The sequence below is a fragment of the Aythya marila genome (genome assembly GCF_965140915.1).
Source record: "Aythya marila genome assembly, chromosome: 28".
Classification (NCBI taxonomy): Eukaryota; Metazoa; Chordata; class Aves; order Anseriformes; family Anatidae; genus Aythya; species Aythya marila.
The window spans coordinates 1,893,801-1,964,135 of NC_139069.1; the positions used below are offsets into that span (position 1 = coordinate 1,893,801).

Below are 70,335 nucleotides of genomic sequence, written 5' to 3' on the forward strand. Positions count from 1 at the left end.
AGCTTTTTGGTACAGACTAAGACAGAAAAAGCATGGAGTCCCTCAACCCCATCTCTATTTGCTCCTATGAAGTGGCTGTGAGACGTGGACTTGCTCTCAGGTATTTTCCTCTGACAATCTCAGCAGTGCCCGGTGACAGGACAAGACATGGGAATACATGACATTCCCCACAGGAAAACACTTTTACTCTGAGCAATACCAAGCACTGGATCATGTTTCTCCAAAAGTGGGCGAATCCCCATCACTGGAGATACCAAAGCCCAACTGGAAATGGGCCTGGGCTGCCTGGTGGAGGTGTCCATGCATGGCTAGTGGGGGTGGCTAGATGGGCTGTGGAGGTCCCCTCCAGTCTCAGTGAATCTGTCACTTTGCAATGCCTGGCAGGGATTACAAATGCCAGTAATACCTCTGCCCACAGCAGTGTTCCCTCCCCCTACCTCCACTCTCTTGCTACTTCTTTCCTTCAGGATTAGAGTCAGAAGGGAGCTCTGGAGGTTTCCAGTGCTAAGATCTGCTCTGAGCAGGGAGAACTTTCACATCAGATCAGGCTGCTTCCTCAGTGCTTCCTTCACCTCACTTTTGAAAGCCGTACTTCAAGGGGCACTGGCTGGAAGGCCAGTTCTGATTCAGTGGTGCTACAAGACAGCAGTATGGAAGAGAAGGGTGACCAGCACCAAAACGCCCATGTCCTGCTGCTGTCAGTGTTCGTGGGTCAAAGAAAGTGGCGACCCTGACTCAAAGGCTGCAGGCAAGGAGTGCCTGCCAGGGCAGAAAAGGGCAGCCCCAAAGGAGGACACCAGGGCTTTTGACCACGTTGCAGCAAGGATCTTCATCCCACAACCACTGCTGTGCCTGAGAAGAGTGTATGAGAAATGAGATCCAGAGAAACTGCCTACCTGCTGGTTCCTTTATTTAGTTAGTCACAAAGAGCTTAGCAGCACCTCTACATGAGGTCTTTGGGTTAGAAGAAAAGGTAGAAGGAGACAGAAGAACAAAAATAACTTAAATTTATAAAATAAAATGATAAAAATAATATTTAGCATATTGGAATAATATTGAAAAGGATGAACTAATTTTGAAATATAGGAACAAAGACGTTTCTGCCTTGTCCAGATACACTTCAGGGAATCACATGCAGAAGATGGCTTCTTTGTCGAAATACTGAATATAGCAACAACATCCTCAGTGCCTCCTTGAGCTCTTTATTCCTCATGCTGTAGATGAGGGGGTTCACTACGGGAGGCAACGCTGAATACAAAACGGCCACCACCAGATCCAGGAATGGAAAGGAGATGGAGGGGGGCTTCAGGTAGGCAAACACGGCAGTACTGAGATACAGGGAGACCACGGCCAGGTGAGGGAGGCACGTGGAAAAGGCTTTGTGCCGGCCCTGAGAAGACGGCATCCTCAGCACTGCCCTGAAGATCTGCATGTAGGAAAAAACAATAAAAACAAAACAACCAACACCTAAACAGGCACTAACCAGAAGAAACTTGACTTCTGTGAGGTAGGTACCTGAGCAGGAGAGCTTGAGGATGTGGGGGATTTCACAGAAGAACTGGTCCACAGCATTGCCTTGGCAGAGGGGCAGGGAAAATGTGTTGGCCGTGTGCAGGACAGCATTGAGAAAGCCACTGCCCCAGGCAGCTGCTGCCATCTGGGCACAAGCTGTGCTGCCCACGAGGCTCCCGTAGTGCAGGGGCTTGCAGATGGCAACGTAGCGGTCGTAGGCCATGACGGTGAGAAGAAAAAACTCTGCACCAATAAGGAAGACTAAAAAGAAGACCTGTGCAGCACATCCTTGATAGGAGATGGCCCTGTTGTCCCAGAGGGCATTGGCCATGGCTTTGGGCAGAGTGGTGGAGATGCAGCCCAGGTCAAGGAGGGCGAGGTTGAGGAGGAAGAAGTACATGGGGGTGTGGAGGCGGTGGTGGCAGGCTACGGCGCTGAGGATGAGGCCATTGCCTAGGAGGGCAGCCAGGTAGATGCCCAGGAAGAGCGCGAAGAGCAGGAGCTGCAGCTCGCGTGTGTCTGCGAATGCCAGCAGGAGGAACTCGCTGACAGAGCTGACATTGGGCATTTGCTGCCCTTCATCAAGGACACTGAAAAAAAGGAAATATACAGACTGTTAGGGGAAATTTCCCCGAACAATACTCATTTCCTTTCTCATTAGAGCCTTCATATTATCTTTCTTTCAAGGTGACCTTTGTGTGTCTCCCTGGTTGTAGCCCTGCTTTGTGCTTCCTGAATGTCCTGTACACAGCACACAGCCACACAGCTCCACAGCAGTGGTAAATGTCGTTGATACGGGCAAAAACCTCAGCCAGAAGTCACTTCCAGGAGGGCTGCTCTGTCCATCCCCTGCTGCCCAGCTGCTGGCTGCTTACAGCACTCAGCTGGGGGATGGATGCAGACAGAGGTTGTGCTGAAAAACCACATCCCCTTGTCTGCAGGTCCTAAAGAACAGCTCAGAAAAGCCCTGGTGCAGTCTGTAAGCAGAGAGAAGGGATATTCGCAGGTTCATCACTAAACTGTTTATGTCTCAGTTCAATGCAATAGGAAGCTCAGTCACCAGTGCAAATCCAACTACCGCATTAACATCGAGCCTGCCCCACAATCAAAGCAGGAAGAGGCAGGCAGAGAGTGCAGAAAGTGCCTTCTCTTTGCAGGCAGCCTCTGCCTTGCCCTTCCCGTGCCCAAGCCCCTGGGCTCCCCGGGCAGGCTGAGTGCAGGGACCCTGCTCTGCACCACAGCCGTGGGAAGCCCTTCCTGCACCCCCAGCTTCTCCTTCCTCCAGGACCAAAAGCTGCATTGCCCTCCAGCCAGAGACTTACCGGGTTCAGGGCTGGGAAATGTTCTCCCCCAGTGATCTCTGTGCATCCTGCCACTTCTGCCTGCCTTTAAGCACTCTGTCTCTGCTGCGCTGTGCAGAGGAGCTGCTCCTGGGCACAGCTGTCTCTCTGCACCACGGCCCTCTTGCCACGAGCTCTCTCTGTCCCACGAGCCCAGCCCAGCTCAGCAGCACAGCACCAGCCCAAGGCACTGCAATCACCCCTCTGGGGGCTTTGCTGATGAGCCCACAAACCTCAGGCACTCCGAGACAATTGAAGACATCTCTGCAGAAGTCCAAGTCAGAGGCAAGTTTCCTGCAGTGTCCCCATGAGGGCCAGCACTGACACAGCCTCCCTTGGAGCTCGTTAGAGCAGAACCCTGGTGGCAGTGAGGACAAGGAGACAAAGGCAATGTGAAGGTGACACTGATGTGTAGGAAAACTGGATGTGTGTCAGCAAGCACAAGGGTCAGGCCTTGTTCCGTGGCCCATAGGAAGGGAGATCCTTTCCCTTGACAGGTTGCTCAGGGCTCTTTGTGGGGCAGTAGGAGTTGGGGATGTGCATTGCCAAGTGCAGGAGAATGGTACGACCCCTGCCTGCTTCATGGTTGAGGGCGAGGAGGCAATGAGGCCCTGGTGCTTTAACGATCAGCCGTCTCCTCATAGGCCTCAGTGGCAGAGACAACAGCCATAGGCATGGACACAAAGACCTGGGTCCTGTTGGGAGTTTCAGCCTTTCCACAGCTCTCTATCCTGTCTAAACATGGCTTTCCTAGAGACTCCGATACATCCACATCATTCACTGCTGGCTGCAGACCTTTGTCCGTGTGGTGTCACACCAAGTCTGAGCTGAGTCTGGGAACTCAGATCTTCTTGGTGGCCATGCTCCTCATAGGGAAGCTCTGTAGGAAGCTGACCTGGTTCCTGCTCAGCAGGCACCACTGCACATATGACATCCCTCGTGGTTCCCCAGCCCTCCTCCTGCTGGATACTGCTCACTCAGCAGGGTCCCAGTCTGCCCTGATGTGTAGGGTTTCTCTCCCTCTGGTACAGGACTGGGCTCTTCTCCATGTTAAATTCAAAAGTTTTCTGAAGTCAAAATCCTGCAGATTCTCAAGGTTCACCCACAGTGATGTTCCATTCTATCAGCTGTTAATGTCAGCAGGTTGACAGTTCAACCTTCCTGTGCTTGTGTTATCTCTGACCAGACAGCAGCAGCAGCAAGAGTTGCAGGGATATTTGGATAATTCAGGAGTAACCAGCTGAATGGAATTGCAGCATAGAATCATGGGAGAGTAGGTGATGGAAGGCTGCCAGGTTCAACCGCTCCTGTGCTTCCTTCTCATACATGCTGTCAGTTTCTCTGGAGCTGTGTCCTGAATGTTATGGGGCTGTGCAGGTGAAAATTAGAAGGGCCAAAGCCCAGCTGGAGCTCAATCCATCTATTACTGTCAAAGAAAATTAAAAAATATATATATAAATAAAAATATACAATTAGTTTAAATGAAGGAGGATTAGGGAGAATCATAATGCTTTATTGGATTTTGAGGGGAAAACCCAGTGACAAGGGATTAGGTAAAGGCTGAGACACTTAATGCATTCTTTGCCTCTGTTTCTAGCAGCAAGACTAGTTGTTCCCCTGGACATTTCTTCCTCCTCATGGCCAGTGCCAACCTTCCATTGCACACTTTGTGGCAGTTTTTTCTCTCCTGTTCTTTCCTACTACCACAGAAAGCTCCATCAGGGTGGAAACCACTCCTGAAGTAGGCATCCCAACCCAGCAGGCTCCTTGCGGCCTCTCAGCCAGCCAGACACAAGTCACCTCAGCAGCAGCTTCCAAGCCAGGGGCCTGCTGCTGGCCTTGCAGCTTCTTGGCTAGACACAGCCAAGCCTTGTGCCTGCTGCTGCCCACTCATGGACTCAAGCAGAAGGGACAGGGCAACCCATGTTGGGGCCTTCACACAGAGACACACACACACACACACACACACGCACAATTTCTAGGTTGGAAGAGACCTCTAGATCATTGAGTCCAACCTCTCACTTCTTTCTGTCTGGGTCCTCCAGGCTCTGGAGGCAGAGGGGATCCCCCAGTCAGCATGCCAAGCAGGTGCCTTCTGCTGGCCTAGCAGGGCCACTGCCAGATGTCAGCCCAAAAGTGCAGCTCCCAGGGAGAAGTCAAGGCTGACCTGCCACCTCCAGACACAAGTGACCTCACAGTCCCTTTCTGTGACACGTTCCTGCTGCTGCCCTATCAAGTCTAGAGACAGGAGTGACCTCACAGTCACTGCCACAGTCACATTCCTGCTGCTGGGGCACGAGATCCTGAGGCAGAGCTGAGATTTCTCTAGCCCCCTTGGTTTCTCTTTTTACTTTCTGTGTTAGAGATTAAGCAAAGTTTTAGTGGGATTGTTTGGTGTTCTGCTTGTGGTGTCACGTCTGTGGTTGAGGTATGGACAAGCTCTGTGGCTTACAGGTGTTTTACCTCTGCCAAGGAGTTTAGAGTTAAATAAAGCATTTTAATGTTAGTGTCAAGGGAAGGGATTACGATTATCAAGAGAGAAAATTGATTCCTTTCAGAGTGTTGTAGTAGCATTGAGGTTTAAGCGTTAAAATTACTGGCTTGAGTAAGGTAAGGACCATATGTGACTTTTTTAAGTCAGTGTTACTGCACTACTGGCATTGCATGAATGCTCTTACCTCTATGAAATCATTAATTTCTTCTGGCCATGCTCCTCTTACCACCCCAAAATCTCACATGTCTCTTGTTCAGGCTGCTCCTGACCTCCCCATATCCTATTGGGATCACCTTTCTGATGGCATTTACCATCTCATTGTATCTGTCTCACCCCTGTTGGCTCCTCCATTCCTGAGAATGAAGTAGCGTTGTACTCAGGAGGGAAAAGAACACAAAGGTCTTTAGGTGCATCCTGCACAATGTGCCCATCAGCTCTGCACCTCCACAAAATCATGCTTCTGACCTACATGTTTTTTTTTTTTTCCCAAATGGCTTCTGTGGATCCAGGGTTACTTTTCCCAAGCCCTCATGCATGTTTCTGTTTTGGATGTGGAGGTATGGGAAAAGGAAAGCAATGCATGAATGGAACTGAGCTTGGCAAGGGATGCAATGAATAACAGGAAGAGATTCTGTAGGTACCTTGCTCAGATATGAAAGGCCAAGGAGAGTGTACCCCCTGTGATGGATGAGAAGGGTGAACTGGTAATGACAGACATGGAGAAGGCTGAGGTACTCAACGGTGTCTTTGCCTCAGTCTTCCCTCCCAGTCAGGCTTCCCAAGTCTTTCATTTCTCTGAAGCCAGAGATGGAGGCTGAGGGGCCAAGTCCCACCCGCTGTAAGTGAAGAGCAGGTTTGAGTCCACCTAAAGGACTAAACATGTGCAAGTCTATGGGGCCTGATGACATGCCACCCAGGGTCCTGAGGGAACTGACTGATGTAGTTGTCAAGCCTCTCTCCATCATATTTGAAGAGTCCTGGCAGTCAGGTGAAGTCCCTGGTGACTGGAAAAAGGAAAACATCACTCCCATTTTTAAAAAGGGTAGAAATGAGAACTCCTTCACAGCCATTGCCTCCTGCAGGCCCAGCACATCCTGAGGCACACCTGATCCCATTCCAGCCTTCCCAGCCAGCTCCTCCTTGTGGCCTCTGATCTGATCACATACCTGTCACCTCACATGCCTCTTCCAATGCCATGGGACTGCTGCAGGACCTCACAGTCCCTGCCCTGCCCCAGTGGGACAAGAAGATGAAGATAGGGATAGGAGTGGGGTTGAAGCTGAGATGTGCTGTGTGCATGGTGGAGGGCTTTGAGGGTTAGATGATCAGGTTAATGTTTAGGAATTAGAGGTCACCCTCCAGGGTTAAGGGAATGGCAAGGACATCGAGGGATGGATTGGTGTTCTGCTCAAGGTGCCTGCTCAAGGTTTAGGATAACGACAAGTTTTGAGGCTTTTAATTTAGATTTGATTTGAAGGCTAGATTTAAGGATGGCATTTTAATCCTTAGTTAGACTTAATCAGCTTTCTGTTTAGCCTTCTTGTAGAAGATGCCTTTTACCTCTGCCTTTTCCAAATCCTGAGCAACGTCTCTCCTATATCTGGCTTTTCCAAGGTCTTTGAGAGAGGTCTTATGGTGACATCTGCATCTCCACCAGCACCTCTCTTGCCCTTCCCACACCACCTCTAAGCAACCTGAGGACAGACAGGGAGCATGATGATGATTTGGGAAAGGGCTTGGTTAATATCTCTGAGGAGGAAGACCAAAAGTTCTTCTCAATAAAAGAGAAATTTTATTCATGCCTAAGAGTATGTCCTGTTCCTGTGTGGACTAATGTTATGATTGCTGTACAGTCACAATAAATAAATAAATAAATAAATAAATAAATAAATAAATAAGATGCTGTACCAAATGCTTGAAGGAAATAAGATACTGATTTATTATTTATTTATTTATTTTTGACTTGCTGATTGTATTAGTAGCTTATGTTATGCACTGTTCTGCACTTCACATGGAGATATCATGGTGTCATAGGAAACAGTGACACTCATGAGGACAGAAGAGCAAGTGGATAAGGGCTTGAGCCTACCAACACAGGATGCACGCACATGAAAACTGTGTGGGAGGGAAGAGGTAGATTGGATCCAAAATGTAGATTATGAAATCAAAGACCATGAGTATCACCGTGGCACTGCAGGAGAGCTCCAGCAATGGGGCAAAACCACGCAAGAGGTGTCTACGACACTGGGGCCGCAGAGCTGGAGCTGGGAGGAGGAGAAAGAATTCCTGTACATGAGAGAAATTCCCCTGGTTCAGGTACAGCTGCCTTCTGGAGTCAGGCCTTCCACTTCTCGAGCCTTGCAGAGAAGAGGGATGGCATACAGCCCAGGGCTGACCATAAGACCTGGCCCCCAGCAGGAAGCACTGCGGTCATGCAGAAGGTGCAGCTGAGAGTGCTGCCACCTCTGAGCAAAGGGGGTGCTGTCCCCAGCCAGGAAGCTGGCCTGCATCTGGTGCAGGGTGGTGGAGCTGTGCAAGGAGGAGAAATCTCCCTCAGGAAGAAGGCCACGGGCATCTGTAGGTGTTTGGAGGCAGGCACCAGCACAGTGATGAGGGTGTTCCACATCCCAGTCACCGTGCTGGTCATGAGAAAGAGGAAGACGAGAGTTGTCTATGGGTAGAGGACCTTCAATGTGGATTGCTGGGAAAACTCAACAAATGGTGTCTTAGAGTCCCATTCCCTTCATGGAAACCCTTTTAGAGCATTCTGGTCCCCCCTCTTTTGTTAGAACACGTTCAGAGGGGTGAAATGATCCCTGATAGTCATGGCTGAGGTATCCTGCCATGCAGTGTGGGGGGAATACGGGTTAAGGAAGGGTATTGTTTTACTCATGTTTGACAATCAAACTTTAATAGAATAAATTACGCTTCTAAAATCAGTCTCTCCCAAATTCAGCAAGGAGTAGTTGGTGATGCGTTCAGTGTGCTTCAATCAGCACACCCCAGCAGAGACCCTGCTGCCTTGGGGAGCTGTCAGCCCTGAGGCCTTGGGGACACCTCGAGGGAACCCAAGGGCACAGAGCAAACGATGCCATGGTCGGGTGCTGTGCTGCTGAGCTGGGCCGGGCTCCTGGGCCCAAGGGGAGCTCCTGGCAAGCGCTGCAGAGAGACAGCTGTGCCCAGGAGCAGCTCCTCTGCACAGTGCAGCAGGGCTGGGGGCTCTGACCGCAGCTGGCACACACAGAGGAGAGAAGGAGAGAGGGCTTGGAGGCACTGAGGAGTGCAACAACAGAGGGCAGCGTGTGGCAGGACACATCTGCAGGCTCTTGACACCGTGAGGCTCTGTCAGTAGGGCAATGCAGGTGGGGTTGCCAGAGGGGTCTTCTACAGCTGGCACATCTGATGGCTGATAGCATCTGTCAGGATGGGTCTTCCTTGTTCTCCAGCGAGGAGTATAATATGCTTTCGAGAATGGCATTTAAAATTGGATTTTTCAAGAGGAAGACCAAGGCAGGGGCTACCTGAAAGGCACGACTTTTATTGTTGCCTGTGCTTACAGATACCTGTGGTAGAGCGGAAGCTGGTTTCATGGTAATAGGTGGTCAGGTTTGTACTGCAGACTGAGACTCCTAGAGCATTGCAATGAGGGATCAATAGTTCATCGATGAACTTCGTAAAGTCCTGTCCCACACCTCCACCCACAGACTGCACCATCATCATCCTTGTGGTCCTCAGGTTTTATCCTAGCTGATCTTAAGGAGCTGAAAACCCTCTGATGCCCAGTGCCCTGTCTTTGAGAGATCTCTGCTGGCTTGAGATGAGCACAGATCACCTGCAGTGAGCATGAGCTGCCTCCTCTGCAGCACAGGAGGGTCTGCTGAGTGTCCGTCTGTCCCTCCCTGGCCTTGCCTCCCCTGGCAGCAGCACGCTGGCATTCCTCCTGGCTTCTCCAGCTGGCCGTGCTGCTGCTGGTCTTGTTTGCAGGCTGGCTGGGGATGGGGGTTTCACATGCCCGTGGAGTGAGCCCTCGGTGTGCTTGGGGGAAGGGGAGTACGGGGACAAGGTGAGTGTTCTGGAGTTGGGCATTTTGAGCCTGGATTCCTCTGCTCTCAGCAGTGTTCAGATTCTTTTCAGATGAACAACTGAGTAAAATTTTCCTGCAGCTCTCACAGGGAGGGTGAGACCAGCACCGATGGACAGATTGTCTGTCCTTACTAAAGGACACTCTGTGCTATAGGGACAGTCTCTTTTTCTCTGAGCAGACACAAAGTTTCCGTTCAAGTGCAGGGGGAATGCCCAGGATTTCTGTTTTAGAAAAACTCAGCAGTGTCCAGGTTCTGTAGGCACTGGAACAGGCACCACAGGGAAGTGGTCACAGCACTGAGGCTGTCAGAAGTCAAACATCTGGGCAACTCAGCCATATAGACTGATTTTTGGGTGGTCATGTACAAAATTCAGGGGTTGGATCTGATGATCCTTGTGGAACACTTCCAAGTCAGGATATTCTATGATTCTATGACTCTAGGGACATAGAAGCAGAATTGCACTGTAGCTCAAAGACCGGCCAACACAGGGCAGCTGAGACCAGAACCGATAGATTGACTGGCTCTCCTCTCTGAAGGGCACTCTGCTCTAAAATGCAGTATCTGTGACTCTGGAGATCTACAAGGTTTCACTTGGAGTGCAGCTGAATGCCCAGGATTTATGCCTTAGAAGGACTCCTCAGATGTGGTGGAGCAGCTGAACAAAGAGTACAAATCAAATAACAAAAAAACAAATAAATACATAAATCTCCACGTGTCTGCTCTGTGATGAACTTTGAGCAAAACTGGGGAAATCTGATATGAACTGAAGTGAATGTGAGACTGCACCATGTTCCTACCATGTTGCTACCTTGAGCTGTAGTGCATGACTGATTCTTCCATTGCCCACAGAAAAGCACTCTTCTCCCAGACAGACTCAGTATCAGCTGGAAGTCATTAAAGGGAACTTCAAAATAACTGCCTGCAAGTGGAAAATCTTTTTGATGGTTTTAAATGAGAAAATTGAATTTTCCTCTGATAAGTCTGCTGTACATTATTACTATTCTTTCTCTTTGTGCAGGACCACTTCACAGAAATAACAGATGCCCAACAGCAGCTCAGTCACTGAGTTCCTGCTGCTGGCATTCGCAGACACGCGCGAGCTGCAGCTCCTGCACTTCGCGCTCTTCCTGGGCATCTACCTGGCTGCCCTCCTGGGCAACGGCCTCATCCTCAGCACCGTAGCCTGCCACCACCGCCTCCACACCCCCATGTACTTCTTCCTCCTCAACCTCGCCCTCCTTGACCTGGGCTGCATCTCCACCACTCTGCCCAAAGCCATGGCCAATGCCCTCTGGGACACCAGGGCCATCTCCTATCAAGGCTGTGCTGCCCAACTCTTTCTCTTTGCTTTCTTTGTAGTAGCTGAGTATTGCCTCCTCACTGTCATGGCCTACGACCGCTACGTTGCCATCTGCAAGCCCCTGCACTACGGGAGCCTCGTGGGCAGCAGAGCTTGTGCCCAGATGGCAGCAGCTGCCTGGGGCAGTGGCTTTCTCAATGCTGTCCTGCACACGGCCACTACATTTTCCCTGCCCCTCTGCCACGGCAGTACTTTGGACCAGTTCTTCTGTGAAATCCCCCAGATCCTCAAGCTTTCCTGCTCAGACTACTACCTCAGAGAAGTTGGGGCACTTGTGTTTAGTTTTTCTTCAGCCTTTGGTTGTTTTGTTTTCATTGTGCTGTCATACATGCAGATCTTCAGGGCAGTGCTGAGGATTCCCTTTGAGCAGGGCAGGCACAAAGCCTTTTCCATGTGCCTCCCTCACCTGGCAGTTGTCTTTCTGACTATCAGCACTTCCATATTTGCCTACCTGAAGCCTAAATCAATCTCTTCCCCATCCCTGGACTTGGTGGTAGCATTTCTATACTCAGTGGTGCCTCCAGTATTGAATCCTCTCATCTACAGTATGAGGAACCAGGAGCTCAAGGAAGCCTTGTGGAGATTGATAACTTAATGTGTTTCAGGAGAATAAGTGCTCAGTCTGCTTCTGCAGATGAGTCATAATGTCACTTTTTGGAACAGCCCATATTCTGTTCCTTTGTGTTTGTGTGTTTGTGTGCATTTTATTAATAGATTTCCTTAGTTTTAGTTCAGTTAATGTTACCCACTAAAATGATATTGGTCATCCCAATTCAACTTCAATATGTATTTCCATGTCTAGCTCAGTGACTATACACAAAGAGCCCGTCTGTCTGTGAATTTCGGGAAGGAGCCTGCACTGCCTGGTCTGACGTGCTTTCTCTGAGACCTGGCCTAGTTCTGCAGGGGCAGTGCCTGTGTGCAAGGGTGCAGAGGAAGAGAGTCCAATCCCAGCAGCACGGCCAGGGAGCACCAGTATTTGGGGCCTACCTGGCTGCCCTCTAGGCCACCAGGGCCATCTCTTATCAAGGATGTGCTGCACAGGTCTTCTTTTTTTTCTTCTTGGTTGGAGCAGAGTATTCCCTTCTCACCGTCTTGGCCTACGACCGCTACGTTGCCATCTGCAAGCCCCTGCACTATGGGAGCCTCGTGGGCAGCAGAGCTTGTGCCCAGATGGCAGCAGCTGCCTGGGGCAGTGGCTTTCTCAATGCTGTCCTGCACACAGCCACTACATTTTCCCTGCCCCTCTGCCAAGGCAATGCTGTGGAGCAGTTCTTCTGTGAAATCCCCCAGATCCTCAAGCTCTCCTGCTCAGACTACTACCTCAGGGAAGTTGGGTTTATTGCATTTAGCTTTTGTTTAGGTGTTTCTTGCTTTGTTTTCATTGTGCTGTCCTATGTGCAGATCTTCAGGGCTGTGCTGAGGATGCCCTCTGAGCAGGGCCGGCACAAAGCCTTTTCCATGTGCCTCTCTCACCTGGCCGTGGTCTCCCTGTTTGTCAGCACTATCATGTTTGCCTACCTGAAGCCCAACTCAATCTCTTCCCCATCCCTGGATCTGCTGGTGTCACTTCTGTACTCCATGTTATCTCCAGCAGTGAACCCCCTCATTTACAGCATGAGGAACCAGGAGCTCAAGGATGCACTGAGGAAATTGTTTGAATACATATTTCTTAAGAAACAATAGTGTGCCTTTACATTCTGAGTTTATTTCAGAAACAGTTAGGAAAGTAATTTGGTTTTATTTTTCTTGATAAATATGTTCTTCAAGTTGTGGAGTGGATTTAATTAATGTCATTGTTAGCCTCCTACCTGTTCATTTATCTCTTTACTTTTCCTAATCATCTCATGTGTATCTAAAGCCAGGCTTTCTGTGTAGCTATAGACAATAAAGAAACAAGCAGAAATTCATAGGTCTCAGCTGCAATGTATTCCTATCTCCTGTGAACTACCAAAGAAACTATTAAAAAAAAAAAAATAGCAAAAGCTATTTATGACAGTGATGCTTGACAACTTCCTTGAAACAGGGCCTCAATAGATATAGCTGATTTTTAGGAGGACAGACATTTTCATAATGGGAGCTCAGCTTTCCCCTCTCCTTCCATTTTCCACCTTCTATTGCTGACTGTGACATCATATGATATGGAATATCTCTGTGGCTGGTTTAGGTCAGCTGCCCTAGTGATATCCCTTCCCTGTCTCTTGCACACCCACAGCCTGCTGGCTCTTTGGGGAGGGGGGACTAGAGGGATCCCTGATGCTGTGAAAGCATTGCTCAGCAGTAGACAAAACACTACCATGATACCACTGCTGTTCTAGCTACTCAAGCAGAGCACAGCACTGTGTGGGCTTCTACAGGAAAAGGTAACTCTGTCCCAGACAGAACCAGTGCAGGACCACACACTGGACAAGAAGGCTCCTTCTGAGCTCTGTGGGGAGTCAGGAAGGTCCTAATAAGCACCAGGATGATGAAGGAAGCCCAAAGGCCCTTCTGAAGGTTGACTTATTCCCACCTGGGAGGCAGTGTTGGGCAGTGGGAAGGGCTATGAGAAAGACATGTGAGAAGGCTGTGAGAAACAAGGAAATATCACTGCCATTGACCCAGGCCTGCAAAAAATTACTCACTGGCCTACTCTGTCAGGCCAGCGTGAGCCCAGGAGACAGCAGTGAATGGAGCCCGCAGAGTGTGAGCCTGTCCCATGTGGACTAAGCAGAGCTCAAGTGCTCAGTCTGGTGTGAGCTCTGCAGCCCCAGGGCACGCAACAGACTCAGCAAAGGAGCCTAGCAAGTGATTCTTGCAGCCCTGGGGCAATGGCAGTGACCCCATGAGCTGGGTCTGCCTCCCAGCCTGCCCAGCATGGCCCTGCAGAGTGCCCCTGTGCCCTGGGCACCACAGCTCCCTCGCTCTGCAGAGCAGCACCTCTGGTTGTCATGTCAGAGATCTCAAATTTTGACTAAACTCATACCTCATAGCTGGTTTTAGTTTTATCCTTAGGGGTGGCTACTGCCTCCAAGATGCCTGAGAGGAGGTAAATCCTGCACGAAGGCCTGCAAAATGTTACCCTGGATCCATAGGAGTCATTCTGGAAACAAGGCTTCTTCATAGGATGTACACTTCTGTGGAGGTGCAGAATGGATGGTCATGTGCAGGATGCTCCTACAGAATTTTGTGCCCTTTTCCCTACCGACTACAACACCACTTCTGTCTCAGCAACAGAGTAGCCAGCAGAGTGAGACAGATACTCTGAGATCATGAAAGCCATCAGAAAGCTGATCCCAATAAGATAACCAATATGAGGATGACAGGAGAAGCCTGGCCAGCAGAGAAGTGAGATTTTGGGGAGGGAAGAGGAGTTTGGGAACCAGAAATTAACGATTTTGTAGAGGTAAGAGGTTTCATGCAATATTGATGGTGCTTTAAAACTGGCTTAAAACAGTCATGTAAAACCCTTACCCTGTTTGGACCAGTAACCCTAATCCCAAAACCTGAATGTTGCTCCAGCACCTTGACAGAAATCCACTGCAGTAATACCTGACCTCAGAGTATCCCTTCAAGCAGAACTCAGCCCATAGCCCCTTTCCTTACCTTTACTCTCTTGCTCATCCTAATCCCTTCCATTAACACTAGCATTAAAACACTTTATTTAACCCTAGACGACTTCTTGGCAGACCTAAAGAAAACCATAAACCATGAAGCTTGTCCATACCCCAGCCACAGACCTGACACCCTATGCAGAACACCAAATCCTCCCAACAAACCGTTGCTTAAACTCTAACGCAGAAAGGTGAGCCCTAGTTCAAGGCCAGTTGGCAAGTGACTTTGGGCAACCTAATCTAATGGAAATTGTCCCCACCTATGGAATAAGGTTTGACTAGACGATCACAGAATCACAGAATCATCTAGGTTGGGGGAGACCTCCAAGATCACCTAGTCCAACCTCTGACCTAACACTAACCAGTCCTCTGCTAAACCATATCACTAAGCACTACATCTAAACACCTTTTAAAGACCTCCAGGGATGGTGACTCCACCACTTCCCTGGGCAGCCCATTCCAATGCCTAACAACCCTCTCAGAAAAGAAGTTTTTCCTAATATCCAACCTAAACCTCCCCTGGCACGACTTTAGCCCTTTCCCCCTCATCGGGTCACTGGGCACGTGAGAGAGCAGACCAACCCCCACCTCGCTACAGCCTCCTTTGAGGTAGCTGTAGAGAGCAAAAAGGTCACCCCTAAGCCTCCTTTTCTCCAGACTGAACAATCCCAGCTCCCTCAGCTGCTCCTTGTAAGACTTGTTCTGGGTTACACGTACTTGGGTAGTGTAAGGCACAATGCAATTCTTTTTGCCTTCTGCATCTACAGCACAGGAAGTAGGACTGCCCTAGTCTATTGACTGGACAACAGACTAGGGTACAAAAAGTAAATGTCTTTACTTTTCATCCTGAGTTTTCTACAGAAGACCCAAGAGAGACCATGGATGACCAGGTACCTACTAATATTTAATTTGAATTTCTCTGGTTCCAATGGTCATTTCAATTTTATTTTATTGTATTTTATTTTATTTTATTTTATTTTATTTTATTTTATTTTATTTTATTTTATTTTATTTTATTTTATTTTGTTTTGTTTTGTTTTGTTTTATTTTATTTAAATTTATTTTATATTATTTTATTTTATTTTATAATATTTTATCCTGCCCCCCAAAAAATGTGACTTGTTTTAGAAAGGGTTTCATGTGCTGAACTGTGCTGCAGTTACAGGGACAAAGACCACTACTTGCAGTGGAAGTGTCAGACCACCAGACTCTGCTTTTCCTCCCTATGGAGGTCTCCAAAGAAGTGACCCTGGATCAGTAGCAATAGGAGAATGATGCTTCAAACGGAAATGCAACAAAATTCAGCCTTTGAAACAAGAAAATATTTTTATTATTTGCTTTGTGAAATCTTTTCCCTGAACTATGTTATGCAAGCTCTGCAGTTAGCTGCAAAAGGCGTGAAGGTTTGAAGAAAACTATGGAGGAGATGTTTGGAATTTCTGCATTTTAATGAGTTCCATGGTGTATTGTGGTGCTCAGTCTATGAAGCTCAGGTACTGAGAGGAGAACGATGCAACTGCTAGAGAAAGTAAAGTCAGAAGGAAAAGCTGAAGTGACTTGGGGTATTAATGGGCCCCACTGAGGGCTGTTACTAACAAAGCCTCCCCAGGGCCTTGTTAGGGCAGATAATCGGAGGCAATGATTGCAGACAGGCAAAGCACTGTGCTGAGAAAACTCTTTATTGGTTTTAGTGAAGCAGAAGAGCCAAGGCCTGACCCCAGCCACTGGAAGGGGAGATCCTGCACCCCCACATCTGGCTCAAGGCTTTTCCTGGGGTCTGTGGGCTGTGGTGGGCAGTGTGATGCCATGAGAAGAACAGTGGTATGACACCTCTGAGCTGCTGCACAGGGTTGCAAGGAATCAATGAGGCCCCATTGCAATGAGTACAACATATCTCCTCCTAAGCTACTGCCAAGGGGAAAAACCTTCACAGCTGTTGGGCCTTCCCTCTTTACCAGCACCCTCTGCCTTCTCCTCTGCAGGCTTTCCATTGCTGTCCCACACATTGCCCTATTTTCTTGAAGTCTGCAGACACCCATCTCAGTTCAGCATCTTGCTTTCATGCCTTGCTTTCACCCATGTCTCATCAGCCCTCACCAGCTGTTCCTTGAAACACAAAGCCAGGGTCTGATCAGAGGGTGACCTCTGGCACCACAGCATGACCCTTTGAGGGACATTTCTCCCTCCTTGTGACCAGTGCCAGCCTTCCTGGAACACTTTGTGGCATTTTTTTCTCTACTGCTCTTCTCTGCTACCGCAGAAAGCTCCATCTGGTAGGAAACCACTCTTGAAGTAGGCATCCCAACCCAGCAGGCTCCTTGCGGCCTCTCAGCCAACCAGACACAAGTCACCTCAGCAGCAGCTTCCAAGCCAGGGGCCTGCTGCTGGCCTTGCAGCTTCTTGGCTAGACACAGCCAAGCCTTGTGCCTCCTGTTGTGCAGTCATGGACTCAAGCAGAAGGGACAGGACAACCCATCTGGGGGCCTTCTTTCTGCCTGGGTCCTCCAGGCTCTGGAGGCAGAGGGGATCCCCCAGTCAGCATGCCAAGCAGGTGCCTTGTGCTGGCCTAGCAGGGCCACTGCCAGATGTCAGCCCAAAAGTGCAGATCCCAGGTCTATGTCAAGGCTGACCTGCCACCTCCAGACACAAGTGACCTCACAGTCCCTTTCCATGACACGTTCCTGCTGCTGCCCTATCAAGTGCAGAGACAGAAGTGACCTCACTGTCACTGCCACAGTCACAATCCTCCTGCTGGGGCAGGAGATGCTGAGGCAGAGCTCACCTCTCTCTAGTCCCTTAGGGACTAGATTTTAATTTTCTGTGTTAGAGATTAAGCAAAGTTTTAGTTGGAGTGTTTTGTGTTCTGCTTGTGGTGTCAGGTCTCTGGTTAGGGTATGGGCAAGCATTATGGTTTAGGGTGTTTTTTTTAGGTATGGCAAGAAGTCTGGGGTTAAATAGAGCATTTTAATGTTAGTGTTAAGGGCAGAGATTAGGGTGAGCAAGAGAGTAAAGGTAAGGGAATGGAGCTCTGTGCTGAGTTTTTCTTCAGGTGATACCTTGAGTTCTGCATTACAATAGTGGATTCCTGTCAAGGTGGTTGACTAATGTCTTGGTTGAGGGATTAATGTTACTCTTGAAAATAGTGTAAGGGCCATACAAGACTGTTTGAAGTCACTGTTACAGCAGCATCAACATTACCTCTTACCTCTTACCCTCTTCCATCTACAAAGGTAAGCTTTCGAGCTCTTCTTCACTTCTTCCCTCACCCCAATCTGACATCTCTCCTGGCCAGGCTACTCCTGACCTCCCCATAACAGTCATCTAACTGGGATCAGCTTTCTGATGGCTTTCATTATATCAGAGTACCTGTCTCAGAGTACCTGACTATTCTTTGGGAGAAAAAGTTTGTCATGATATATAATCTAATTTTTCGTAATATCTAATCTAAATCTCCCCTTGTGGCCATTTTCTTGAGTCCTATCATTACTTATCTGAGAGAAGAGGCTGACCCCTGCCTCATCACAACCTCAACAGCATGTGTTCTCACCTCGGCAATTCCAAAGGGACATAAGTGACTGGAATGTGCTGGGACTTGGTCTGTGCTTACTGAGCCTCAGTGAGTGCCACTGACTGAGCAGGTGCAGATGGTTACCAGAATGTTCTACCAGCTGGGGACAGGCTGGACAACAGTCAGTAATGAGCAATTGCACTGTGTTTAACTTGCTTTGTACATAACAATACCAATAACAGCAACTCTTATTATTTCTCTTCCCTTTCAGTCCTTTAAACTGCCCTTATCTCAACACATAAGCATTTTGGGGGGGGAGAGGGCTGATGTGAGCCAACTGCTGTGTGGTGCTGAGCTGCCCACCAGGTTAAAGCACAACATGTTTGACAACCACAGTCCAACAGCACAAATCACCCTTGTAAAAGTCATCTCCCCTGTGTTCAGAGAAGTGCAGATGGTGACAAATTCAGTCTGATTCAAACAGCACACCCCAATAGAGACCCTGCTGCCTTGGGGAGCTGTCAGCCCTGAGGCCTTGGGGACACCTCGAGGGAGCCCAAGGGCAAAGAGCAAGCGATGCCATGGTCGGGTGCTGTGCTGCTGAGCTGGGCCGGGCTCCTGGGCCCAAGGGGAGCTCCTGGCAAGCGCTGCAGAGAGACAGCTGTGCCCAGGAGCAGCTCCTCTGCACAGTGCAGCAGGACTGGGGGCTCTGACCACAGCTGTCACACAGAGAGGAGAGAAGGAGAGAGGGCTTGGAGGCACTGAGGAGCACAACAACAGAGGGCAGCGTGTGGCAGGACACATCTGCAGGCTCTTGACACCGTGAGGCTCTGTCAGCAGGGCAATGCAGGTGGGGTTGCCAGAGGGGTCTTCTGCAGCTGGCACATCTGATGGCTGATAGCATCTGCCTGGGTCATTGTCTCTATTTCTACAGAAAGGAGTAGAAAATGCTTTAGAGAATGGGAAATATGACTGGATATTTCAGGAGGAAGACCAAGGCAGGTGCTACCTGAAAGGCAAGACTTTTTTTGTAGCCTGTGCTTGCAGATTCCTGCAGTGGAGGGGAGGCAGGTTTCATGGTAATGGATTGTCAGTATTGTAGTGGAGACTGAGACTCCAAGAGAATTGCAGTGTGAGATCAGTTTGTCAGCAATTAAGTTTATAAAGTTCCTACGCACACCTCAGAACAGAAACTGCACCAACATCATTTTGTGGTCCTCTCAGGTTTTATCCTAGCTGATCTTTACGAGCTGCAAGCCCCCTGATGCCCAGTGCTGGGAGACATCCCTGTTTTTGGGAGGTCTCTGCCAGCTTGAGGTGAGCACAGATCATTTGCAATGAGCAGGAGCTGCCTCGTCTGCAGGCAGAGCTGCAGCACAGGAGGGTCTGCTGAGTGTCCGTCTGTCCCTCCCTGGCCTTGCCTCCCCTGGCAGCAGCACGCTGGCATTCCTCCTGGCTTCTCCAGCTGGCCGTGCTGCTGCTGGTCTTGTTTGCAGGCTGGCTGGGGATGGGGGTTTCACATGCCTGTGGGGTGAGCCCTCGGTGTGCATGGGGGAAGGGAAGTACGGGGACAGGGTGAGGGGTGTGGAGATGTGCACTTTGAGCCTGGATTCCTCTGCTCTCAGCAGTGTCTTTGTTCTTTTCAATCAAACATGTGAGTACAACTTTCGTGCAGCTCTCACAGGGCAGCTGAGACCATACTTGATGGACGGACTGGCTGTCCTCCCTGAAGAACACTGTGCACTAAAGTGACAGTCTCTTTTCTCTGATAATGATCTACAAGGATTCACTTTGAGTCCAGCAGAAATAACCAGGGTTTGTGACTTGGAAACACTCCTCAGGAGTGGTGGGACAGCTGAAACAAAAAACTCAAAAAACAAAAATTTAAAATAAAATTAAAAAAAAAGCCTCCACAACTCTGCTTTGCAGTTTGGTGAACTGGGAGCAACACTGGGGAAAACCTCTTTGAGATCAGGAGGGAAGTGAAGCTGACATTTCCTCATGTTCCTCTTCACCTCTTGCTGTAGGGCAGGACTGATTCCTGCACTGCCCACAGTAGAGCCCCCTGTTCCAACAGACACCGTCAGGCAGAATGAATCAGGATGCATGAAAGGGATCTGCCAAATGTCTGCCAAAAAGTGCACAATAAAAGTGATGATTTTAAATGAGAAATTGAATTCATTTTCCTCTGATGCATTTCTTGTATTTTATTATTCTCATCCTCTTCTTTGTTCAGGACCACATCCGGAAAAAAGCAGATGCCCAACATCAGCTCCATCACTGAATTCCTCCTGCTGGCAGTCTCAGACACGCGTGAACTGCAGCTCCTGCACTTCGCGCTCTTCTTGGGCATCTACCTGGCTGCCCTCCTGGGCAACGGCCTCATCCTCACTGCCGTAGCCTGCCACCACTGCCTCCACACCCCCATGTACTTCTTCCTCCTCAACCTCGCCTTCCTCGACCTGGGCTGCATCTCCACCACTCTGCCCAAAGCCATGGCCAATGCCCTCTGGGACACCAGGGCCATCTCCTATCAAGGCTGTTCTGCACAGGTCTTTTTCTTTCTCTTCTTCATATCAGCAGAGTATTATAACCTTACTATCATGGCCTATGACCGCTACGTTGCCATCTGTAAGCCCCTGCACTACGGGAGCCTCGTGGGCAGCAGAGCTTGTGCCCAGATGGCAGCAGCTGCCTGGGGCAGTGGCTTTCTCAATGCTGTCCTGCACACGGCCAACACATTTTCCCTGCCCCTTTGCCACGGCAATGCTGTGGACCAGTTTTTCTGTGAAATCCCCCACATCCTCAAGCTCTCCTGCTCAGATTCCTATCTCAGAGAAGTTTGGGCAGTTCTGTTTAGTATCTTTTTAGCATTTGTTTGTTTTGTTTTCATTGTGTTGTCCTATGTGCAGATCTTCAGGGCAGTGCTGAGGATGCCCTCTTCTCAGGGCCGGCACAAAGCCTTTTCCACTTGCCTCCCTCACCTGGCCGTTGTCTCCCTGATGATCAGCACTTCTATCTTTGCCTACCTGAAGCCCCCCTCCATTTCCTCCCCATCCCTGGACCTGGTGGTCACACTTCTGTACACTGTGGTTCCTCCAGTATTTAACCCCCTCATCTACAGCTTGAGGAACCGGGAACTAAGGGCTTCCATCAGGACTCTACTTGAATACACACATCGTCATCAAATTCACCTATAATACTATGCCTAATATTAGAAATCCCAGCTATTCTGAGAAAGAAAATAATATGTCTTCTATTAATAAATGTGTGTATTATTATTTTCTCTCATTATTTCACTTTTGATTAAATATTATTCCTAGCCTCCTACAAGTCAATTATTTTTCTGTAGAAGTTGGCTTCCTGTGTAGATAAACCTAATAAGAAAGCCATCAGAAATTCATTGGTCTGAGCTGCTGTCTCTTCCCATCTCCTCTGGTGCTGGGGGAGCAGCCCCAGCATGCAGGAGGGGCTCAGGACCAAGAGCCCAGCTGCCACATGCAGGAGCAGCCCCAGTGGCCCTCAGGGCTGCCCCTCACTGCCCGCTGGGCTCTGCCTCTCTGCTGCCTTGGGGTCAGAGCTGCTGCTTCCCTGGAGCCATGGCCATGGCCAGCATCAGGACATGGCCTTTTCACTGCTTCTTTCTTTTTGGTTCCTCATTGCTTTCTTGTGCTCTTGTATCTGTCTTAGTCTCGAGGTCTCATATGCATTGATGACAGTCCTGTTGTCTTTGCAGTGTCTGTGTCTGCAGGCAGCAGCAGGCACTGTGCAGCCCTGGGTAACAACTGGCCTACCTGCTAGCACCACAGTAACAAGAGGGTCTTTCTCAGGGCAAACCCAGGACCCTGGACACCTCTTCCAAATGTGCTATCAGGAATGGAGCCAAGAGGTTGCTCCCTGCTCTTCTGTTTTCTGGGGTTTGTCATGGAGTGAGGGACAGAGGCTGAAAGTCCCAGGGTGGTCCCTGAGGAACCAAGGGCTGGGCCAAGAACTCCTTTTGTGGCAGCACATGCCCAAATAGACAACACTGCCCACTGCAGTCAGTGAGATGGCCAATGCCAGCCTGGAGATGTCAGGAGATCTGCAGGGACATGGTGCTCACTGGGTAGTGCTTAGAACCTCATAAAATGTATGAGTATCCAAAGACGGGTCTGGTAAAGGAAAAGGGGAATCTGAGGATTTGAGGGGCTAAAGGAGGGCTCTGCAATGCCAGAAGACGTGGTGGAGAGCCAGCAGGTGAAGGCCCGTAAGACTGCAAAGCAACAGTAGAGACCCTCCTTATAGGCTCCTGGGCCAGGTCTGGTGCAGCACTTGCCTACCCTTTGTGCCCTCAGAAACACCCCATGGTCCTGCCCAGCACTGCCCTGTGCTGCTGAGCCATCAGGGCAGGTGGAAAGGGGCTCAGCAGCAGAGATCCCCATGGACGTAGGTCTGGTGCCCACCCTGAGCAGCATGGGCAGGGGGGGAGACCCCCGGGGGTCCCAGGGCACCACAGCCCCTGGCTCTCACAGCAGCACCGCCAGCTTGGGGCCCTGAGGGAGCACAGGGAGGGAAGCAGCAATGGCTGACCTGGCCAGCACAGACACACTGCCCTGGGCAAGGCTCTCTGGGAGCAGGGATGGCCCTGGGGAAGAGCAGGGCAGAATTGCTGGGCCTGCACTGATGGGGAAAGGGCAAAGGGAAAGCTCTTTGTGCAGGCCCCTGCTCGGGGCAGGCTGCTCTGTGACTGGGCCAGGCCTCTTGTGCTGGCCTGAGGAGCGGGGCTGGCCCTGCGGGGCACAGGCACTGTGTGCTGGGGATCTGCCAGGCAAGAGAGCAGGGCTCCTGCAGCTTCACGGACCTCCATCACCTTGCAGCATACCCAGCCTCCTCCTTGCTCACCTCAACCAGAAACTACACATGCATGAGCTGTCTGCTTCTTCCTCCTCTGAAGGGAGAGGAGGAAACACATCTAGAGGGAGAGGGGAAAGAACATATAAACTCACAGAGAGATAGACACTTGAGGAAGGGAAAGGAAATGGAAAATAAAAGAAAAAGAAATTCCTACCCCAAACATGAGGAATATGTAGTAACTCCTCTATTCCCATAAGCAGACCACTGTGCTGCCAGTCTCTGAGAAACTGATACCTTGTCTTGGAAAGATGACCCCAATATATACTGCTGAGCACCATGTTATGTCCCATGTGGCCTGACCAGAGCTCAAGTGCTCAGTCTGGTATGAGTACACAGAGGAGAGCTCTACAGCCCCAGGGCACGCAGCAGCCCCAACAAAAGGGCACTTCTGTCTCTGCACTTGATAGGGCAGCAGCAGGAACATGTCACGGAAAGGGACTGGGAGGTCACTTGTGTCTGGAGGTGGCAGGTCAGCCTTGACTTCTCCCTGGGATCTGCACTTTTGGGCTGACAGCTGGCAGTGGCCCTGCTAGGCCAGCAGAAGGCACCTGCTTGGCATGCTGACTGGGGGATCCCCTCTGCCTACACACCCAGGAGGACCCAGGCAGAAAGAAGGCCCCCAGATGGGTTGTCCCGTCCCTTCTGCTTGAGTCCATGAGTGGACAGCAGCAGGCACAAAGCTTGGCTGTATCTAGCCAAGAAGCTGCAAGGCCAGCACCAGACCCATGGCTTGGAAGGTGCTGGTGAGTATCTATGATGTGACTTTAGCTTCATTTTTCAAGGAACAGCTGGTGAGGGTTGATGAAACGTTGGTGATATGATGGAAATGCTGGGATGAGAGCAAGGTGGTGAACAGAGGTGGGTGTCTGCAGACTTCCAGGAAACAGGACAAAGTGTGGGATAGCATAGGAAAGCGTGCAGAGGAAAAGACAGAGGTTGCTGGTTGTCGTGGTTTAACCCGGCTGGCTGCTAAATACCACGCAGCCGTTCGCTCACCCTCCCCCCTCCCTCTCTGGGACGGGGGAGAGAAATGGAAAGTGAAGCCCGTGAGTTGAGATAAAGACAGTTTAATAAGACAGGAAAATAATAATAACAAAATAATAATAACAATAATAACAATAATGTTACAATGGTGATAATAGGAAAATAATAATAATATGTACAAACAAGTGATGCACAATGCAATTGCTCACCACCCGCTGACCCATGCCCAGCCTAACCCCGAGCAGTACGGCCCCCTCCCCCCGGCTAGCCACCCCTATATATTGTTTAGCATGACGTCAGATGGTATGGAATACCCCTTTGGCTAGTTTGGGTCACCTGTCCTGGGTCTGTCCCCTCCCAGCTCTTACTGCACCCCCAGCCTGCCTGTTGGCAGGACAGAGCGAAAGTCTGAGGTGTCCTTGGCTTGGTATAAGCACTGCTCTGCAACAATTAAAACATCGGGGTGTTATCAGCACTCTTCTCATCCTAAGCCAAAACACAACATTCCACCAGCTACTAGGAAGAAAATTAATTCTGTTCTAACTGAAACCAGGACACTGAGAAAGAGGAAGACCACAGCCAGGTGTGGGAGGCACGTGGAAAAGGCTTTGTGCCGGCCCTGTTCAGAGGGTATCCTCAGCACTGCCCTGAAGATCTGAAAATAGGACAGCACAATGAAAACAAAACAACCAAGGACTAAAGAAACACTAAACACAAGGATGCCAATTTCCCTGAGATAGGAATCTGAACAGGAGAGCTTGAGGATGTGGGGGATTTCACAGAAGAAGAGGTCCAAAGCGTTGCCTTGGCAGAGGGGAAGGGAAAATGTAGTGGCCGTGTGTAGGACAGCATTGAGAAAGCCACTGCCCCAGGCAGCTGCTGCCATCTGGGCACAAGTTCTGCTGCCCAGGAGGTTCCCGTAGTGCAGGGGCTTGCAGATGGCAACGTAGTGGTCATAGGCCAAGACGGTGAGAAGGGAAAACTCTGCTACTACCAAGAAGACAAAAAAAGAAGACCTGTGCAGCACATCCTTGATAGGAGATGGCCCTGTTGTCCCAGAGGGCATTGGCCATGGCTTTGGGCAGAGTGGTGGAGATGCAGCCCAGATCGAGGAGGGCCAGGTTGAGGAGGAAGAAGTACATGGGGGTGTGGAGGCAGTGGTCGCAGGAGATGGGGATGTGCATGGCCAAGAGTAGGAGAATGGTACAACCCCTGCCTGGTTCATGGGAGGGGATGAGGAGGCAATGAGGCCCTGGTGCTTTAACGATCAGCTGTCTCCTAATCGTTGTCAGTGGCAGAGACAACAGCCATAGCCATGGGCACAAAGACCTGGGTCATGCTGGGACTTGGAACCTTGTCATAGCCCTTGCTCCTCTCCAAACCAGGATGGCCTAGGGACTCCCAGACCTTCACGTCTTTACCAGCTAGTTGTAGGCACTTGTCCTTGTGGTGTCATACCAGATCTGAGCTGAGTCTGATAACTCAGATCTTTTTGGTGGCCATGCTCCTCGTAAGGCACCTCTGTATGAAGTTGGCCTGGTTCCTGCTGAGCAGGAACCACTGCTCCTATGGCATCCCTCGTGGTGCCCAGGCCCTCCTTGTCCTGTGTACTCAGCAGTGTCCCAGTCTGCTCTGATGTCTGGCGTTACTCTCCCTCTCGTTCAGGACTGGGCTCTTCTCCTTGTACATGTCAGGAGGTTTCTTTAGACAAAATCCTGTAGTTTCTCAAGCTCCAACCACACTGATGCTCCATTCTGTCAGATGTTCATGTCTGCAGGCAGACAGTTCAGCCTTCATGTGATTGTGCTGTCTCTGACAAGACAGCAGTATTGGGAGGTACAGGGGACACAGAATCACACACAGAATCACACAGAATTGTCTAGGTTGGAAGAGACCTCAAGATGATCGAGTCCAACCTCTGACCTAACACTAACAAGTCCTCCACTAAACCAACATTTGGATAATACAGGAGTAACCAGTTGAATGGAACTGCAACACAGTCACAGAAAGGTAATGGGTGGAAGGCTGCCAGATTCTACTTTTTCTGTTCTTCATTCTCATGCATGCTGTCAGTTTCTCTGGAGCTGTGTCTTAAATATTATGGGGTTGTGCAGAACATAGTTAGAAGGGCCAAAGCCCAGCTGGAGCTTAACCAATCCATTCCTGTCAAAGACAATAAACACTGCTTATATAAATGCTTTAAATAAAAGAGGATTAAGAATCATCATAAATTATTGGATGTGGGGGGAAACCTGGTGCCAAGAGATGAGGTAAAGGCTGAGGTACTTAATGCCTTCTTTGCCTCAGTCTCTAGCAGCAAGACCAACTGTTCCCCTAGATATTTAGGGTGGTTTTTTTTTTTTTTTTTTTTTCCTCCTGCTCTTTCCTACTACAAAAGCAGGCTCCATCAGGGTGGAAACCACTCCTGAAGTAGGCATCCCAACCCAGCAGGCTCCTTGCGGCCTCTCAGCCAACCACACACAAGTTACCTCAGCAGCACCTTCCAAGCCAGGGGCCTGCTGCTGGCCTTGCAGCTTCTTGTGGAGACACAGCCAAGCCTTGTGCCTCCTGCTGCTGCCCAGTCATGGACTCAAGCAGAAGGGACAGGACAACCCATGTTGGGGCCTTCTTTCTGCCTGGGTCCTCCTGGGTCTGGAGGCAGAGGGAATCCCCCAGTCAGCATGCCAAGCAGGTGCCTTCTGCTGGCCTAGCAGGGCCACTGCCAGATGTCACCCCAAAAGTGCAGATCCCAGGGAGAAATCAAGGCTGACCTGCCACCTCCAGACACAAGTGACCTCCCAGTCCCTTTCTGTGACACATTCCTGCTGCTGCCCTATCAAGTGCAGAGACAGAAGTGACCTCAGAGTCCCTGCCACAGTCACATTCCTTCTGCTGGGCCATGAGATCCTCAGGCATAGCTGACTGCTTTCTAGTTCCCAAGGGACTAAGGCTCAACTTTCTGGGTTAGAGAGTAAACAAATGTTTACTGGGAAGGTTTGGTGTTCTTCTGTGTTTAGGGTATGGGCAGGCTCTGTAGTTTAGGTCATTTTTAGGTCTGCCTAGAAGCCGAGGGTTAAATAGAGTATTTTAATACTATTATTAAGGGTAGGGTTTAGGGTGAGTAAGAGAGTAAAAGTAATAGAAAGGGGGTATGGGGTGAGTTTTGCTTCAAGAAATACCTTGTGTTCAAGCTTTAGAGAAATGGATTCCTGTCAGAGTGTTGGAGGAGCATTTAGATTTAAGGATTAAGACTACTGGTTAAAATAGTGTAAGGGCCATAGATGACTCTACAAGTCAGTGTTGCTTCATAATCTACATTATATGATTCCTCTTACCTCTACAAAATCATTAATTTCTGCTGGCCATGCTCCTCTTGCCACCTGAAAATCTCACATCTCTCGTGTCCAGGTTGCTCCTGACCTCCCCATATCTTATTGGGATCAGCTTTCTGATGACATCCATGACATAGGCAGTATATGTCTCACGTCTGTGGGCTATTCTGTTCTTCAGAGAGAAGTGGCATTGTAGTCAGGAGGGAAAAGGGCCTAAAGGAGCATCCTGCCCAGTATGCCCATCAGCTCTGCCTCTCTACAAAATTGCGCATCCTACCTACTAGTTTTGTTTCCAGAATAGCTTCCATGGATCTCGAGTTCTTTTTCCAGGCCCTCACAAATACTTCAGTTTTGGATGTGTAGAGATGGAATAAGGAAAGCAATGCGCGGATATACCTGAGCTTAGCAAGGGATGCAAAGAATAACAGGAAGAGATTCTAGAGATGTATAGCTCAGAAAAGAAAGGCCAAGGAGAGTGTACCCCCTCTGATGGATGAGAAGGGTAAACGGTAATGACAGACATGGAGAAGCCTGAGGGCCTCAACAACATCTTTGCCTCAATCTTTCCTGCCAGTGAGGCTTCCCAAGTTTTTCATTTCCCTGAACCCATAGATGGAGGCTGGGAGGCAAAGAAGATGATCAAGTGGCTGGAGAACCTCTCCTATGAAGAAAGGTTGAGAGCACTGTGGCTGTTCAGCTGGAGAAAAGAAGGTTCCAGGGTGACCTCATCACAGCCTTTCAGTACTTAAAGGGGGCTTATAAAAAAGATGGAGAGTGATTCTTTGCTCAAGGACATCACAGTCACTGCCCTGCCCCAAGGGGACAAACAGCTGAAGTTAGGGATAGGAGTGGGTTTGAAGATGAGATGTGTTGTGTGTGTGGTGGAGGGTTAGGTGGTCAATTTAACATTTAGGGATTAGAGGTCAACTTCTAGGGCTAATGCAATGGAAGGGCTTTGAGGGAGGGATTGGTGTTCTGCTCAAGATGCCTGCTCAAGGTGTAGGATAAGGGCAAGCCTTGTGGGTCAGAATTTTGTTTAGTTCTTGGGTGAGGGCTAGGGTTAACACTGGCATTCTAATTCATGATTAGGCTTAATCATCCTTCTGCTCAGCCTTGAAGTACAAGATGCTTTCGACATCTGCCTTTTCCACGTCCCGAGGAACCTCTTTGATCAATCTGTCCTTTCCAAGGTCTTTGAGATAAGTCTTATGATGACGTCTGCAGCTCCACCAGCACATCTCTCACCCTTCCCATACTACCTATAAGCAACCCTAGGACTGACAGGGGGATGATGAAGGTATGAGAAAGGGCTTGGTTAAAACCTCTGAGCACAGCCTTTATGGGCTTTACACAGACAGTGACAACGGTGTCATAGAAAACAGTGACACTCATGAGGACAGAAGAGCAGGTGGATAAGGCCTTGGGCTTATCAACAGAGGATGCACACACATGAAAACTGCAGGAAAGAGAAGAGGAAGATGATCCAAAGGAAGGAAGGAAGGAAAGAAGGAAGGAAGATCCCAAATGTAGATTATGAAAGGAAAGACCACGAGTATCACCGTGGCACTGCAGAAGAGCTCCAGCAATGGGGTAAAACCACAGAAGGTGTCTATGACACTGGGGCCACAGAACAGTAGCTGGGAGGAGAAAGAATTACTGCACATGAGAGAAATTCCCCTGGTTGAGGTACAGCTGCCTTCTGGAGTCAGACCTTCCACTTCTCGAGCCTTTCAGAGCACAGGGGTGGCATACAGCCCAGGGCTGACTGTAGGACATGGCCCCCAGCAGGAAGCACTGCGGTCATGCAGAAGGTGCAGCTGGGAGTGCTGTCCCCCTTTGCTGACAGAGGCTGGAGCACTGTCTCCCCCATGTGGTGTCTTCCCCGTGTGGAGTATGGTGCCTTGTCTCCCCCACCGCACGGCCTTGACTCCTTGTGCCAAGCCTTGTGCCTCCTGCTGCCCACTCATGGACTCAAGCACGAGGGACAGGACAACCCATATGGGGGCCTTCTTTCTGCCTGGGTCGTCCTGGGTCTGAAGGCAGAGGGGATCCCCCAGTCAGCATGCCAAGCAGGTGCCTTCTGCTGGCCTAGCAGGGCCACTGCCAGATGTCAGCCCAAAAGTGCAGCTCCCAGGAAGAAGTCAAGGGTGACCTGCCACCTCCAGACACAAGTGACCTCACATTCCCTTTCCATGACACGTTCCTGCTGCTGGCCTATCAAGTGCAGAGACAGAAGTGACCTCACAGTCACTGTCATGGTCACATTCCTCCTGCTGGGGCAGAAGATCCTGAGGCAGAGCTTGCATCTCCCTAGTCCCTTAGGGACTCGGGCTCACTTTTCTGTGTTAGAGATTAAACAGAGTTTTATTGGGAATGTTTGGTGTTCTTCTGTGGTTAGGGTATGGATAAGCTCTGTGGATTAGGGTTTTATTTTGGTCTGCCAAGAAATCTAAGGATCAGTAGAGCATTTTAATACTAGTGTCCAGGGAAGGCATTTGGGTGAGTAAGAGAATAAAGGAAAGAAAAAGGGGCTATGGGCTGAGTTTTGCTTGAAGGGATCCTTTGAATTCAAGCATTAGAGTAGGGGATTCCTGTCAGAGTGTTGGAGTAGCATTTAGGTTTCGGGATTAAAATTACCGCCTAAATAAGGTAAGGGCCATACATGGTTCTTTTAAGTCAGTGTTACTACAGCATCAACATTACATGCACCTTCTTACCTCTATGAAATCATTATTTTCTAATGGCCATTCTCATTTTCTCACCCCAAAATTTCACATCTCTCTTGTCCATGCTTCTCCTAACCTCCCCGTATCTTAATGGGGTCAGCTTTCTGATGACATTCATGATCACAGAGTATCTTTTTTCACCTCTATTGGCTCCTCCATTACTGGGAAGGAAGTATCATTGTAGTCAGGAAGGAAAAGGACACAACGGTCTTTAGGAGCATTCTGCACAATGTGCCCACCAGCTCTGTACCTCCACAAAATCACACTTCCTACCTACAAGATTTGTTTCCCAAATGGCTTCTAAGGATCCAGGGTTACTTTTCGCAGGCCCTCTCACATGTTTCAGTTTTGGATGTGCAGGGATGGGATAAGGAAAGCCAAGTCTCACATGGAACTCAGCTTGGCAAGGGACACAAAGAATAACAGGAAGAGATTCTTTAGATACATTGCTCAGAAAAGAAAGGCCAAGGACAGTGTACCCCCTGTGATGAATGAGAAGGGTGAACTGGTAATGACAGACATGCAGAAGCCTGAGGGACTCAACAACATCTTTGCCTCAGTCTTCTCTGCCAGTCAGGCTTCCCAAGTCTTTCATTTCCCTTAAACCATAGATGGAGGCTGGAGGTGCAAAGTCCCACCCACTCTAAGTGAAAAGCAGGTTTGAGACCACCTGATGGAACTCAACAAGTACAAGTCTATGGGGCATGATGACTTGCATCCCAGGGTCCTGAGGGAACTGGCTGATGTAGTTGTCAAGCCTCTCTCCATCATATTGGAAGAGTCCTGGCAGTCGGCTGAAGTCCCTGGTGACCTGAAAAAGGAAAACATTACTCCCATTTTTAAAAAAGGGTAGAAAGGAGGACCCAGGGAACCACCGATTGCTGAGCCTCACCTCTGTGCCTGGCAAGATCATGGAAAAGAAGTGATCTCAGACACCCAGCATGGCTTCACCAAAGGCCAAATCTTGCCTGACCAATCTGGTGGCTTTCTAAAATGGAGTGACCGCATCAGACAACAAGCAAAGACCAACCAATGTCATCTACTTGGACTTCAGTAAGACCATTTACAGTATCCCGCATGACATCCTGATCTCCAAATTGGAGAGATACGCATTTGATGGCTGCACCACTGAGTGGATAAGGTGTTGGCCTGAAGGTCACACCCAGAGAGTGGTGCTCAATGGCTCTATATCAGAGTGGATGCTGGTGATGAGTAGCGTCTGTCACGAGTCTGTCTTGGGACTGGTACAGTTTAATATCTTTATCAATGACATAGTGTGATCGAGTGCACCCTCAGCAAGTGTGCAGATGACACCAAGCTGAGTGGTGTAGTTGATGCAACAGAGGAAGGGGTGCCAACCAAAGAGTGCTGGACAAGATTGAAATTTGGGTCCCTGTGAATCTAAGGAGGTTCAACAAGTCCAAGTGCAAGATTCTGCACTAGGCTTGGGAAATCCCAGACATGAGGATAGGCTGGGAGAAGAACTCATTGAGAGGATCCCTGCTGGGAGGTACTTGGGGGTTCTGCTGGACAAAAAGCTCGACATGAGCCAGCAGTGTGTGCTTGTAGCCCAGGAGGCCAACTGCATTCTGGGCTGCATCAAGAGAGGAGTGGGCAGCACATGGAGGCAGGTGATTGTCCCCCTCTGCTCTGCCCTTGTGAGGCCTCACTTGGAGTCCTGTGTCCAGGTCTGGAGACCCCAACACGAGAAGGATGTGGATCTTTTAAAACTGGTCCAGAAGAGAGCCACAAAAATGATCAAGGGGCTGAAGCACCTCTCCTATGAAAAAAAGGCTGAGAGAGCTGGGACTGTTCAGCCTGGAGAAAAGAAGGCTCCAGGGTGACCTCTTTGTGGCCTTTCAGTACTTGAAGCAGCTTATAAAAAAGATGGAGAGTGACTCTTTGCTCAATCAGATAATGACAGAAGAAGGGGGAATGGTTCTAAGCTAAATGAGGGGAGATTTAGATTAGAGGTTAGGAAGAAATTCTTCACTTGGAGATGAGGCACTGGAACAGGCTGCTGAGAGATCTTTTGTTGAGGGATTTTTGAAACAGCAAAGATCCCATGGCTTGATGCAGCTGAGCAAACCAAGCTACCAGGACGACTATGAGAAGTTCCCATGACAGTGTTCCCACATTGCCCAGTTGAGGAATTTAGAAAAATGTTGTTGCCAGCAGCTGGCTTCAAGGACAACATCTACATGACTGCTAATCACAAGGGGGTTGTTTTCTTGCAGGTTGGGTTGTTTTCGTGCAGTTCTTTGTCTGAGTGCTTTTGACCAATAATCTTGTGTGAGACACTATCCGCCCCTGTTAAGTATGCTATAAAAGTCAGGCTAGTCAGGTAATAAAGAGAGAGAGCATGATCTGACCATTCTAGTGTCTGTTGGGTTTTCGAACGTTTTTCCTGCAACACATGGCACCTGCACAGGCTGAGACACGCAGAGAGACCTGAGAGACCTGAGAGACACTGAGAGACCTGAGAGACTCCGAGCACAGACACGAATATAGAGATTGCGGTGAGACGCTGAGATTGATTGATACAGATCGTGGTGAGACACAGAGATTGCTTGATACAGAGATCGCAGTGAGATGCAGAGATTGATACAGGTCATGGTGAGATGCAGGGATTGATTGATACAGATCGTGGTGAGACGTGGAGATTCACCAAATCACAGAATCACAGAATTGTCTAGGTTGGAAGAGACCTCAAGATCATTGAGTCCAACCTCTGACCTAACACTAACAAGTCCTCCACTAAACCATATCACTAAGCACTACATCTAAACATCTTTTAAAGACCTCCAGGGATGGTGACTCCACCACTTCCCTGGGCAGCCTGTTCCAATTCCTAATAACCCTTTCAGTAAAGAAGTTCTTCCTAATATCCAACCTAAACCTCCCCTGGCACAACTTTAGCCCATTCCCCCTCGTCCTGTCACCAGGCACGTGGGAGAATAGACCAAACCCCACCTCACTACAGCCTCCTTTAATATACTTAGGAAGAGCAATAAGGTCACCCCTGAGCCTTCTCTTCTCCAGGCTGAACAAGCCCAGCTCCCTCAGCTGCTCCTCATAGGACTCCAGATCCCTCACCAGCTTTGTGTTTTCTCTGGACTTGCTGGAGCACCCCGATGTCCTTCTTGTAGTGAGGGGCCCAAAACTGAACACAGTACTCAAGGTGCGGCCTCACCAGAGCCGAGGACAGGGGGACAATCACTTCCCTAGCTCTGCTGGCCACACTGCTTCTTATGCAAGCCAGGATGCCGTTGGCCTTCTTGGCCACCTGAGCACGCTGCTGCCTCATATTCAGCCGACTATCAACCATCACTCCCAGGTCCTTCTCTGCCAGGCAGCTCTCCAACCACTTCTCTCCCAGCCTGTAGCTCTGCTTGGGGTTATTGTGCCCCAGGTGCAGGACCCGGCACTTGGCCTCGTTGAACTTCATAGTTGGCCTCAGCCCATTGGTGCAGCCAGATCCTCCTGCAGAGCCTTCCTACCCTCAAGCAGATCGACACACGCACCTAGCTTGGTGTCATCTGCAAACTTACTGAGGGTGCACTCGATGCCCTCGTCCAGATCATCGATGAAGATATTAAAGAGGACCGGCCCCAGCACCGAGCCCTGGGGGACGCCACTAGTGACTGGCCTCCAACTGGACTTGGCTCCATTCACCACGACTCTTTGGGCCCGGCTATCCAGCCAGTTTCTAACCCAACGATGCGTACGCCAGTCCAAGCCACAAGCAGCCAGTTTCTTGAGGAGAATGCTGTGGGAAACGGTGTCAAAAGCCTTGCTGAAGTCAAGGTAGACCACATCCACAGCATTTCCCTCGTCCACCCAGCGCGTCACTTTGTCATAGAAGGACATCAGGTTCATCAAGCAGGACCTGCCTTTCATAAACCCATGCTGACTGGGCCTGATCGCCTGCTTGCCCTGCAAGTGCTGCCTGATGACAGTCACGATAATCTGCTCCATGAGCTTCCCTGGCACTGGAGTCAAACTAACAGGCAGATACTTTCCCAGGTCAATGATACATGCTTGAAACAGTCCCCACACTGGGCTGACCCAGGAAGAGCCCTAAACCCACTGGAGGGACAGGATCTCCCTTCCCAGAGGCTGGGGTCAGGGCCCGACTGTTGGACTTCTTGGGACACATCAAGGTTTCCTCAGCATCAGGGCCACCTTTCCTGGGCCTTGGTCTCCCCGTCATCACTGCCTGCACTTTTCTGCTCTAACAAGTCCATGGGGAGGCCTAGACAGTAATGTCCCTCAGTGGGACCATTAGCACTGTGAGAGGCTTTGGAGTTTGCATCAGACTTGGACTACTGGAGAAGCTGCTTCAGCCACCCAGATCAAGCTCCTCTGCCAGGCACTACAGGGCTGGGGGCACTGCCTGCAGCTGGCATGGGGAGAGGAGAGAAGGGGGAGAGAGGTTCAGGGCAGCCTGAGGGGGGGAGAAGGCAGGGAAGATCTGACAGAGGGAGAAATCTTGCCAGCCACCTCTCCACGGTAAGTCTCTGGGTGCAGAGCCTGCCAGGCTCTCCTGGAGCTGGCACAGCCCTCAGCTGATGGGAGCTGTCAGGAGGACGCTCGGTGTTGGAGTTGAAGGACACAGGGCTTGTGTGCTGCAGGGTCAGCGTGCAGGGCCCGAGGGCTCCCTTCTCTTGGGGCCGGCTGCAGGCAGTGCAGCTGGGGATGCAGGCAGGGGTGCCCAGGGCTGTGGTGCAGAGCCTGTGGTCCCTGCTGTGCCCCAGGGGCTGTGTGCTGGGGCAGGGCCTCTGTCGCTTGCCAGGCTCAGCACTCAGCCTGCACGGGGAGCTGCCCAGGGGCTGCAGGGAGAAGCTGTGGGTGGAAGGAGCCCCCCCGGCATGGCAGGGCACGGCAGGTCAGGGTCCTGCTGCTGCCCAGAGCCTGCTGCCTGGGACAGGCTGCTCACAGCCCCACAGCTCCCCAGGGCACTGCACAGCAAAACTGCAAGGCAAGACCTACCTGAAGGCAGTGCACTTTTCTCTGCTTTCATTTTCCCACCTGTGTGGTGATTCAGAGGGATAGTAATGGAGTAGTAGTACTAAAGACTAAGGCTCCTTGATCATTGCTGTAGATATGAGGCACCTCACACACCTCAGCGTACAGACACAACCAACATTACCTTTGTTTTTTCTTAGGGAATTATTTGACCTTCTCATGACCTGCAAAAGGGGAGATGTCCCTGGCTAGCAGACTTCTCAGATCACTCCAGGTTTCCTTCTAAGGGTTGCTGCAGACCAGGACTGACTGCCTAAGAGCGCACAGAAGATCCCCACGCTTATTGTGGCACCCTCAGAGCAACAACCAGACATAAGCTAAGGAGCTGCAGAAAGCTCTTCCTGAAAAGAAAGCGGCACAGATTATTGTGTGGTAAGGTGTTCTATGAGACTTGCAGTGGGTTTTGGTCAGAGAAGTAATTTAGTTATACACTGTCACTTTTTTCTTTTGGACAGGCTCCCTTGCTCAGAGGCGATAAATGTGTAATGGCAGCTCCATCACCGAGTTCCTCCTGCTGGCATTCACAGACACACGTGAGCTGCAGCTCCTGACTTTCGCGCTCTTCCTGGGCATCTACCTGGCTGCCCTCCTGGGCAACGGCCTCATCCTCACAGCCATAACCTGCGACCACCGCCTCCACACCCCCATGTACTTCTTCCTCCTCAACCTCGCCCTCCTTGACATTGGCCTCATCTCCACCACTCTCCCCAAAGCCATGGCAAATTTCCTCTGGAACATGAGGACCATTTCCTATGCAGGATGTGCTGCACAGGTCTTTCTGTTAGTCTTTTTGTTTTCAGCAGAATTTTCCCTTCTCACTGTCATGGCCTATGACCGCTATGTTGCCATCTGCAAGCCCCTGCACTACGGGAGCCTCCTGGGCAGCAGAGCCTGTGCCACCATGGCAGCAGCTGCTTGGGGCAGTGGCTTTCTCCATGCTGTACTCCACACTGCCAATGTATTTTCTTTACCTCTCAGCCATGGCAATGCCCTGGACCAATTTTTCTGTCAGATCCCCCAGATCATCAGGCTCTCCTGCTCAGAATCTTACCTATGGGAAATTCAAATTACTATGGCTAGTTTTTTCTTACTGAGTTGTTGTTTTGTTTTGATTATTCTGTCCTATGTGCAGATCTTCAGGATTGTGCTGAGGATGCCCTCACAGCAGGGACGACACAAAGCCTTTTCCACATGCATCCCTCACTTGACTGTGGTCTCTCTGAATTTCAGCACAGCCATGTTTTCCCACCTGAAGTCCCCCTACATCTCATTCCATACCCTGGACCTTATAGTGACAGTTCTGTACTTACTGGTGCCTCCAGCAGTGAACCCTCTCATCTACAGCATGAGGAACCAGGAACTTAAGAATGCTGTGTGGAAACTGAAGACCAACTGTATTTCACAAGCAATAAGCTGCCTGCCCTGTTCTGCAAATCACTCTTAAAGGTATGCATAATAAACAAAGCCTGTCTTATGTTCTTGTGCTGATTATTTTCCCCTCAGTTTTATTACAAAAGTTGTCCAGAAAGAAATATAATTCTGCATTTTATTGTGCCTTTTATCCAATTAGTTTTTTTTTTGCTGCTCCTGTGGCTTGGTTCCAGTGCTGCTGTGGGGCTGTGCTGGGACTGCAGGCAGGGACAGGCAGTGGGCACAGCAGTGACACACCTGGCCTACAGAGAATCATCTCTCCCCTAAAATGGCTGTGCCTGAAGGTTCACTTCTGCGGTCAGAGCTGCTTTCAGATCCGAACGTGCCCAAGGAAGAGAGTCCAAAGAGGCTCCTCACTCGGCCAGGCTGGGCACCTCTGAGCACCCCATGGCCACAGTTGTGGGAGGCGATCAGTGGCAGGGCCCCCACCAACTGGCTTTGCCCCCCAGCCTCTCCAGTATGGCCCTGCATAGTGCCCCCGTGCCCCGGGCACCACAGCCCCCTGGCTCTACAGAGCAGCACCGCCAGCTGGGGCTGTGGGGAGCATCGCCAGGGGCTACAGCAGTGACTGGCCAGGCCAGCACAGACAGGCTCACCTGGGAGAGGCTCCCTGGGAGATGGGGTGGCTCAGGAGAAGAGCAGGGCCTGTCCATGTACAGGGGAGACACGGGAACAGGAAACATTTGCTGCTGCTGCTGCCAGCGGGCACATGGTATGCACAGGAACATGACTGAGCACAAAGGCCATCAGCTATCCCTAGGGGTGTCATGAAAGCCAGTGGGGCAGAGAGTGTCCCGAGGTCCCTTCATGCTGAGAGAAACAACCACGGGGCATCTGCCTGAACAGCACGGAACAGTCCAGTTGGAAGGCACCTTCAGACACTGTCTAGTTCAAAGTGCAAGACCTGAATGCAGCTCTGGGATTTGCTTCCTTGAAGCTCTGAGGCCCCTGTGTACCATGTCCTGCCCTGTCTCTGCAGTCCTGCAGGGCAGGGGACAGGGTGGTTACAGCAAAGGGATTCCTTTGGCTGTGGAAGACACAAGGAGTCAAGGGAGAGGACAGGGCAAGGCAGCAAAGGCAGCACGAGCGGTGGTTTTGGCGCATGGCCATGTTTTTGCCAGGAGCCTAAGTGGGCAGAAGCTGGCAGGAGGCAAGGGGAGGCCAGGAAGCACCTCCCCAGACCACTCCTGCCAGCAGAGACAAGGCCGTGGCCAAGGGGAGGGGAGGGGGCTGGAAGGGCGGTGGTGAGGTCCCTGCCGCTGTACGGCCTGGCTGTCCCACAGGAGATGTGCTGGCCAGCAGGCCTTGTGAGGTCACCCAGCACCTCACAGAGCACCCCAAGGCAGCAGGGATGGCACTGGAGAGGCGGGTGGCAGAGCCCAGCCAGGAGCTGGCTGGAGGTCCCCTCTGCTGCAGCCACCTGACGGAGCGTGACAGGAGGAGGGCAGGCAGGGCTTGTGGCAAACACACTCACGGTTGCCTTGCCACAGGCTGTTGCAGAGCTCGGGGCATGGCCACCGCAGCCTCAGCCCCTCACAAGGCACCGCAGCTGCTGGGACAAAAGCTACTCAGCCTCCCCAGCAGCCCCTGTCCAGGGTCAGCCACGGCACCAGGAAATGGAGGTCTGTGAGATGCCGGCACCCCTGCTGCCAGGTCCAACAGAGCCCTAGCACAGAGCGCCTGTGCCCCTCTGGGCCAGTCCCTCTGCCCAGGCCAGAGCAAGAGGTACTCAGTACTTGAGGGGTGGCCTCACCAGAGCAGAGTACAGGGAGAGAAGCCTTCACCTGGTCCTTCTGGTTACACTGCTGCTGAAAATAGCCAGAATGCCATTGGCCTTTTTGGCCACCTGGGCACACATCTGGCTCATGTTCAGATAAGTGTTGACCAACACCCCTAGATCCCTTCCCTCTGCGCAGACTGTAGTGCTGCATGGGTTTTAGGGCTGGTACATTTCAATATTTTTATAAACGATCTGGATGTAGGAATAGAAGGTATTTTGAGCAAGTTTGCTGATGACACCAAACTTGGAGGAGTTGTGGACTCGAATGAGGGTGGAAAGGCCTTGCAGAGGGATCTGGATAGGTTGGAGAGCTGGGCAATCACCAACCGCATGAAGTTCAATAAGAGCAAGTGCCGGGTCCTGCACCTGGGACGGGGTAACCCTGGCTGCACGTACAGACTGGGCGATGAGACGCTGGAGAGCAGCCTAGAAGAGAGGGATCTGGGGGTCGTGGTAGACAGCAAGTTGAATATAAGCCAGCAGTGTGCCCTGGCAGCCAGGAGGGCCAATCGTGTCCTGGGGTGCATCAAGCACGGCATCGCTAGTAGGTCAAGGGAGGTGATTGTCCCGCTCTACTCTGCGCTGGTGCGGCCTCACCTTGAGTACTGTGTGCAGTTCTGGGCACCACAGTATAAAAAGGACATGAAACTGTTGGAGAGTGTCCAGAGGAGGGCTACGAAGATGGTGAAAGGCCTGGAGGGGAAGACGTACGAAGAACAGCTGAGATCACTGGACCTGTTAAGCCTGGAGAAGAGGAGGCTGAGGGGAGACCTCATCACAGTCTACAACTTCCTCGTAAGGGGGTGTCGAGAGGCAGGAGACCTTTTCTCCATTAACACCAGTGACAGGACCCGTGGGAACGGGGTTAAGCTGAGGCAGGGGAAATTTAGGCTGGACGTCAGGAGGGGGTTCTTCACAGAGAGGGTGGTTGCACACTGGAACAGGCTCCCCAGGGAAGTGGTCACTGCACCGAGCCTGTCTGAATTTAAGAAGAGATTGGACTGTGCACTTAGGCACATGGTCTGAACTTTTGGGTAGACCTGTGCGGTGTCAAGAGTTGGACTTGATGATCCTTAAGGGTCCCTTCCAACTCAGGATATTCTATGATTCTATGATTCTATAATATTGCCAATTAAAATGATATTGTTCTTCAACTTTCTGTTTCAGTTTGTACATTTCAAATATAGTTCATAGGCACTGTGCATGTGAAGCCATGCTCTATGTGAACATAAACAAACTGAAGGAGCCTGCACTGCTTTCTTAGTCTTATGTCCTTCCTCTGAGACCAGGCCTGGCTCTGCAGGGGCAGTGCCCGTGTGCAGGGGTGCAGAGGAAAAGAGTCCCATCCCAGCAGCACGGCCAGGGAGCACCAGCGCTTGGGGCATGCAGAGCTGCTCTCTTGCCACTGCCGCCCTCTCCTGCTGAGCCCTGCTGGTGGGGTCAGGCCCTGCAGCTTGGTGCCAGTGCAGCTGTGGGGCTGAGCTGGGACTGCAGGCAGGGACAGGCAGTGGGCACGGCAGTGGCACAGCTGGCATCCACTGCAGCACTTCCCTCCTAAGGGGGTTCTCCTCCGAGGTGGACTGACCAGAGCTCAAGTGCTCAGTCTGGTGTGAGCAGGCAGAGGAGAGCTCAGCAGCCCCAGAACACAAAACAAAATTAGCAAAGGAGCCTGGCCAGTGATTCCTTGCAGCCCTGGGGCAATGGCAGTGATCCCATGAGCTGGGTCTGCCTCCCAGCCTGCCCAGCACGGCCCTGCAGAGTGCCCCCGTGCCCCGGGCACCACAGCCCCCTCGCTCTGCAGAGCAGCACTGCCAGCTGAGGCTGGGGCTGGGGCTGGGAGGGTACTTCCCCTGAGTGTCTTCTAGGTCAGCTTCAGGCTTCTGGATGTGAGCGTGATCTTCACTGTGCACAAGGAGCTGGGAGACTGCCAACAGGCATGGGGCTGGAACATTGCCTGCAAGGTCCCTCCCGCGCTAGCACCTCACAGGACTGGCACGGAACTGGCTCCTGTGCATCAGAGAGGAGCCCAGCAGGTGTGCCATGGGCTTGCAGGATCACAACCAGATCATTTCTACCTGGACAGGTCCTGGCCCAAAAAGGGGGTGTTTTGTAGGTGTTGTATTACAAGCTCAGTGGTGCGTCAGAAACACTAAGTCCAGCAGGAAGCTAATGGCTGTTAAATGGCCTGTGAGGTGACTGCTTTCTGAAGTAGCCGACAGGTCATCCCTTGACTCCTGGCTGGGATCTGTGCCTTTAGGCTCACATCTGCCAGTGTCCATGGTAGGGCAGCAGAAGGCACTTGCTGTGCATGTAGTTTCTGAGATCGGCTCTTTCTAAGTACCTGGTAGGCCCCATAGAGGAAGAGGTCTTGGGTAGGGGTTGTCATGTCAGAGGTGTCAGCTTTTGCCTGAAGTCATCCTTTAGGACTGCTTTCAGTTTTCGACACAGAGCGGGCCACTGCCTCCAAGATGCTTGGGGCAAACTGAACCATGCATGAGGGTTTGGAAAAAGATAGCCTGGGTGCACAGAAACCATTCCATATCCAAAAGTTGGAGGCAGGAAACCAAATTTTGGGGTGGTACAAGAGCTGCTGGGCACATTGTGCAGGGTTCACCTACAGCCTTTGTGTTCTTTTCCATCCTGACTTAGGTGCCATGTCAGTCTCAAGAAAGGAGTAGCCAAAACATATGAGACAGATACTCTGAGATCATGAAAGCCATCAGAAAGCTGCCCCTAGGAAGTTGACTGATATGGGGAAGTCAGGAGAAGCCTGGCCAGGAGAGATATGAGATTTGAGGGAGGAAAGAGAAGATTGGCCAGCAGAAATGAATGATTTCTGTGAGGTTAGAACATTCAGGCAATGTTGATTTTGCTGTAACACTGACTTAAAATAGTCATGTAAAGCCCTTGCACTATTTTAATCACTGACATTAATCCCCAAACCTAAATGCTACCCCACATCCTGACAGGAATCCACTGTTCTTATGCCTGACCTCAAACTATCCCTTCAAGCCAAAACTCAGCCCATAGCCCCTTTTCCTTACCTTTACTCTCTTGCTCACCCTGATCTGATCAGCTTGTGGGCCGCAAGGGGAAGAGGGGTGGGGATGCTCTGAGGAGCTCAGCTCTGCCTCAGCATCTCCTGCCCCAGCAGCAGGAATGTGACTGTGGCAGGGACTGTGAGGTCACTTCTGTCTCTGCACTTGATAGGGCAGCAGCAGAAACGTGTCACAGAAAGGGACTGTGAGGTCACTTGTGTCTGTAGGTGGAAGGTCACCCTTGACTTCTCCCTGGGAGCTGCACTTTTGGGCTGACATCTGGCTTTGCCCTGCTAGGCCAGCACAAGGCACCTGCTTGGCATGCTGACTGTTGGCATTGCTTCCTTGCAACACTGTGCAGGGCTGCGGAGGTGTCAAAATGAAGTTCTTCTAGTAGCATCACAGTACCCACCATATCCCACAGACCCCAAGACTAGCCCTCAGCCAGAGAGGGGGTTGCAGGATCTCTTCTCCCAGTGGCTGTGGTCAGGCCTTGGCTCTTCTTCACTGAAACCAACCAAGACCTTTCTCAGCACAGTGCTTTGCCTGTCTGTAACCATGGCCTCCAATTAGCTGCCCTAACAAGGCCCTGGGGAGGCTTTGTTAGTAACAGCCCTCAGTGGGGCCCATTAATACTCCAAGTCACTTCAAGTTTTCCTTCTGACTTTAGCTTCTCAAGTGGTTACATCACTCTCCTCTCAGTACCTCAGCTGAGTACAGGGGGACAATCACTTCCCTGGACCTGCTGGCCACAATGTTTCTTATGCAAGCCTGGATGCCGTTGGCCTTCTTGGCCACCTGAGCACACTGCTGGCTCATATCCAGCCGACTATCCACCAGTACTCCCACGTCCTTCTCTGCCAGGTAGCTCTCCAACCACTCATCTCCCAGCCTGTAGCTCTGCTTGAGGTTGTTGAGCCCCAGGTGAAAAACCCAGCACTAGAACCCCAGAAAACCAAAGAGCAGGGAGCAACCCCTTGACTGTGTTCCTGATAGCACATTTGGAAGAGGTGTGCAGGGTTCTGGGTTTGCCCTGAGCAAGACCCTCCTGCTACTGTGGTGCTAGCAGAGAGGCAGCTGTGACCCGGGGCTGCACAGTGCCTGCTGCTGCCTGTAGCCACAGGGATGCCACTGCAGAGAGAACAGGACTGTCACCAAGGCCTATGAGATCTGATGGCTTATCCGAATAAAAGAGCACAAGAGAACACACTGGAAGCCAGAAGAGAGCAGCAGTGACAAGGCCACGTCCTGCTGCTGGCCATGGCCATGGCCCCAGAGAAGCAGCAGCCCCCACCCAAACTCCATGTAGCAGCTGGACTCGCAGTCCTAAGCCCCTCCTGTGTGCTGGGGCTGCTACCCCAGCTCCAGAGGGAATGGGAAGAGATTGAAGCAGATTACAATGTCGTTCTGATGATTTTGTTTTGTTTTCATAGAATCATAGAATCATAGAATCATAGAATATCCTGAGTTGGAAGGGACCCTTAAGGATCATCAAGTCCAACTCTTGACACCGCACAGGTCTACCCAAAAGTTCAGACCATGTGCCTAAGTGCACAGTCCAATCTCTTCTTAAATTCAGACAGGCTCGGTGCAGTGACCACTTCCCTGGGGAGCCTGTTCCAGTGTGCAACCACCCTCTCTGTGAAGAACCCCCTCCTGACGTCCAGCCTAAATTTCCCCTGCCTCAGCTTAACCCCGTTCCCACGGGTCCTGTCACTGGTGTTAATGGAGAAAAGGTCTCCTGCCTCTCGACACCCCCTTACGAGGAAGTTGTAGACTGTGATGAGGTCTCCCCTCATCCTCCTCTTCTCCAGGCTTAACAGGCCCAGTGACCTCAGCCGTTCTTCGTACGTCTTCCCCTCCAGGCCTTTCACCATCTTCGTAGCCCTCCTCTGGACACTCTCCAACAGTTTCATGTCCTTTTTATACTGTGGTGCCCAGAACTGCACACAGTACTCAAGGTGAGGCCGCACCAGCGCAGAGTAGAGCGGGACAATCACCTCCCTTGACCTACTAGCGATGCCGTGCTTGATGCACCCCAGGACACGATTGGCCCTCCTGGCTGCCAGGGCACACTGCTGGCTCATATTCAACTTGCTGTCTACCACGACCCCCAGATCCCTCTCTTCTAGGCTGCTCTCCAGCGTCTCATCGCCCAGTCTGTACGTGCAGCCAGGGTTACCCCGTCCCAGGTGCAGGACCCGGCACTTGCTCTTATTGAACTTCATGCGGTTGGTGATTGCCCAGCTCTCCAACCTATCCAGATCCCTCTGCAAGGCCTTTCCACCCTCATTCGAGTCCACAACTCCTCCAAGTTTGGTGTCATCAGCAAACTTGCTCAAAATACCTTCTATTCCTACATCCAGATCGTTTATAAAAATATTGAAATGTACCAGCCCTAAAACCCATGCAGCACTACAGTCTGCGCAGAGGGAAGGGATCTAGGGGTGTTGGTCAACACTTATCTGAACATGAGCCAGATGTGTGCCCAGGTGGCCAAAAAGGCCAATGGCATTCTGGCTATTTTCAGCAGCAGTGTAACCAGAAGGACCAGGTGAAGGCTTCTCTCCCTGTACTCTGCTCTGGTGAGGCCACCCCTCAAGTACTGAGTACCTCTTGCTCTGGCCTGGGCAGAGGGACTGGCCCAGAGGGGCACAGGCGCTCTGTGCTAGGGCTCTGTTGGACCTGGCAGCAGGGGTGCCGGCATCTCACAGACCTCCATTTCCTGGTGCCGTGGCTGACCCTGGACAGGGGCTGCTGGGGAGGCTGAGTAGCTTTTGTCCCAGCAGCTGCGGTGCCTTGTGAGGGGCTGAGGCTGCGGTGGCCATGCCCCGAGCTCTGCAACAGCCTGTGGCAAGGCAACCGTGAGTGTGTTTGCCACAAGCCCTGCCTGCCCTCCTCCTGTCACGCTCCGTCAGGTGGCTGCAGCAGAGGGGACCTCCAGCCAGCTCCTGGCTGGGCTCTGCCACCCGCCTCTCCAGTGCCATCCCTGCTGCCTTGGGGTGCTCTGTGAGGTGCTGGGTGACCTCACAAGGCCTGCTGGCCAGCACATCTCCTGTGGGACAGCCAGGCCGTACAGCGGCAGGGACCTCACCACCGCCCTTCCAGCCCCCTCCCCTCCCCTTGGCCACGGCCTTGTCTCTGCTGGCAGGAGTGGTCTGGGGAGGTGCTTCCTGGCCTCCCCTTGCCTCCTGCCAGCTTCTGCCCACTTAGGCTCCTGGCAAAAACATGGCCATGCGCCAAAACCACCGCTCGTGCTGCCTTTGCTGCCTTGCCCTGTCCTCTCCCTTGACTCCTTGTGTCTTCCACAGCCAAAGGAATCCCTTTGCTGTAACCACCCTGTCCCCTGCCCTGCAGGACTGCAGAGACAGGGCAGGACATGGTACACAGGGGCCTCAGAGCTTCAAGGAAGCAAATCCCAGAGCTGCATTCAGGTCTTGCACTTTGAACTAGACAGTGTCTGAAGGTGCCTTCCAACTGGACTGTTCCGTGCTGTTCAGGCAGATGCCCCGTGGTTGTTTCTCTCAGCATGAAGGGACCTCGGGACACTCTCTGCCCCACTGGCTTTCATGACACCCCTAGGGATAGCTGATGGCCTTTGTGCTCAGTCATGTTCCTGTGCATACCATGTGCCCGCTGGCAGCAGCAGCAGCAAATGTTTCCTGTTCCCGTGTCTCCCCTGTACATGGACAGGCCCTGCTCTTCTCCTGAGCCACCCCATCTCCCAGGGAGCCTCTCCCAGGTGAGCCTGTCTGTGCTGGCCTGGCCAGTCACTGCTGTAGCCCCTGGCGATGCTCCCCACAGCCCCAGCTGGCGGTGCTGCTCTGTAGAGCCAGGGGGCTGTGGTGCCCGGGGCACGGGGGCACTATGCAGGGCCATACTGGAGAGGCTGGGGGGCAAAGCCAGTTGGTGGGGGCCCTGCCACTGATCGCCTCCCACAACTGTGGCCATGGGGTGCTCAGAGGTGCCCAGCCTGGCCGAGTGAGGAGCCTCTTTGGACTCTCTTCCTTGGGCACGTTCGGATCTGAAAGCAGCTCTGACCGCAGAAGTGAACCTTCAGGCACAGCCATTTTAGGGGAGAGATGATTCTCTGTAGGCCAGGTGTGTCACTGCTGTGCCCACTGCCTGTCCCTGCCTGCAGTCCCAGCACAGCCCCACAGCAGCACTGGAACCAAGCCACAGGAGCAGCAAAAAAAAAACTAATTGGATAAAAGGCACAATAAAATGCAGAATTATATTTCTTTCTGGACAACTTTTGTAATAAAACTGAGGGGAAAATAATCAGCACAAGAACATAAGACAGGCTTTGTTTATTATGCATACCTTTAAGAATGATTTGCAGAACAGGGCAGGCAGCTTATTGCTTGTGAAATACAGTTGGTCTTCAGTTTCCACACAGCATTCTTAAGTTCCTGGTTCCTCATGCTGTAGATGAGAGGGTTCACTGCTGGAGGCACCAGCAAGTACAGAACTGCCACCACAAGGTCCAGGGTATGGAATGAGATGTAGGGGGACTTCAGGTGGGAAAACATGGCTGTGCTGAAATTCAGAGAGACCACAGTCAAGTGAGGGATGCATGTGGAGAAGGCTTTGTGTCGTCCTTGCTGTGAGGGCATCCTCAGCACAATCCTGAAGATCTGCACATAGGACAGAATAATCAAAACAAAACAACAACTCAGTAAGAAAAAACTAGCCATAGTAATTTGAATTTCCCATAGGTAAGATTCTGAGCAGGAGAGCCTGATCATCTGGGGGATCTGACAGAAAAATTGGTCCAGGGCATTGCCATGGCTGAGAGGTAAAGAAAATACATTGGCAGTGTGCAGTACAGCATTGAGAAAGCCACTGCTCCAGGCAGCTGCTGCCATCAGGGCACAAGCTCTGCTGCCCACGAGGCTCCCGTAGTGCAGGGGCTTACAGGTGGCAACATAGCGGTCATAGGCCATGACAGTGAGAAGGGAAAATTCTGCTGAAAACGAAAAGACTAACAGAAAGACCTGTGCAGCACATCCTGCATAGGAAATGGTCCTCATGTTCCAGAGGAAATTTGCCATGGCTTTGGGGAGAGTGGTGGAGATGAGGCCAATGTCAAGGAGGGCGAGGTTGAGGAGGAAGAAGTACATGGGGGTGTGGAGGCGGTGGTCGCAGGCTATGGCGCTGAGGATGAGGCCGTTACCCAGGAGGGCAGCCAGGTAGATGCCCAGGAAGAGCCCGAAAGTCAGGAGCTGCAGCTCGCGCGTGTCTGTGAATGCCAGCAGGAGGAACTCGGTGATGGAGCTGCCATTACACATTTATCACCTCTGAGCAAGGGAGCCTGTCCAAAAGAAAAAAATGACAGTGTAAAATGTAGTTACTTCTCTGACCAAAACCCACTGCAAGTCTCATAGAACACCTTACCACACAATAGTCTGTGCCACTTTCTTTTCAGGAAGAGCTTTCTGCAGCTCCTTAGCTTATGTCTGGTTGTTGCTCTGAGGGTGCCACAACAAGCGTGGGGCTCTTCTGTGCGCTCTTCGGCAGTCAGTCCTGGTGTGCAGCAACCCTTAGAAGGGAACCTGGAGTGATCTGAGAAGTCTGCTAGCCAGGGACATCTCCCTGTTTGCAGGTCATGAGAAGGTCAAATAATTCCCTAAGAATAAACAAAGGTAATGTTGGTTCTGTCTGTACACTGAGGTGTGTGAGGTGCCTTATATCTACAGCAATGATCAAGGAGCCTTAGTCTTTAGTACTACTACTCCATTACTATCCCTCTGAATCACCACACAGGTGGGAAAATGAAAGCAGAGAAAAGTGCACTGCCTTCAGGTAGGTCTTGCCTTGCAGTTTTGCTGTGCAGTGCCCTGGGGAGCTGTGGGGCTGTGAGCAGCCTGCCCCAGGCAGCAGGACCCTGGCCTGCCGTGCCCTGCCATGCCGGGGGGGCTCCTTCCACCCACAGCTTCTCCCCACAGCCCCTGGGCAGCTCCCCGGGCAGGCTGAGTGCTGAGCCTGGCAAGCGACAGAGGCCCTGCCCCAGCACACAGCCCCTGGGGCACAGCAGGGACCACAGGCTCTGCACCACAGCCCTGGGCACCCCTGCCTGCATCCCCAGCTGCACTGCCTGCAGCCGGCCCCAAGAGAAGGGAGCCCTCGGGCCCTGCACGCTGACCCTGCAGCACACAAGCCCTGTGTCCTTCAACTCCAACACCGAGCGTCCTCCTGACAGCTCCCATCAGCTGAGGGCTGTGCCAGCTCCAGGAGAGCCTGGCAGGCTCTGCACCCAGAGACTTACCGTGAAGAGGTGGCTGGCAAGATTTCTCCCTCTGCCAGCTCTCCCTGCCTTTTCCCCCCCTCAGGCTGCCCTGAACCTCTCTCCCCCTTCTCTCTTCTCCCCATGCCAGCTGCAGGCAGTGCCCCCAGCCCTGCAGTGCCTGGCAGAGGAGCTTGATCTGGGTGGCTGAAGCAGCTTCTCCAGTAGTCCAAGTCTGATGCAAACTCCAAAGTCTCTCACAGTGCTAATGGTCCCACTGAGGGACATTATTCTCTAGGCCTCCCCATGGACTTGTTAGAGCAGAAAAGTGCAGGCAGTGATGACGGGGAGACCAAGGCCCAGGAAAGGTGGCCCTGATGCTGAGGAAACCTTGATGTGTCCCATGAAGTCCAACAGTCGGGCCCTGACCCCAGCCTCTGGGAAGGGAGATCCTGTCCCTCCAGTGGGTTTAGGGCTCTTCCTGGGTCAGCCCAGTGTGGGGACTGTTTCAAGCATGTATCATTGACCTGGGAAAGTATCTGCCTGTTAGTTTGACTCCAGTGCCAGGAAAGCTCATGGAGCAGATTATCGTGACTGTCATCAGGCAGCACTTGCAGGGCAAGCAGGTGATCAGGCCCAGTCAGCATGGGTTTATGAAAGGCAGCTCCTGCTTGACAAACCTGATCTCCTTCTATGACTAAGTGACGCGCTGGGTGGATGAGGGCAAGGCTGTGGATGTGGTCTACCTTGACTTCAGCAAGGCTTTTGACACCATTTCCCACAGCATTCTCCTCAAGAAACTGGCTGCTCTTGGCTTGGACTGGCGCACGCTTCGTTGGCTTAGAAACTGGCTGGATAGCCGGGCCCAAAGAGTCGTGGTGAATGGAGCCAAGTCCAGTTGGAGGCCAGTCACTAGTGGCGTCCCCCAGGGCTCGGTGCTGGGGCCTGTCCTCTTTAATATCTTCATCGATGATCTGGACGAGGGCATTGAGTGCACCCTCAGTAAGTTTGCAGATGACACCAAGCTAGGTGCGTGTGTCGATCTGCTTGAGGGTAGGAAAGCTCTGCAGGAGGATCTGGATAGGCTGCACCGATGGGCTGAGGTCAACTGCATGAAGTTTAACAAGGCTACGTGCCGGGTCCTGCACCTAGGGCACAATAACCCCAAGCAGAGCTACAGGCTGGGAGATGAGTGGTTGGAAAGTTGCCTGCCAGAGAAGGACCTGGGAGTGATGGTTGATAGTCGGCTGAATATGAGGCAGCAGTGTGCTCAGGTGGCCAAGAAGGCCAACAGCATCCTGGCTTGCATAAGAAACAGTGTGACCAGCAGGGCTAGGGAGGTGATCGTCCCCCTGTACTCAGCTCTGGTGAGGCCGTACCTCGAGTACTGTGTTCAGTTTTGGGCCCCTCACTACAAGAAGGACATCGAGGTGCTTGAGCGGGTCCATGGAAGCGTGACGAAGCTGGTGAGGGGCCTGGAGAACAAGTCCTACGAGGAGCGGCTGAGGGAGCTGGGCTTGTTCAGCCTGGAGAAGAGGAGGCTCAGGGGTGACCTTATTGCTCTCTACAGATATCTTAAAGGAGGCTGTAGCGAGGTGGGGGTTGGCCTGTTCTCCCACGTGCCTGGTGACAGGACGAGAGGGAATGGGCTTAAGCCGCACCAGGCGAGTTTTAGGCTGGATGTTAGGAAGAACTTCTTTACCGAAAGGGTTGTTAGACATTGGAACAGGCTGCCCAGGGAAGTGGTGGAGTCACCATCCCTGGAAGTCTTTAAAAGACTTTTAGATGTAGAGCTTAGAGATATGGTTTAGTGGGGCCTGTTAGCATTAGATCAAAGGTTGGACTCGATGATCATGAGGTCTCTTCCAACCTAGAAATTCTGTGATTCTGTGATCCTGTTATTCTGCTTGAGTCCATGACTGGGCAGCAGAAGGCAAAAGGCTTGGAAGATGCTGCTGAGGTGACTTGTGTCTAGTTCGCTGACAGGCCGCAAGGAGCCTGATTGGTTGGGATGCCTACTTCAGGAGGGGTTTCCACCCTGATGGAGCTTTCTTTGGTAGTAGGAAAGAGCAGGAGAGAAAAAAATGCACAGAGAGCACCTTGGAAGGTTGGCACTGGCCATGCGGAGGAAGAAATGTCCAGGGGAACAGCTGGTCTTGTTGCTACAGACTGGAGTAAAGAAGGAATTAAGTACCTCATCTGTTACCTTATCTCGAGGTCTTCCTCAGATTTCCCCCACATCCAATAAAGGGTGATGACTCTTCTTAATCCTCCTTTATTTAAAGTATTTATATAAGCAATTTTTTATTGTCTTTGACATTAATATACAGATGGAGCTCCAGCTGGGCTTTGGCCCTTCTAATTTTCACCTGCACAGCCCCATAACATTCAGGACACAGCTCCAGACAAACTGACAGCGTGCATGAGAAGGAAGCACAGAAGATGTGGAACCTGGCAGCCTTCCACCCCTACCCTTCTGTGTCTGTGCTGCAGTTCCATTCAACTGTGTTATCCAAACATTCTGGCAAGTCCTGATTATGCCTTCTTGTCAGAGATAGCACAATCACACAAAGGATGAACTGTCTGCCTGCATACATGAAGGACTGACAGAATGGAGCATCAGTGTGGGAGACCCTCAGGAAACTGCAGGATTTTGCCTAGAGAAACCTCTTGACATTTACAAGGAGAAGAGCCCAGTCCTCCAGCAGAAAAAGAAGAACCCCACACATGGGGGAGACTGGGACCCTGCTGAGTGAGCAGTGTGCAGGCTGAGGAGGGTCTTAGGCACAATGAGGGATGCCATACAAGCAGTGGTGCCTGCTCACCAGGAACCAGGCTAGCTTCCTACAGAGCTGCCTTATGAGATATTTGTGTCCATGGCTATGGCTGTTGTCTCTGCCACTGAGGCCTATGAGGAGACACCTAATCACTAAAGCAGTGGAGCCTAATTAACTCCTCGCCAACCCATGTAGCAGGCAGGGGTCGTACCATTCTCCTGCACTTGGCAATGCACATCCCCATCTCCTACTGCTCCACAAAGAGCCCTGAGCAACCTGTCAAGGGAAAGATCTCCCTTCCTTGAGTTGGGAGTGAAGTCGAGGCCCTTGTGCTTGGTGAAACACATCCATTTTCTCTACACATCAGTGTCACCTTCACATTGCCTTTGTCTCCTTGTCCTCACTGCCTCCAGTGTTCTGCTCGAACGAGCTCCAAGGGAGGCTGTGTGAGTGCTGGCCCTCAGGGGGACACTGCAGGAAACTTGCCTCTGACTTGGACTTCTGGAGAGATGTCTTCAATTGTCTCTGAGTGCCTGAGGTTCGTGGGCTCATCAGCAAAGCCCCCAGAGGGGTGATTGCAGTGCCTTGGGCTGGTGCTGTGCTGCTGAGCTGGGCCAGGCTCGTGGGACAGAGAGAGCTCGTGGCAAGAGGGCTGTGGTGCAGAGAGACAGCTGTGGCCAAGAGCAGCTCCTCTGCACAGCGCAGCAGGAAAGAGACACAGAGGAACAGACACAGAGAGAAGAAAAGGAGAGAGTGGCTGAAGGCTGTTTTGAGTGGGAGGATGCTGAGAGCTGCCTGCAGGAGAAACCTGCACAGCCCTTGACAAGGTAAGTGTCTGGCTGCAGGGCCATGCAGCTGCAGGTCCTGGAAGAGTCTCCTGCTGGGTCTTGTTTCTGGGAGGGCAGTGGGCAATGCAGTAGGCTTTGAGAGCCCTGCTGGGTTGCAGTGTGGGGTGAGGAAGTCTGGCAGAAACCCCTTGGAGTGTCATAATCCAGCTGCCCCTGGTCAGACAAGAGCCAATCGGCTAAGCCTCCACCAGACACTGTAGGGACTACAGCTGGGATACTGGGACACCCCAGCTTGTGGATATCCAGCTCTGTTCATGGGGCATTCTCCTGCATTGCAGGCTACTCTCCAGCAGGATGCAGTTCTCTTGTGGCATCCTTGTGTTATCCAGGATCCCGAAGAAAAGGACACCTCCTTGGTAAGACCATGTCTGTGCTACTGGATGGCAGTCTGTGCATAGCTGGAGTGAGGCCTCTGCACCCCTTGTTAGGAGGGAAGAACTGAGATCCTGTTCAGTCCCGTGGTGACAAGGTGAGGATTCTGTCCAGCTGCACTGGGACTGGGACCTCTCTGCTCTCAGCTGTCTCCGGTTTCTTCTCAGGGAAACACCACAGTGGGATGGTCCTACAGCTCTCAGAGAGGTGACAGGGCAGCTGAGAACACTGGTGTTCAGCAGTGGCATCTGCAGATCTGCTCTGCATTCAGATGAGCTGTTTGCAACAGTACTGCAAATCTCATTGTCCTGACAGGTGGACTCCATGTCCCCCATGTTTCTGCCTCCCTCCTGCTGCACAGAAGGAAGGACTCCTCTGCAGCCCATAGCAGCTCCTGCTCCAAGTGCCACTCTCAGGCAGCACCAGCCACAGCTCAAGCAAGACAGATGCAAAAAGGGTCTCCTGCAAAGCAAGAGGCTAGGCTGGGGGGTACTCTAAGGCTTGCAAGAAGTATCCGCCAGAGAAATGTGTACTAAGTAAGTTCTGACTTATCCTCTGCAACAGAAAACTGTGTCCAATGTCAGAAAATGTCCAACATCAGCTCAGTGAGTGAGTTCCTGCTGCTGGCATTCGCAGACACGCGTGAGCTGCAGCTCCTGCACTTCGCGCTCTTCCTGGGCATCTACCTGGCTGCCCTCCTGGGCAACGGCCTCATCCTCAGCGCCATAGCCTGCGACCACCGCCTCCACACCCCCATGTACTTCTTCCTCCTCAACCTCGCCCTCCTCGACGTGGGCTGCATCTCCACCACTCTGCCCAAAGCCATGGCCAATGCCCTCTGGGACAACAGGGCCATCTCCTATCAAGGCTGTGCTGCTCAGGTCTTCCTTTTTGTCTTCTTTGGTTCAGAGTTTTTTCTTCTCACCATCATGGCCTACGACCGCTACGTTGCCATCTGCAAGCCCCTGCACTACGGGAGCCTCCTGGGCAGCAGAGCTTGTGCCCAGATGGCAGCAGCTGCCTGGGGCAGTGGCTTTCTCAATGCTGTCCTGCACACGGCCAACACATTTTCCCTGCCCCTCTGTCGAGGCAATGCTTTGGACCAGTTCTTCTGTGAAATCCCCCAGATCCTCAAGCTCTCCTGCTCAGATGCCTACCTCAGGGAAGCTAGGGTACTTTTCTTTACTCTTTGTTCAGTCTTTCGTTGTTTCCTTTTCATTGTGCTGTCCTATGTGCAGATCTTCAGGGCAGTGCTGAGGATGCCCTCTGAGCAGGGCCGGCACAAAGCCTTTTCCACGTGCCTCCCTCACCTGGCCGTGGTTTCCCTCTTTGTCAGCACTGCCATGTTTGCCTACCTGAAGCCCCCCTCCATCTCTTCCACATCCCTGGACCTGATAATGGCAGTTCTGTACTCGGTGGTGCCTCCAGCACTGAACCCCCTCATCTATAGCATGAGGAACCAGGAGCTCAAGGATACAGTGAAGAAAATCTTTGGATACACTGTTACAGTAATATTCCAATAGACCTAACTGTACTTTTAGTTTAAAATGTGTTTATGACAATCTCATATATTTTTTGTATTTCTATTTCTTAATAATAGTGCTTCTGATTAATTTTTTTTTCCCAGCCTCCTACCTTTTAATTTAATTTTATTTATTTATATATATATATTATGTTATTTTCTCATGTACATATAGAACCAGGCTTCCTGTTTAGATAAAGACAATAAAGAAATAGAAATTCTGTTGAGTCCATGACTGGACAAAAGAAACAGAAAAGAAAGAAGAAACAGAAATTCTGCTGACTGTGGGATCCCCTCTGCCTACACACCCAGGAAGACATGGACAGAAAGAAGGCCCCCATATGGGTTGTCCTGTCCCTTCTGCTTGAGTCCATGACTGGGCAGCAGCAGGCACAAGGCTTGGCTGTGTCTAGCCAAGAAGCTGCAAGGCCAGCAGCAGGCCCCTGGTTATGAAGCTGCTGCTGAGGTGACTTGTGTGTGCTTGGCTGAGAGGCCGCAAGGAGCCTGCTGGGTTGGGATGCCTACTTCAGGAGTGGTTTCCACCCTGGTGGAGCTTTCTGTGGTAGTAGAAAAGAGCAGGAGAGAAAAAACTGCCACAACGTGCACCTTGGAAGTTATGCACTGGCCACAAGGAGGAAGAAATGTCCCTCAAAGTATATTGCTGTGGTGCCAGAAGTCAACTAAAGAGTATGATCAGATCCTAGCTTTCTGTTTCAAGGAACAGCTAATGAGGGTTTGTGAGACATGGGTGAAATGATGGAAATGCTGGGATGAGAACAAGGTGGTGAACAGAGATGGGCGTCTGCAGACTTCAAGGAAATAGGGCAAAAGTAGGATAGCACAGGAATGCCTGCAGAGGATAAGGCAGAGGGTGCTGGTAAAAAGGGAAGGCCCCAACAGCCCTGAGGTTTTTGTTCCTTTGTCTGATGAGGACATGAGTAGTCATTGCACTGGAGCCTCATTGCCTCCCTGCAAACCTGTGCAAATGGAGGTGTCGTACCATTGTTCTTCCCAAGGCATCACACTGCCCACCACATCCCACAGATCCCCTGGAAAAGCCCTGAGCCAGACATGGGGTACAGGATCTCGCCTCCAGTAGCTGGGGTCAGGCCTTGGCCCTTCTGCTTCGTCAAAGGAAACCAAGACTTTTCTCAGCACACTGCCTTTGCCTGTCAGCAATCATGGCTTCCAATTATGTGCCCTAACAAGTCCCTGGGGAAGTTGTCTTACTAACAGCCCTCAGTGGGGCCCATTAATACTCCAAGTCACTTTGACTTTTCCTTCTGACTTTACATTCTTAAGCAATTGCATCGCTCTCCTCTCTGAGGAGTTCCATGGTATATTTTGGTGCACAGTCCATGAAGCTCAGTACCTGAGCTTCATTGACTGTGCATGTAAATACACCATGGAACTCATTAAATTGAAGAAACTCCTAGGATCTCTTCAATACTTTTCTTCATGACTTCAAAACTTGTACAGCTAATTACAGAGCTTGTGTGATATTCTTAAGGAAGAAGATTTCAAAAAGCACCTAGTACATATCTTTTCTTGTTTTAAAGGCTAAATTTTGCTGCATTTTAGTTTTCAGCATCATTCTTCTATTGCTATTGATCAAAGGAAACTTCTTTGGAGACTTCAATAGGGAGCAGAGAAAAGCACAGTCTGGAGGTCTGAAATCTCTACTGCCAGCAGTGGTCTTTGTCCCTGTAAGTGCAGCCAAGCTCAGCGCATGAAACCTTTTCAAAGACAAGTCAGGCATTCCTTGGGTAAAATAATGAAGCAAATAATAAATAAAATAAAATAAAATAAAATAAAATAAAATAAAATAAAATAAAATAAAATAAAATAAAATAAAATAAAATAAAATAAAATAAAATAAAATAAAATAAAATAAAATAAAATAATAAATAAAATAAAATAATAAAAAAGTTGAAATGACCATCAGAACTTGAGAAATTCTGGTTAAATCTTATTAGACAACTGGACATGGTTCTCTTGTGTCTTCTGTCAAAAACTCAGGATGAAAAGTAAAAAAATATATCTTCAAGTGGCTTTAGATGTACCCATGACCTTTGCCTCTTTTGGGTAATTGTTCTCTTTCAGCCACGGAAACCTAAATTGAGTAATGTGAAAAGACCTCCCCAGTCAATAGAGTAGGGCAAAGTCCTACTTCCTGTGCTATAGATGCAGAAGGCAAAAAGAATTGCATTGTGCCTGACACTACTCTGGGACGTGTAACCCAAGTCAGGCAACTTTACCTTAGTGCTGACAAGTCCATCACTAAACCACGCTCCCAAGCTCTACATCTACACCTTGGTTCTCCAGTCGATGAACGAAGCTCATGGATGGCAATCAGGGAGTCTCGGTTAGCGCGATGCTGCCTCAGGTGCTCCACCATGGTAGCCATTGGCACCTGCTGTTCTTCAACCCTCAGCAAACCCACAACAGAAGGATTCTGCGGAAGGCCAAGCAATGTAGATAACAGTTTCATGTCCTTTGTCTCCAAGGCAGCTCTGCCAAAGCCCCACTGGTGGTGCCCTCTTGGAACTTTGAAGTTCCCTCTCCTGAAGCAGTCTATGCCAAGGATGCACATAGCCTCTGGACCAGTCCCAATGGGATGCTTTTGCCATTCCTTCCCAGTTCGACTCACTTCAGCCTCCAGTACAGTTATCTCTTGGGATTCCCCTATCACTCCAGAAATACAGGTGGGTTCTACCTCTTTCTAGCTTGATGGCATCAGGGTACTCTGTGCACCGGTGTCTAGTAGAGCGTGATACATTTTGTGGGTCTGATGTACCCAGCCATTAAATACATCCATTCCAGTAAATCCCATTGTCCCTTTCCTCCCTGCCTCCCCCTGGCTGGAAGGAGGACCCCTCTAGTCCTGCTCGTCATATTTATTACTGTGTCTGGTAGACAGGACACTGGAAACACGTCCCACCATGGCACTGTCATTCCATGGTGCAGTGGAGAGGGTGTTGATAGCAAAGGGATGCATTCGGGTGTGGAAGGTGGGGCCCAGCAGAGACAAGGAATCAAGGCAGTGGGGTGGGGGAGGCCAGGAGAAGCAGCCCAAGGGGTGGTGCTGCTTGTGAGGACACGTTTGTGGCAGCAACCTGAGTGGGCAGCAGCTGTGCGCAGGCCAGGGGAGGCCAGGAAGCGCATGCCAGGAGCGCTCCTGCCAGCAAAGCCAAGGCCGGGGACGAGCCCAAGGGCAGAGGCAGGGGGCTGCAAGGGCCATGCTGAGCTCCCTGCCCCTGCAGCATCCTCCCTGGCCCTCGGCCTCCTCTCCCCTGCCCCTGCAGCTCTGGGCTCCCTTCGTGCAGCCCTGGCTCTACAGCACCAAGCCCTGCTGGGAGCCCTCCCCTGCATGCTGCCACCACTCCCTGACGCTGCTGTTGCCCTCTGCCGGGCACTGCCCAGCCCAGCCCAGCCCCTGCCCACCTCTCCCCACCTCCCTGCCCTCTCCCCAGCCCAGCAGCCCAGACTGTGCTGTCCCCAGGGCAGTGCCCACCACAGGCTGCTGCAGGGCTCTGGGCATGGCCACCACAGCCCCAGCCCCTCAAAGGCACTGCAGCTTCTGGCACAAAGTTGGCTTTGGGCCTCCCCAGCAGCCCCTGCACTGGGGCCAGCCCCAGCTCAGGAGGTGGAGGTCCGTGAAGCTGCAGGAGCCCTGCTCTCTTCCTGGGAGATCCCCAGCACACAGTGCCTGTGCCCTGCAGGGCCAGCCCCGCTCCCCAGGCCAGCACAAGAGGCCTGGCCCAGCCACAGAGCAGCTCCACATTCCTCTCCAGGTTGCCATTTGCCATCAAACCCAGCACCAGTGGACACTCCCAGGCCAGTCAAGGCCAGTTATTACTGTTTGCTGGGCCATATGCTACCAAGAAGTCAGATTCCAGTCCAGCCCTTTGTCCTTCAGCGATCACTATGGGAATCTGATCCATCCTGAAGCCCAGAAAAACAAGAGGGCTGTTCAGGGAGGAGCTCCTTGGGTGTATTTCTGACACCAGCTTTAGAAGAGGTGTACAGAGATGTGGAGGAGATGCCACTCTAGGGGCATCAGGAAACTCACCAAGGTGCATGAGATCTGATGGCTAACCCACGTACAAGAGCACAAGAGAACAATGTGGAGACCAAAAGAGAGTAGCAGGGAAAAGGCCACGTCCTGCTGCTGGTCATGGTTATGGCTCCAGGGAAGCAGCAGCCCCGACCCAAAGGCAGCAGAGAGGCAGAGCCCAGCAGGCAGTGAGGGGCAGCCCCGAGGGCCAGCAGGGCTGCTCCTGCATGTGACAGCTTGGATCTTGGCCCCAAGCCCCTCCTGAGTGCTGCAGCTGCTCCCCCAGCTCCAGAGGGGATGGGAAGAGATGGCAGCTGAGACCAGTGAAGTTATGCTCTTTTCTTAATTGACTATACCTACAGAGGAAGCCTAGTTCAATTGGTTGATTAGAAGATGTATTCAAAGTAAATAAATTACTAAATAATTTAAATCAATATTAAAAATTATTTTAAAAATAAAAAAGAAAAATAATATAAAAATCTGTCATGTCCATTTCTCAGATACAATGGTAGTCTTCAGAGGATTATTATTAATGATTACAATATGATAATACTACTAAATATGAAAATGATATGATACAAATCACGATAATATTAACAACATTGATGCTTAAGAAGCACATATAGAATCATCTTCCTCACTGCAACTTTGAGCTCCTGGTTCCTCATGCTGTAAATGAGTGGGTTCACTGCTGGAGGTACCACTGAGTACAAAAGTGACACCACCAAGTCCAGAGATAGGGAAGAGATGGAAGCGGGCTTCAGGTAGGCAAACATGCCAGTGCTGACAAACAGGGAAACCACTGCCAGGTGAGGGAGGCACGTGGAAAAGGCTTTGTGCTGGCCCTGCTCAGAGGGCATCCTCAGCACTGCCCTGAAGATCTGAACATAGGACAACACAATGAAAACGAAACAACCAAAGCCTAAAAAAACACTAAACACAAGTGTCCCAAATTCCCTGAGGTAGGCATCTGAGCAGGAGAGCTTGAGGATGTGGGGGATTTCACAGAAGAACTGGTCCACAGCATTGCCATGGCAGAGGGGCAGGGAAAATGTGTTGGCCGTGTGCAGGACAGCAGTGAGAAAGCCACTGCCCCAGGCAGCTGCTGCCATCTGGGCACAAGCTCTGCTGCCCACGAGGCTCCCGTAGTGCAGGGGCTTGCAGATGGCAACGTAGCGGTCATAGGCCATGACAGTGAGAAGGGAATACTCTGCTGTGATAAAGAAGACAAAGAGAAAGACCTGTGCAGCACATCCTTGATAGGAGATGGCCCTGGTGTCCCAGAGGGCATTGGCCATGGCTTTGGGCAGAGTGGTGGAGATGCAGCCCACGTCGAGGAGGGCGAGGTTGAGGAGGAAGAAGTACATGGGGGTGTGGAGGTGGTGGTGGCAGGCTACGGCGCTGAGGATGAGGCCGTTGCCCAGGAGGGCAGCCAGGTAGATGCCCAGGAAGAACGCAAAGTGCAGGAGCTGCAGCTCGCGCGTGTCTGCGAATGCCAGCAGCAGGAACTCGCTCACTGAGCTGCTGTTGGGCATTTGCTGGTTTTGGCCATAGGGTTCTCCCAAGGAGGGAAAAGGCAGTAAGAAAATACAACAAAATTATCTGATGATATCTGATTCAGTTTCAGCCTATTAAGTAGATATTAAGCAGGTCCATTTCATGAGCTCTGTCTGTTGCTTCCCGAGGGTGTCCCTGGGAGCAGGGGACTCTGCTTTGGGCAGTGTAGTTAACAGTCCTTACCTATAGAAAGAAGTAAAGAGGAACATTGCATATTCTCAGATTATTTTAATTCTTATGAACAAATTGTTGCTCCCAAATCACCTAACGGCAGAGAAGGGCTGTGGCTATTTCTTTTTTCTATACTGTCATTCCTGCTGCTCTACATTGAAAACCTTGTGGATCCTCAGAATCACAGATTCCTCTATTACAGAGTGTACTTCAGAGAGCACAGCCAGTCTGTCCATCACGTCTGGTCTGTCTGTGCTGGTCTCTCTGTGTCTCTCTGTGTCTGGTCTTTCTGTGCTGCCCTGTGCTGGTGGGAGAGAAGAGCAGCGATTTTCTCAGGGAGGTGCCTGAGCCCTCCCTCGCACAGCATTTCTGGAAGCAGCTCCCTCTCACCGCCTGCCCATGGCCCTGCTGGGAACTGGTTCTCTGTCCCCACATCTCCTCCCTGTCCACGCTAACAGACCTCATCCCACAAGCTTTGTGCTCACACTCACTCAGATTCCCCTCCACTGCAAGAATCTTAAAGCAGAGAATCCAAAAAAGCCTTTCTCTTCAGACTAACCAAGCCTCAGTCTTCCTCTTGAAATGCCCATTCATAAATGACATACTCTAAAGTTTCTCCTAGTCCAAATTACATGTAGAGTGAGAGCCACCCTGAAATATGCTATATCAGGCTTATGATGTGCCAGCTGTACAAGACCCCTCTGGCAACCCCACCTGCTGCCAGAGCCTCCCGGTGTCAAGAGCCTGAAGATGTGTCTTGCCACACGCTGCCCTCTGTTGTTGCGCTCCTCAGTGCCCCCAAGCCCTCTCTCCTTCTCTCCTCTCTGCGTGCCAGCTGCGGTCAGAGCCCCCAGCCCTGCTGCGCTGTGCAGAGGAGCTGCTCCTGGCCACAGCTGTCTCTCTGCACCAGGGCCCTCTTGCCATGAGCTCTCTCTGTCCCACGAGCCCGGCCCAGCTCAGCAGCACAGCACCAGCCCAAGGCACTGCAATCACCCCTCTGGGGGCTTTGCTGATGAGCCCACGAACCTCAGGCCCTCAGAGACAATTGAAGACATCTCTCCAGAAGTGCAAGTCAGAGGCAAGTTTCCTGCAGTGTCCCCCTGAGGGCCAGCACTGACACAGCCTCCCTTGGAGCACGTTAGAGCAGAACACTGGAGGCAGTGAGGACACGGAGACAAAGGCAATGTGAAGGTGACACTGAGGTGTAGGAAAACTGGATGTGTGTCAGCAAGCACATGGGCCAGGCCTTGACCCATGTCCCCTGGGAAAGGAGATCCTTAGCAGTCACACCTTGCTCAGGGCTCTTTGTGGGGCAGTAGGAGATGGGGATGTGCATTGCCAAGTGCAGGAGAATGGTACGACCCCTGCCTGCTTCATTGTTGGGGGCGAAGAGGCAATGAGGCCCTGGTGCTTTAACAATTAGCTGTCTCCTCATAGGCCTCAGTGACAGAGACAACAGCCATACCCATGGACAGAAAGACCTGAGTCCTGATGGGACTTTCAGCATTGCCACAGCCATTACTCCTCTCCTCACCAGAGTGTCTGAGGGACTCCCAAATCTTATACTGCTGGATGCAGACCCTTCTGTGGGTAGTGTCACATAGGATCTGAGCTGAGTCTTATAACTCAGATTTTCTTGGTGGCCATGCTCCTCATATGGCAGCTCTGTAGGGAGCTGGCCTGGCTCCTGGTGAGCAGGCACCACTGCTCGTATGGCATCCCTCGTGGTGCCCAGGCCCTCCTCCTCCTGGGCACTGCTCACTCAGCAGGGTTCCAGTCTTCCCTGATGTCTATGGTTCCTCTTCCTCTGGTGCAGGATTGGGCTCTTCTCCTTGTAAATGTCAGGAGGTTTGTGTAGGCAAAATCCCGCAGTTTCTCAAGGTTGCCCCACACTGATGCTCCATTCTGTTTGCTGTTAATGTCTGCAGGCAGGTGGCTCACCCTGACTATGCTGTTTCTCACAAGATAACAGTAGCAGGAGTTTGCAGGACAGTTTGGATAATACAGCAGTAACTAGTTGAATGGAATTTGAATCAGTGAAGGGTGGGGGATAGAAGGCTGCCAGATTCCACTTTTTCTGTTCTTCCTTCTCATGCATGCTATTACTTTGTCTGGAACTGCATCCTATATACAAAACACAGCACTGTATCATCTAATAGAAAACAAATTAAGTGTATCCCAGCCAACACATGGACAATATCCAGCCCATATTCCATACCATCTGCACCTTGCTCAGCTCCAGTACTTTCCAGTTAATCACCACCACCTTTTCTCAGATGATATACACACAGATATATCATGCCCTTACTCTGTGAGTGTACTGGAGTTGGCTAGGATCGAGATAATTTTCCTCCTAGTAGCTGGTATGAAGCTGTGTTTTGGATTTAGCATGAGTACTTAGTACTAAGGCCAGTCCTCTTTAATATTTTCATCGATGATCTGGATGAGGGGATCGAGTGCACCCTCACTAAATTTGCAGATGACACCAAGGTAGGTGCATGTGTCAATCTGCTCGAGGGTAGGAAAGCTCTGCAGTAGGATCTGGATTGGCTGGACCGATGGGCTGAGGTCTACTGTATGAACTTCAACAAGGCCAAGTGCCGGGTCCTGCACCTGGGGCACAATAACCCCAAGAAGAGCTACAGGCTGGGAGAGGAGTGGTTGGAAAGCTGCCAGGCGGAACAGGACCTGGGAGTATTGGTGGATAGTCAGCTGAATATGAGCCAGCAGTGTGCTTAGGTGGCCAAGAAGGCCAACGGCATCCTGGCTTGTATCAGAAGCAGTGTGGCCAGCAGAGCTAAGGAAGTGATTGTCCCCCTGCACTTGGCTCTGGTGAGGCCACACTTCGAGTACTGTGTTCAGTTTTGGGCCCCTCACTACAAGAAGGACATGGAGGTGCTTGAGCGGGTCCAGGGAAGGGCGACGAAGCTGGTGAGAGGCCTGGAGTCCTATGAGGAGGGGCTGAGGGAGCTGGGCTTGTTCAGCCTGGAGAAGAGGAGGCTCAGGGGTGACCTTATTGCTCTCTACAGCTACCTCAAAGGAGGCTGTAGAGGGGTGGGGGTTGGTCTGTTCTCCCACATGCCCAGTGACAGGATGATTAAACTAGAGTTGAAGGGGGAAGGGGCTAAAACCAGGCATGCCGGTGAAGACCTAAGGGATGGTACGCTAGAATCAGAGGGGCTGTGTGCCAGTGAGGTCCTTCAGTCAGATCCACAAGGTGCTGAGTGTAAGGAGACGCACCTGAAGTGCTTCTACACAAACGCACGCAGTATGAGGAATAAAATGGATGAGCTAGAAGTCCTGGCCCAGTCCTGCAACTACGACATCATCGGCATAAGCGAAACCTGGTGGGATGAGTCCTGTGACTGGGGTGTTGCGATAGATGGTTACAGGCTCTTCAGGAGGGACAGGCAGGGTAGGCGAGGTGGTGGAGTGGCAATGTATGTGAAGCAGGGGCTGGACTGTGTGGAACTTCAGGTCGGCGATGGCAAAGTTGAGAGCCTCTGGGTAAGGATCAAGGGACGAACGAATAAAGGGGATGTCGTTGTGGGAGTCTATTACAGACCGCCTGGCCAGGACGATAGCGCCGATAAATTATTCTTTACAGAACTAAGAGAGGCCTCGAGATTAACTCCCCTTGTCCTTATGGGGGACTTCAACTTGCCAGACGTTAACTGGGAGTGCCACACGGCTGACACGAGCAAGTCCAGGAGGTTCATGAAGCACCTAGATGATAACTTCTTGGTGCAGGTGCTAACGGAGCCAACTAGGAAAGGTGCCCTCCTAGACCTCTTGCTAGAAAACAGAGAGGATCTGGTGGGAGATGTGGTGATTGGTGGCCGCCTCGGTCATAGCGACCATGAAGTGGTTGAGTTCAAAATTTACGGTGACAGAAGGAAAAGTGCCACCAAAACCTCATCCCTAGATATGGGGAAAGCGGACTTCAGGCTGCTCAGGGAACTAGTCAGCAAGGTCCCCTGGGAAACTGCTCTTGAAGGCCTCGATGTCCACCAGTGCTGGTCATTCTTTAAGCGATGCCTCCTAGAAGCACAAGATCAGGCAATTCCTAAATACCGCAAGTCAGGCAGGCGGGGCAGGAGGCCGGCGTGGCTGACCAGGAATGTTCTAATGGAGATTAGGCGGAAACAGAGAGTGTTTCGCTACTGGAAGGAGGGCCAGGTGTCATGGAAAGAATACAGGGATGCTGTTCATGTTTGTAAGGGAGAAAGTTTGTGTGGCCAAAGCACACCTAGAGTTGAAGCTGGCTGTGTCTGTGAGAGAAAATAAAAAGTTTTTTTTTTAGATATGTGAATGGAAAAAGGAGAGCTAAAGAATACATAGGGCCGCTCCTTGATAGGGAAGGTCTCCTCACAGACGATGACGTAGGCAAAGCAGAGACGCTTAACGCCTTCTTTGCCTCTGTCTTTAATGCCGATGATGGGCTTCGGGACCCAGGGTGCCCTGAGCTGGAGGACCGGGACGGTGGGGATGACAAACTCCCAACTGACCCTGAACGTGTGCGGGATTTGCTACTCCACCTGGATCCCTACAAGTCCATGGGTCCGGATGGGATTCATCCCCGGGTGCTGAAAGAGCTGGCGGACGTCATTGCGGAACCTCTTTCAATTATTTTTCAACGATCCTGGGAATTTGGAGAGGTCCCGGTAGACTGGAAGCTGGCAAATGTTGTGCTGATTTTCAAGAAGGGTCAGAAGGAAGACCCTAGCAATTACAGGCCTGTCAGTCTCACGTCAGTGCCTGGTAAAATCATGGAGAAGATGGTTCTCGGACTCATTGAGGCGCACCTGGGGGACAAAGCAGTCATTGGTCCCAGCCAGCATGGGTTTGTGAAGGGTAGGTCCTGCCTAACTAACCTGATTTCCTTTTATGATAAGATCACCCGTAGGGTGGACCAAGGGAAACCAGCTGATGTGATTTTTTTGGACTTCAGCAAGGCTTTTGACACGGTTTCCCATAGGATCCTACTGGACAAAATGTCCACCATACAGCTAAATAAAAACATCATACGATGGGTGAGCAATTGGCTAAAGGGCAGGGCCCAAAGGGTTATGGTAAATGGGGCTGCGTCAGGCTGGCGGGCGGTCACCAGTGGGGTCCCTCAAGGCTCCATTTTAGGGCCGGTACTTTTCAATATTTTTAAAAAAGATCTGGATGTAGGAATAGAGGGTATTTTGAGCAAGTTTGCTGATGACACCAAACTTGGAGGAGTTGTGGACTCAAATGAGGGCGTAAAGGCCTTACAGAGGGATCTGGACAGGTTGGAGAGCTGGGCGATCACCAACCGCATGAAGTTCAATAAGAGCAAGTGCCGGGTCCTGCACCTGGGACGGGGAAACCCTGGCTGCATGTACAGACTGGGTGATGAGACGCTGGAGAGCAGCCTAGAAGAGAGGGATCTGGGGGTCGTGGTAGACAGCAAGTTGAATATGAGCCAGCAGTGTGCCCTGGCAGCCAGGAGGGCCAATCGTGTCCTGGGGTGCATCAAGCACGGCATCGCTAGTAGGTCAAGGGAGGTGATTGTCCTGCTCTACTCTGCGCTGGTGCAGCCTCACCTCGAGTACTGTGTGCAGTTCTGGGCACCACAGTATAAAAAGGACATGAAGCTGTTGGAAAGTGTCCAGAGGAGGGCTACGAAGATGGTGAAAGGCCTGGAGGGGAAGACGTACGAGGAACGGCTGAGGTCACTGGGCCTGTTCAGCCTGGAGAAGAGGAGGCTGAGGGGAGACCTCATCACAGTCTACAACTTCCTCGTAAGGGGGTGTCGAGAGGCAGGAGACCTTTTCTCCATTAACACTAGTGACAGGACCCGCGGGAACGGGGTTAAGCTGAGGCAGGGGAAATTTAGGCTGGACGTCAGGAGGGGGTTCTTCACAGAGAGGGTGGTTGCACACTGGAACAGGCTCCCCAGGGAAGTGGTCACTGCACCGAGCCTGTCTGAATTTAAGAAGAGATTGGACTGTGAACTTAGGCACATGGTCTGAACTTTTGGGTAGACCTGTGCGGTGTCAAGAGTTGGACTTGATGATCCTGAAGGGTCCCTTCCAACTCAGGATATTCTATGATTCTATGATTCTATGATTTTTTGCTTTCATAGCCCTGACAGAAGGAGATGATTCCCCAGCTGGGATATGCAAATGGGTTCTGGCTCAGCCATTTGAAGTGTCTTGCTCTTGAGTATTTCAGCCTGAGTTTTGTCACAAATCCTGCAGCCAAATGCATCCCTTGGCTGTCATTTCCCTGCCCCTGTACTGTGGGATGACTGTGCTGTGGTGGGACATGTTTCCAGTGGTTCGTCTACCAGACACAGTAATGAATAGTATGAGCAGGACTAGAGGGGGCGTGCTTCCAGCCAGGGGGAGGCGGGGAAGAAAGGGACAATCAGGTTTACTGGACTGGGTATATTTAATGGCCTGGTGCATCAAACCCACAAATGTATCAGACTCTACTGCACAAAGGTGCACAGAGTACCCTAATGCCATCAAGCTAGAAAGAGGTAGAACCCACCTGTATTTCTGGAGTGACAGGGACATCCCAAGAAGTAACAGTACTGGTGGCTGAAGTGAGTCTAACTGGGAAGGAATGGCAAAAGCACCCCATTGGGACTGGCCCAGAGGCTATGTGCATCCTCAGCACAGACTGCTTCAGGAGAGGGAACTTCAAAGTTCCAAGAGGGCACCACCGGTGGGGCTTTGGCAGAGCTGTCTTGGAGACGAAGGACATGAAACAGTTGTCTACCTTGCTTGGCCTTCCACAGAGTCCTTCTGTTTTGGGTTTGCTGAGGGTTGAAGAACAGCAGGTGCCAATGGCTACCATGGTGGCACACCTGAGGCAGCGCTGCGCTATCCGAGACTCCCTGATTGCCATCCATGAGCTGGGTCATCGACTGGAGAGCCAAGGTGTAGATGTAGAGCTTGGGAGCGTGGTTTAGTGATGGCCTTGTCAGCACTAAAGTAAAGTTGCCTGACCTGGGTGACATGTCCCAGAGTAGTGTCAGGCACAATGCAATTCTTTTTGCATCTATAGCACAGGAAGTAGGACTTTGCCCTACTCTATTGACTGGGCAGCTCTTTTCACTCTACCCAATGTAGGTTTCTGTGTCTGGAAGGGGACAATTTCCCCAATGAGGACAAGCTCATGGGTACAGCTACAGCCAATAATGATATATTTTCTTTATTTTTCACCCTGAGTTTTCCACAGATGACCCAAGATAGTCCATGGATGTCCAGGTGTGTACTGAGATTCTGGCTGAATTTCTCAGGATCCAATGGTCATTTCAATCTCATTTTATTTATTTTATTTTATTTTATTTTATTTTATTTTATTTTATTTTATTTTATTTTATTTTATTTTATTTTATTTTATTTTATTTTATTTTATTTTATTTTATTTTATTTTATTTTATTTTCTGAACACACTCCTGACTTATCTTAGAAAGGGTTTCATGTGCTGGGCTGGTCTGCAGTTACAGGGACAAAGATTACTGTTGGCAGTGGAGGTGTCAGACCAGCACACTCTGTTCTTCCTCCCAAAGAAGGTCTCCAAAGAAGTTACCCTGGATGAACAGCAATAGGAGAATGATGATCAAAACTGAACTGCAGCAAAATTCAGCCTTTAAAAACAGGAAATATTTTTTATTAGCTGCTTTTTGAAACTTTCTTCCTTAAGTATGCCATGCAAGCTCTGTAATTAGCTGCACAAGGCATGAAGGCTTGAAGAAACTATTGAAGAGATGTTAGGAGTTTCTGCATTTTAATGAGTTCCATGGTGTATTTTGGTGCTCTGTCGATAAAGTTCAGGTACTGAGAGGAGAATGATGCAACCGCTTGAGCAAGTAAAGTCAGGCGGAAAAGCTGAAGTGACTTGGAGTATTAATGGGCCCCACTGAGGGCTGTTACTAACAAAACCTCCTCAGGGCCATGTTAGGTTTGGTGGTTTTACTCAGATGTGCAGCCGAGCTCCACCACAACCGCTCTCTCACTCCCCCTCTCCTCAAAGAGGAAGGGGGAGAAAATACAACACAGAGAACTTGAGGTTTGAGATGAGAAAGGTTTAATTAAAGGGAAAGGGAATGGGGAGGAAAAAAGAAACAAAAGAAACAATCAGTCTGCGCGGAAGCACAGAGTGAGGGATAGAAAGAATTATTCTCTACTTCCCATCAACGAGCGGTGTTCGGCCACGTCCTGGGAAGCAGGGCCTCAAAACGCATAGTGGTTGTTCAGGAGGAACAGCCCCCTCCCCCCCCCATGAGAGCCCCCCTTTTTATTGCTGAATGTGACATCAGGTGTTATGCAACCTTTGGTTGGTTTAGGTCAGCTGCCCTGGCAATGTCCCCTCCCCATAACTTGCCCACCCCCAGCCTGCTGGCTCTTGGGGGCTCAGAAGGAGTCCTGATGCTGTGCCAGCACTACGCAGCAAGAGACACAACACTGGAGTGATATCAGTGCTGTTCCAGCTACGAGTGCAGAGCACAGCACAGTGTGGGCTGCTTCAAGGAAAAGGTGTCTCCAGCTCAGACAGACCCAACACACCCACTGAGCACCTTGTCCCTGCAGATCTCCTGACATCTCCTGGCAGCTCCATATTCCTCTCCAGGCTGGCATTGGCCATTTGCCCAACAGCAGAGGGCAGTGTTGTCTATTTGGGCATGTGCTGCCACAAAGGGAGTTCTTGGCCTAGCCCTTGGTTCCTCAGGGACCACCCTGGGGCTTTCAACCTCTGTCTATCACTCCACACTCCTAAGCTCTACATCTACACCTTGGCTCTCCAGTGGATGAACCAGCTCATCAATTTCCTATCTGGGAGATCCTCTACCCATATACAAATCTCTTCTTCTCCTCTTACTTGACCAGCACGGTGACTGGGATGTGGAACACCCTCATCACTATGCTGGTGCCTCCCAACAAACACCTGCAGATGCCCATGGCCTTCTTCCTGAGGGAGATTTCTCCTCCTTGCACACCTTGTACAGCTCCAGCACCCTGTGCCAGATGCTGGCCATCTTCCTGGCTGGGGACAGCACGCCCTTTACTCACAGAGGTGGCAGCACTCTCAGCTGCACCTCCTGCATGACCGCAGTGCTTCCTGCTGGGGGCCATGTCCTACTGTCAGCCCTGGGCTGTATGCCACCCCTGTTCTCTGCAAGGCTCGAGAAGTGGAAGGTCTGACTCCAGAAGGCAGCTGTACCCGAACCAGGGGAATTTCTGTCATGTACAGGAATTATTTCTCCTCCTCCCAGCTACAGTTCTATGGCCCCAGTGTCAAGCAACCCTTGTGTGGTTTTGCCCCATTGCTGGAGCTGTCCTGCAGTGCCACGGTGATACTCTTGGTTTTGCTTTCATAATTTGCATATGTATCCAATCTTCCAATTCCTAATCATGCAGATGCCCACCTCACAGATCTTAAACAAGTTCTTTCCGAACATTCATCATCCCCTGGTCAATCCTCAGGTTCCTTAGTGGTGGTGTGGGAAGGATGAGAGAGGTGCTAGGGGAGGTGTTGACATTGTCATAAGACCTATCTCAAATACCTTGGAAAGGACAGATGGATCAAAGACTTTCCTCGGGAGTTGGAGAAGGCAGATGTCAAACCCATCTTCTAGTAGAGGGGCAAGCAGAAGGATGATTAAGCCTAACTAAAGAGAAAAGTGCCAGCTTTAACCTTAGGCCCCAAACCAGACCTAAACTGAAGTCCTCAAAACTTGCCCTTATTCTAAACCCTGAGCAGGATCCTTAGGCACAACACCAAACAATTCCTTGAAGCCCTTGCCATTCCTTTAACCCTGGAATGTGACCTCTAATTCCTAAACATTAACCTGATCATCTAACCCTCATAGCCCTCCACCATGCACACAGCACGTCTCAGCTTCAACCCCACTCCTACCCCTACCTTGTGTGGCTTTTATACTTGGGGTAGGGCAGGGATCGTGAGGTCCTGCAGCAGTCCATGGCATTGGAAGAGGCATGTGAGGTGACAGGTATGTGATCAGATCCGAGGCCACAAGGAGGAGCTAGCTGGGAATGCTGGGATGGGATCAGGTGTGCCTCAGGATGTGCTGGGCCTGCAGGAGGCACATGGCTGTGAAGGAGTCTGGGTGGCCACTTCTATCTGTGGAGCTGACGGACCAGCAGTAGGAATGTGGCACAGATAGGGACCGTAAAGGGCAGAAGCATGCACAAGGCATTGAAGATGATGGTGAGGCACCTTCTGTTCTGGTCAGGTGATAGACCACAGGAAGGCTGATGGCATGGGAGTCATGCTTGAGATATAGCTAGTGAGACCATAGAATCAGAGAATGGCTCCTGTTGGAAGGGACCTTAAAGGTCATCTAGTTCCAACCCTCTGGCCATAAGCAGGGACGCCCCCCATGAGATCAGGTTGCCCAGGGCATCATCTAACCTGCCCTTGATCAGCTCCAAGGATGGTGCACCTCTAAGGTCTCTCAGCAAACAGTTCCAGTTCCTCAGCTCCCTCTGAGTGAAGAATTTCCTCCTAACCTCTAGTCTAAATCTCCAGTCTTTTACTTTAAAAGCATTCCCACTTGTCCTGTCATACAACTGAGCAAACAGTCACTCTCCATCTTTTAAGAAGTCCCCTTTAAGTACCAAAAGGCCACAAAGAGGTCACCCTGGTGCCTTCTCTTCTGTAGAATGATCCGTCACCAAATATGATGGAGAGAGGCTTGGCAACTACATCAGCCAGTTCCCTCAGGACCCTGGGATGCATGTCATCAGGCCCCATAGACATGTACCTGTTTAGTGTCATCAGGTGGTCTTGGACCTGCTCTTCACTCCCACCAGGTGGGGCTTTCCACCCCCAGCCTCCATCTACACGTTCAGGGAAATGAAAGACTTGGGAAGCCTGACTGACAGAGAAGGTTGAGGGAAAGATGTTGAGTCCCCCAGCCTTCTCCATGTCTGTCATTACCAGTGTACCCTTCTTATCCATCAGAGAGGGTACACTCTCCTTGGCCATTCTTTTCTGAGCAGTGTATCTGTAGAATCCCTTCCTATTATTCCTTGCATGCCTTGAGAAGATCAGTTCCATCCGTGCCTTAACTTTCCTTATTCTCTCTCTGCATATCCAAAACAGAACCGTGCATGAGAGAAAAAAATTAACCCTGATTCCACAAAAGCCATTCTGGAAACAAAACTTGTAGGAAATGCATTTTTGTGCAGAGCTGATGTGCACATTGTGCAGGATGCTCCTAAGGATCTTTGTGTCCTTTTCTCTTCTAACTACCATGCCACTACTCTCAAAAATAGAGTAGCCAACAGAGGTGAGAAAGATACTCTGCGATTGTGAATGTCATCAGAAAGCTGATCCCAAAAAGACATGGGGAGGTCAAGAGCAGCCTGGACAAGAGAGATATGATATTTTGGGGTGGGAAGAAGAGCTTGGCCAGCAGAAACTTATGATTTCATGGAGGTAAGAGGGTTTATGTAATGTGGATGCTGTGGTAACACTGACTTAAACTAGTCACATATAGCCCTTACATGAGCCAGTAATTTTAATGCCTAAACCTAAATGCTACTACAATACACTGAAAGGAAACTTTTTTTTTTTTTTTTTTTTTTTTTTTTTTTTCTCTTCCTAACCCTAATGCCTTCCCTTAACACTAACATGAAAATGCTTTATTTAACCCTAGACTCATTGACAGACCTAAAAACCCTAAACTGTACAG

The 70,335-nt window shown here is 50.9% G+C and overlaps 5 protein-coding genes across 5 annotated transcripts; 3 read left to right on the forward strand and 2 right to left on the reverse strand.

Moving 5' to 3' along the window:
- Positions 1-1,120: 1,120 nt before the first annotated feature.
- Positions 1,121-2,002, reverse strand: LOC309888252 (olfactory receptor 14C36-like; the record flags this gene model as incomplete). The annotated part of the gene is made up of 1 exon (XM_082780490.1): positions 1,121-2,002. Exon 1 carries the CDS (start codon positions 1,910-1,912, stop codon positions 1,121-1,123), a length of 792 nt encoding a protein of 263 aa, XP_082636616.1. The 5' UTR covers positions 1,913-2,002.
- An 8,469-nt stretch (positions 2,003-10,471) lies between these two features.
- Positions 10,472-12,477, forward strand: LOC309888253 (olfactory receptor 14C36-like; the record flags this gene model as incomplete). Its single annotated transcript, XM_082780491.1, has 2 exons — positions 10,472-10,726; positions 11,797-12,477. 2 exons carry the CDS (start codon positions 10,472-10,474, stop codon positions 12,475-12,477), a joined length of 936 nt encoding a protein of 311 aa, XP_082636617.1.
- Positions 12,478-20,318: 7,841 nt separating this feature from the next.
- LOC309888254 (olfactory receptor 14C36-like) lies at positions 20,319-21,092 on the forward strand (the record flags this gene model as incomplete). Its single annotated transcript, XM_082780492.1, has 1 exon — positions 20,319-21,092. One exon carries the CDS (start codon positions 20,319-20,321, stop codon positions 21,090-21,092), a length of 774 nt encoding a protein of 257 aa, XP_082636618.1.
- A 30,822-nt stretch (positions 21,093-51,914) lies between these two features.
- LOC309888255 (olfactory receptor 14C36-like) lies at positions 51,915-52,850 on the forward strand (the record flags this gene model as incomplete). The annotated part of the gene is made up of 1 exon (XM_082780493.1): positions 51,915-52,850. One exon carries the CDS (start codon positions 51,915-51,917, stop codon positions 52,848-52,850), a length of 936 nt encoding a protein of 311 aa, XP_082636619.1.
- Positions 52,851-57,499: 4,649 nt separating this feature from the next.
- On the reverse strand, positions 57,500-58,441 carry LOC309888256 (olfactory receptor 14C36-like; the record flags this gene model as incomplete). Its single annotated transcript, XM_082780494.1, has 1 exon — positions 57,500-58,441. One exon carries the CDS (start codon positions 58,439-58,441, stop codon positions 57,500-57,502), a length of 942 nt encoding a protein of 313 aa, XP_082636620.1.
- Between the last annotated feature and the right edge of the window lie 11,894 nt (positions 58,442-70,335).